The following is a 60948-nucleotide window of genomic DNA, read 5'->3' as shown; positions in this document are numbered from 1 at the left end:
TGTGAGGCAGTGACAGGCCTCACGGCTGCTAGGGGAGAGATATGGCAGGAGTTTCCATTTCTTCGCTGTCAATCAGCAGGTCAGAGGCCGCACCAGGTGGAACAATCAGTCTGGGATAAGAGGCCAGACCAGACTGTTAAGAGGAGGAAGAGTCTGTGTGCAGCAGAGGCATGGGAAGGCTCTGTACAGGTGGGCTCAGCCAAGCTGGCTGAGGGGCCACGGGGCTAGGTGTTAGCCTGAACTTTGGGGGACTCCGCGAGGTCTTGGAATCGACGGTCGCTAGGCCAGAGTCAGGAGGACTTCTGGGCCACAATCCCCCAAAAGGTACTGGACTTTGTTACAGCCTGGAAGTGCTGGATTGTTAGGCTGGGAAAAGCCGCATGTTCTTCCCGTGTGTGAACGGGGCTTTCAGTGAGGTAGGGAGTCCTCATGTTTAGTCAGAGCCCAACCGGGCAGGTGTTTTATTTGTATTGTTTGTTTAGATTTTGCTGAGGTGCCAAATAAAAGCAATGTTTGGCCCCTAACCCTGTGGTCGATGAAGATCATTGTGAGAATGACCCCCGAATAAGAGGCGATCCCTTACACATGGTATAAAAAAAATTGTAAAATAATATATTTTCTATCTGCCTCCAGATGGCACTGTTGTACAACATATGAATATCACAACCTTAAACACTTATTTTAAATACCTAATATGTTCACATGACCTTCTTAACCTTTCCAATATACATCAGTAAGGAAGGTCTTTTCCTGACACTTTTAATTACCCATAACCTAGACTTATTGGAGTCACTGTCTTCTATGTTTTTGAATATATGTTAACGGATAACGGTACAATGGCCTTGTTACTCGGCATCGGGACTTGTATACTTTACTTGTCCACATGGATGAATAACTACCGTCTGAAATAAAATTTAACCCTTCTCAGAAATCCAATTATCAGAAACTTATTTCAGTGTTTCTGTATCTTCTACAGGATACATTCTAAATGGCACATACATGGTACAATATATATGTAAATCAATACATGTTTACACATAAATAACACATTATATGAATCATTGGTTAAAATATGTTGCAAATCTATATATATCATACAGAAATATATAGAATATAATTATGAATATATGAATTGGACCTCACACAGAAGATGTGTCTTAAGGATATAAAATCTTATCTTGTCAAGGCTTAGCCATGAAACAAACATTGTTCCCTTCAGACAGACATGTCTGGAGACACCAGTATAGTCCCCATAGATAAACACATATCTTTTAGCAATAACTTTTAAAATATAATGTCCATTCATATTCACGATGACTCTTATATAAACTGAACTTGCCATGAACTCATCTTGGTCTCTTCAGCCACATAACAGAACTTTGGTTCAAGCTGATTTCCTCTTAAAGGCAATGAGCATTCATTTTGGCTATAATATCATTAGATAATACTGTGTACTTATGAAAATGCACAACACTTTATCCATCTAACCTTTCTGGGCATGGTACTGTACATCTTTGAGGCCAAGGTACTTTTGCCCCTGGAGAAGCTATCCACTCTCTGTCTTCAGATTCTCCCCTTGTTGCGGCCCGTCCTCTTCCCATTCGTCGCTGCATGCGGGCTCTGGGTCACATGGTCTCTGGCTTTGATGCAGTTCCCTATGCTCAGTTCCATACCAGGTCTCTTCAGCCTCCCTGGATCCACCAGGCACTCAGGTGGTGGTTGGTTTCCCTGATGCTGACATCGGGCCGCTCTTTCATTCCTCTCCATTGGATAGTGCTGACAACGGACGCAATCCTCCATGGTTATAGGGGAGTGTTGGAAAATCTATCTGTTCAAGGCGTGTGGTCACGCGAGGAGTGCTCCCTCCCAATCAACATTCTGGAATTGAGAGCGATTCGTCTGTCTCTGCTGCATTGGACCAACCATCTCCAGGGATGTCTGATTCTAGTTCAGTCCGACAACTCCACAGCTGTGGCGTACCTCAATCTCCAGGGTGGCACCCGGCAGCCATGGCGGAGACAGCTCTCAGCTGGGCGGAGAGCCATGTTCCGGCGCTGTCGGCAGTTCACATCCCCGGCGTCGACAACTGGATCGCCGACTTCCACAGCCGGGAGCGTCTCGATCTCGGTAAATGGGCACTTCGCCCGCAAGTTTTTCGAGCGATGGGGGGTCGGCCGGACGTGGATCTCATGGCCTCCCGCTTCAACCACAAGGTCAAGAACTTTGTGGCACGGTCCAGGGATCCCATGGCTGTTGAAGCCGCCGTACTAAGGGCTCAGGGTTTCTTGGATGCTGTTGTCCAGACCATGATTCATGCCAGAAAGTCATCGTCTTCCCGAATCTACCACCGTACCTGGAAGTCCTACTTTAGTTGGTGCGAGCGTCATCAGCTATCTCTCATTCGTTTCTCGTTGCTGCGAATCTTGTCTTTCCTGCAGTCGGGCATGGACTTGGGGCTGGCTCTCAGCTCCCTCATAGGGCAAGTTTCGGCTCTTTTCATTCTTTTTCGGCGTTACTTGTCTTCGCTTTCTGCGGTTGGGACTTTTCTGCAGGGGGTCGTGGACGCTGCACCCCCTTTCCATCCTCCGTTGAATCCTTGGAATCTTAATCTGGTGTTCAGCACTCTCCAGTCTTCACCGTTTGAGCCTTTGCAGCAGGTGTCGCTTCGCTTCATGTCCTACAAGGTGGCCTTTTTGGTGGCAATCACTTACATCCGTAGGGTGTTGGAACTCGCAGCTCTTTCCTGTCGGTCGCCTTTCCTGATCCTCCATCAGGACAAAGTAGTCCTTCGCCCTGTTCAGTTCTTCCTTCCGGGTTGTGTCGGCATTCCATCTTAATGAAGAGATCATTTTCCCTTAATTTTGTCCTGCCCCATCTCATCCTCGTGAGCAGTCGCTCCACACTCTGGATTTGGTACCAGCCGTTCGTATCTATCTGTCCCAGACGGCATCTTTCCGGCGGACGGATTCCCTGTTCATCATTCCAGAGGGGCCGAGACGAGGGCTGGATGCGTCTAAGTCTTCCATTTCCGAATGGATTCGTTTGGCCATTGTGGAAGCGTACCGCGTCAGTGACCAGGCCCCACCCTTCCGGGTTACTGCTCCTTCTGCTCCGGCTGTGATGGCCTCTTGGGAAGTACATCATGGGGCTTCTGGTATGCAAGGCGGCTACCTGGTAGTCTTTGCGCACCTTTTCCAAATTTTACAGAGTACACACTTTTGCGTCTTCTGATGCTTCTCTGGGGCGTAGAGTTTTGCAGACGGCGGTTCTCTAATTGGCCAGAAGGTTCTAGTTTATGCCCACCCTTGGGACTTCTCTGTAACGTCCCATGGTCAAGCCTGTGTCCCCAGTGATACGGATGAGAAAACTATATTTTTGTACTTACCGTAAAATCTGTTTCTCTTCCGTTCATTGGGGGACACAGCTCCCACCCTTTCTTTTGTTTATAGGCCTTTCGGGCCTATGTGGTGCTGGGTTTGTACATAGTGTGTTTTTTTTTGTCTTACTTCTCCTACTACTTTTGCACTAACTGATTTAGCTTAGTCCCTGTAGGAAGGGTATAGCTGAAGGGAGGAGCTCACACTTTTGTGCTTAGTGTCCGCCTCCTAATGGGAATAGCTATACCATGGTCAAGCCTGTGTCCCCTAATGAACAGAAGAGAAACAGATTTAATGGTAAGTACAAAAATCTAGTTGTTCTACTCTTTTCCGGAACGGACATACGGAAACTGAATGTACACAGAGTAACTTTCATATATATTTTATTTTTGTGGACCCATTGAAATGAATGGTTGCGCGTACAGTCCGCTAAAAAAATGGAAAGAAAATACGTTCGTATACATGAGTCCTTAGGCCTCATGCACACGACCGTAGAAGGTCCGTACCCATATTGCAACCCACCAATAGCGAGCCCAATAACTTGAATGGGTCTGCAATCTGGAAGATTCTATAGAACACCAGATAAGTGAGTGCCCTCCATCTTTTTATATATCAATGTTGGGTGCTTCAAGGACTGTGCACCTATACTATAGGTTGCAACAGGTGGAGCCACTGTCTCTCTCTTTTCTATTATTGTACTAAGTTTACACTAGCTCCAACACACTTTTTGGCACATCTCCAGATATTGGGATTCTTAAAACCGAGGCTCAAGGACCTCACAAAGCAGTTCTCCCCAACCCCATATGACTTACTGTTACACGGGGAAATGACAACCCTGCATATCTTTATCCGACTTGACATACAGATTGAAGAGAGCCTTCCCAAGCTACCCTACATCTGCCTTATTCAAATCCTGGGGTAAAGACTTAAAGATCCCAGAGTTACAGAATAAGATACTCCAGGGTTGGATGAGGGTTAGGAGAGTAATGTCCAATGAGATTTGGAGGGAAACTCAATTTAAGCTAATAAAGGGCAATATATGGCTTCCATGAATCCGGCCTCTTGTCAGAAGCTGACAGGCTAATTAGCTGCCCAAAATGCCATCTGCCAAACACGGATCTACTCCACGGTCTCCGGTCTTGTCCAAAATCCAAGGTATTTTGGGAAATGGTGAGGGCGTATGCTGACAGGTTGAAGTATCCCGCTATCCCCGGAGCTTATTTTATTACATTGGCATCCTGAGGAAAAACCAATACTACAGATAGTTCATGTGAGCCTCCTGTTTAAATGGTGGTTGAGGACCACAACACCGGCCACCTCTGAGATATTACAACAGCTGAAATATTGTCTGAGGATGGAAAGTCTGGGGGCAGAACACACTAAGGAGACCCCGGTAGGGAGCCTTATGAGAAAATGGAAAGGGTTCATCTGTGCTGGACCAGATTACAAGGAACTGAAATCTTAATGTCAGACCTTTCAAAATGGACATTGGGGTGTTTAGATAAGGCAGATGGGTAGGGAGGTAACTGGCTACTTGGGGGGACTTAGTCATAATAAACGGTGGTTCATTTATGGTGGAAAGGTTGTCTAAGAGCAGAGAGGAGGGAAGGAGGGATGAGATAGGGATGTTTTAGGATAGTACTTTTGAACAGTTGAGGCTACTTTCACACTTACATTGTTAATTCCGGTATTAAGATCCGGCAGAGGATCTCCATACCGGAATTAAAGTGATCCGTTTTGATTTTGCACATCAGGATGCATCCGTTCCGTTATGATGCGGTTGTGTGATATCAAAACGGAAAAAAAACGAATCCGTCACTAAATACATTGAAAATCAATGGGTGAGTCAATAGGAGCCTAAAAACCGGATCCGTCACCATTGGCTTAGGCTACTTTCACACTTGCGGCAGTGTGATCCGGCGGGCAGTTCCGTCGTCGGAACTGCCCGCCGGATCCGCCGATCCGCCCGCTGACTGAAAGCATTTGTGAGACGCATCCAGATGCGGATCCGTCTCACAAATGCATTGCAAGGACGGATCCGTCTCTCCGCTTGTCATACGGATCCGGCGCTAATAGATTCCTATGGGAAAAATTGCCGGATCCGGCATTCAGGCAAGTCTTCAGTTTTTTTCGCCGGAGAGAAAACCGTAGCATGCTAGGACGGAACTCTATGCCGGAAAAGAACAACGCAAGTGTGAAAGTAGCCTTACATTGTTTTCAGTGCCAGATCTGTTATAGAGCAGGAGAAGCTGAGCAGACTGAGATAGAGTTTTATGGGAAAAGATCATTTTTCCATTTCTGTCGGCAGCCCTGTGAACAGCTATGGGTACAGGAGGGGGGTTCTCAGTGACTGACAGCTGTCTCTGTATGGACACACAATGCTGTCAGTCCCAGTAGACAGACATATAAACAAAGGATCCCAGCAGTCGTGTCTTAATGCAAATCAGATGACTTTTATTCCATAAATGAAAAGACCAGGTTTCGGCGATGTGCCTTCATCAACAGGTATGTCCAAATACAATCTTAACAAACTATATATGCTCTACAGTCACCGCCCACAGGAGCTAAAGTCCATCCCATAAGGTCTCAGAATTTAAAAGTTTACCCCTGATCTGTAATAGAAAGAACCCCAGTTATAGGGATATGCTAGTTAAAGCGGACATAGGGGGCACTAAACATCGGTTGTGTCAAAGTGTATTATCAACACCACGTAAAAGTACGTTCCCCTGCCTGCATTGTCTCCAATGTTCACACATCATAAAGGGCCCTACATTTTATCACCCACATACCGGGAATCCGTTTGAAGTAAAAGGTTTTTTTACATGTGAGTCTTCAAATGTCATTTATCTGATTAAATGCCCTTGTGGTCTGTTGTACATTGGTCAGACAATGCAGGCAGTGAGGGACAGAATTAATAAGCATAAATCAACTATTAGAACTAAATAGTCGATGCACCTGGGGGGGGTCGTTGCACCTGCCCCTAGAGGCTCAGTTTGTCCACCTCTTTTCACGCCCTTCTTCTCTTGATTGACAGGGCCAGGGCAGCGCTGCTCTCCACCCGCCAGCCGTGTCTGCAGTGTAAATCTCGCGCAGTTCAGTATTCGGCCGCTGAACGTCCTTCCCTCACTGCGCCTGCGCAGAATACTGAACGGGGCGGCGCAGGTGCGGGATTTTCGCAGTAGACACGGCTGGTGGGAGGAGAACAGCGCTGCCCTGGCCCTGTCAATCAAGAGAAGAAGGAGGTGAAAAGAGGTGGGCAAACTAGGCCTCTAAACCCCCCCGCTCCTAGAGGCTAATTAGCATATTACAAAAGTTTGTTTTTCTCAGTAATGGCTTCAGGCAGTGAGATGGCACTAATATAGTTCTGTTCAGCTGACATTACCACATCACTAATGTCAGCCAGCTTAATACCCATTTTTCAGGTCACAGAAATTCTTTAAAATATCTATAATCCGATGATTTATCTGCTAATATTTAAATGGATATTGAAGTGCAAGAAAGAAACTGTCCCAGGGGCTGCACATGCTGTAAAAAAAGGAACTTATACTCCCCTCACCGATCCCCAGCTACTGCAGTTGTGATGGGGGTCAGTAATTATGCTTTGGGGCGGAGTTAAAGGCGTGGCCTAGTATGAAAGAAATTGCTGCGATGTATGCCGCTGTTCTGTCAGAAAACCTTACCTCGTCAGATTCCCTTACCCCACATGACTTCCGGGGGGTGCGCCTCCACGCAAGCTCAGTACCACGGCACGGCGCCTCCGCACAAGCGCAGTACCAGGGCATGGGTAAGGTAAAATTACAGTGAGCGTTGTCTCATGGACGCACACACGGACACCGCCGCGCGTGCGCAGTGTGTGGGTAAGGAGATTTAACAAGACAAAAGACCGTCAGATCGCCTTACCCTCGAGAGCGCACGCACAGTGTCCGTGTGCACGTCCATGAGTCAACGCTCACTGTAATTTTACCTTACCCATGCCCTGGTACTGCGCTTGCGCGGAGGCACCGTGCTGTGGTACTGCACAAAGTTGGGAGGTATGCAGATATAATAGGACTTTTTTGTTTGGTCTTTTTGACAGAATCTGCAATGGGGGGCCTGAACGGGGCCTCCAGTGCAGATATGAACCACTCTTTAACCATACATACATTATATACACATTACAAAGACACACATGGGCCCCATGGAGGTGTCAGGGGGCCCGGGCTGCCACCCTAAATGTCCCTATTATGGTCCACCATTGGCTTCAAGCGATCAAACACGACCTCTCTTGTGGATCGCAAGGCTGGCTCCCAATACAAACAGAAAAACGGATATGACAGCAGTGCCACCATCACAAGAAGCCACCATCACAAGAAGCCACTCGTGGTTCTGGTGTTACCACCATGGCGTTTGGAGATAAATAGTGCTGCATGGCGTGATATTTTTTCCCCCCAAAAAAAACTTGATGGAATCTGCGACTGTGGCTCCTGACTGAGCCTGATACAAATCCTTTAATACCTGGGAACCATTCACACAGTACAATTATGGGCATGTCCCTTGGCAGAACACGTCTCAGATTAGACGATTACATTATAATCCCAGATTTATCCTCACACATGACGGTTCTTGTAGTTTTGACACAAAACAGTGGCTGTTGGTAGGCAACGGCAGCAAAAACTACAATTCCCAGAATGCCCGGCGCCGCGCCTGCGCAGATCTGTGTCGAAAAGAAAAGTACCGCGCTGTTTGTGGAGCAGCTGGGGGTGGGGAGGGATGGAGCTGGAGTTCGGTAAGTCGGTGAAGTGTGAGGACGAGGAGGAGAGGACGGCCACGTCTGTCAGCTTCTCGGCCCAGGATGTCACCAACAGCTCGTTTGGGGAGGAAGATGTTGGAGGCAGCAGGAACGAGGAAGTGCAAGGCGAGGGGCACGAGGTGAGAGGCGACCCCCGCCCGGGGTCACGTGATCTCCCGGCTCTCATCGTTTTCTATGTTCCTGGTCAGGTGGGAATAGAGAGAAGGGGGGAGTAGTCGGAGGTGGTTGTCGGGACATATGGGTCACGTGATGGACGCTTCTCATGGTGCTGAGGGGCGAGAAGATGTCAGAAAAGTCATTCATTGGGGTCTCACTTCTACAGGAGACGCTATAAATCTTTGATAGATGCAGACCCCCCTATCCTGCCTCACTTCTCAGACCCTGTTCACACTAGTGCGGGGGTCAGCTGTTGTGAAACTCCCTTTAAAGTGAATACAGCATGCTGGGAGTTGTAGTTTCACAACAGCTGGAGTGCTGCAGGTTACTGACCCTAGCATTAGGGCACATAGATGGAGCCCCCCCAGCCCCATACCCTTCTAGGATATGTTCACATGGCGTCCTTTGGCGCAGACACCGATGCTGATATCTCACTGGCGGCTGCGCGGTTTCTGCCTCCTGTTCATATCTACAGGAGGTAGAGCTGAGGATTGCGGAGTAGCGGCTTAAAGGCTACGTACATCTTTGGGGGCAATTTTTTTTATTGCATTGTACTTATTTTAAAGGGGTTATCCGAGACTAAAAAATGCACCCCTTGTGCTGGGCCCCCGCACCGCCGCTTCTCCCCGTGCACGGCTGAAAACATCCAGTGTCGGGGGGGGGGGGGCAGCAGGCAGTGACGGGGATGAGCCTCCCTAGCATTGCGGGTGATGCTAGGGAGGCTACCCCCCCTCCCCGAGACCGGATGTTTTCATCCATGCACAGGGAGAAGCAGCAGCGGGGACCAGGAGCGGCGCAGGGAGAGGGGTAAGTATATTACCTGTGAGGGGCCCGGGTGTATGGGGGACATTTTTTAGTCTCAGTTAACCCCTTTAAGCTAAATATTATTTTTGTTCATTTGGTCTTTGATAAATGTCCCCTATATTTTTAATAAACTGGTGTAAAGTAGAACTGGCTTAGTTGCCCATAGCAACCAATCAGATTCCACCTTTCATTTTCCAAGGCTCTGAAAATTGAAAGGAGGAATTTGATTGCTATGGATAACTAAGCCAGCTCTACTTTACAGTAGTCTGATAAATCTCCCCCATGGAATCCTTTTTTCTCGCGTTTGGTGCGGATCTGTCATGGATCTGCACAGACTGATCCGTTCAGATAACACACCCGCATGCATCTGTTCAGAACGGATCCGTTTGTATTATCTTTAACATAGCCAAGACGGATCAGTCATGAACACCATTGAAACACCAGCGAAAACAGATCCATCCCCATTGACTTACATTGTCTGTCAGGACGGATCTGTTTGGCTTAGTTGTGGTGTCGGCCTCCAGAGCGGAACGGAGGCAAACTGATGCATTCTGAGCGGATCCTTTTCCATTCAGAACGGATTAGGGCAACAACTGATCAGTTTTGGACCGCTTGTGAGATCCCTGAACGGATCTCACAAACGGAAACCAAAACGTCAGTGGGAAAGTAGCCTAACATGCTCTAGTAGCAGCCTCTGGATTTTTACTCTGCTCCATCAGGCAACTCCGCTGACGGCTCCTTATCTCTGACCTTATAAACACTCAGTACAGCTCAGTTATTATCTTACTGATCAGGCCTCATGCACACGACCGTTGTTGTGTTCCGTTCCGCAAAATGGGGTTGCGTTGTTCCGTGATCCGTTTCAGTTTTTGTTTCCGTGTGTCTTCCTTTATTTTTGGAGGACCACCAGACATGAAGGAAAGTAAAAAAAAAAGTCTAAGTCAAGTTTGCCAGGCAAATGATATGAAAAAAACGGACGCGCGGATGACAGTCTTGTGTGCCCCCGCGTTTTTTCACGGTCCCATTGACTTGAATGGATCCGCGAACCGTTTTCCGTGAAAAAAATAGGACAGGTTATATTTTTTTGACGGACTGGAACCACGGATCACGGACGCGGATGACTAACTGTGCATTAGCCGAGTTTTCAACTGACCCATTGAAAGTCCGCAGAAAATCACGAAAAACGGAACAACTGACATGGAATAAAACAACGGTCGTGTGCATGAGGCCTAAGAATGTGGCTTAAATAAGTGTTTGACTTATAAGTAATTTAAAGATAAGATTTGTTAGATGACACAGCTAGAAAAACAGTTAACCCTTTGTGTCAGAACAGCTCAATATTTTTAATAAAGGCCAATTGAAAATATGATTTTTAGCCAAAAATGAGTAACATGCAAATGCAATCATAAACAAAAATGGCCTCACCAAGAAGGGACATGTCCGTTTTTGCTGCCGCCCCGTGATTCTCGGAGCTGCCTCAGATTTAAATGAATGGGAGGCAGTAAGGATGCGGCTGCGGGCAGGATTTTGGGCGGCTGTTCATGCCAAAATTCTGCAGTAAAATCTGGCGCGTTAACGGCCTCTAGACATTTATGGCCTATGTGCAGGAAATGTCAAATGTCGGATAAGTGCGGGTTCCAGAGGTGGGACCTGCACCTGGATGCTGTGGTAAGTGTCGGGAGACCCATGTTGATACCCATGACATGAGACAGGCGCAGGTCCCACATGTTTCAGACATCTATGCCATACCTTGAAAATGGGAATATATCTGTTTAAGGCAACTTGTACAAGGGGTGGGGGGGAGTTCCTTTTCTAACAGTTTTGTACGCCTGTTTTTGGTGCAAAAAAGTTGTAAGACCCCATTTTACAATTATGAAATGGCTCCTTGGGAGTGACGGGGGGCTGGCAACTTTACTAACATTTACACCTGGAAATGTTGGAGGAAACTAACCCAGTAAGGGGCTGGAGTGGTTTCTACACCAGGTGCACAGACTGCTGAAAGTGCACCTAATATCTAATGCAGAGATATGCTTCCCCCGGCAGCGCAGAGGGGAATCCAAGACAGACGTAATTGACCCCCAAGGTCAAACAGCCTCTGCTGCCCAGGAGCAGTGATTTTGTATGGGGGCCCTGAAAAGAACTGAAAGGCCAGTCGCACATGTACGTGGCCGCTCCATTCATTTCTATGGGAGTTCTGGAAATAGCTGACTACAGCGCTCTGCTATCTCCGGAACTCTAATAGAAATGAATGGAGTGGCCACGCAAATGTGGGATTGGCCACTCCATTCATTGCAGGGAGTGCGGGGCCCCCGTTCTTGTGCTCAGTGGGGATAACAGCGATCTGATAGTTATCCTCTGTCCTGTGGAGAGGGGATCATTTCAACCAACTGGAATACCCCCTTAATGGGCTTCCTTGTGAACAGTTGAAATAAAGCCTCTCCCGTAATACATGGATGGACGAGGAGGTCTGTCAGAGATGGTGATTGCGGTGAACAAGAGGAGGGTCCAGAGTGGGGGCACTCCATTCATGACATCTGTACGCCCTAATGTGAACAAAGCCTGAGAAGTATACTTGCCCTGATCCCGGACATAAACTTCCCTTCACTCCTTTACCATGTAAGAGAGGAGCATTTCCTTGCAGCACAAGCCAAGGGGAGCATCGCGCAGGGCAAGGTCTGGTGTGAGCTGTCAGTGTGCTAGGAGAATACATCCACTTAGCAGGGAGCCCGGTGATGTCACCGGCACAAGTGGGCAGTTTTAGAGGCGGGTATGACTAGTACCTGGCATAATAGTTTACCGCAGTTTTTGCGCACACAAATGTGTTTATATACAGTCAGGTCCATAAATATTGGGACATCGACACAATTCTAACATTTTTGGCTCTATACACCACCACAATGGATTTGAAATGAAACGAACAAGATGTCCAAATCAGGTGAACAGTGTAGGAATTACAACAGTTTGCATATGTGCCTCCCACTTGTTTAGGGACCAAAAGTAATGGGACATAATAATAATCATAAATCAAACTTTCACTTTTTAATACTTGGTTGCAAATCCTTTGCAGTCAATTACAGCCTGAAGTCTGGAACGCATAGACATCACCAGACACTGGGTTTCATCCCTGGTGACGCTCTGCCAGGTCTCTACTGCAACTGTCTTCAGTTCCTGCTTGTTCTTGGGGCATTTTCCCTTCAGTTTTGTCTTCAGCAAGTGAAATGCATGCTCAATCGGATTCAGGTCAGGTGATTGACTTGGCCATTGCATAACATTCCACTTCTTTCCCTTAAAAAAACTCTTTGGCTGCTTTTGCAGTAGGCTTTGGGGCATTGTCCATCTGCCCTGTGAAGTGCCGTCCAATAAGTTCTGAAGCATTTGGCTGAATATGAGCCCGAAACACTTCAGAATTCATCCTGCTGCTTTTGTCAGCAGTCACATCATCAATAAATACAAGAGAACCAGTTCCATTGGCAGCCATACATGCCCACGTCATGACACTACCACCACCATGCTTCACTGATGAGGTGGTATGCTTAGGATCATGAGCAGTTCCTTTCCTTCTCCATACTCTTCTCTTCCCATCACTCTGGTACAAGTTGATCTTGGTCTCATCTGTCCATAGGACGTTGTTCCAGAACTGTGAAGGCTTTTTTAGATGTCGTTTGGCAAACTCTAATCCGGCCTTCCTGTTTTTGAGGCTCACCAATGGTTTACATCTTGTGGTGAACCCTCTGTATTCACTCTGGTGAAGTCTTCTCTTGATTGTTGACTTTGACACACATACACCTACCTCCTGGAGAGTGTTCTTGATCTGGCCAACTGTTGTGAAGGGTGTTTTCTTCACCAGGGAAAGAATTCTTTGGTCATCCACCACAGTAGTTTTCCATGGTCTTCCAGGTCTTTTGGTGTTGCTGAGCTCACCGGTGCGTTCCTTCTTTTTAAGAATGTTCCAAACAGTTGTTTTGGCCACGCCTAATGTTTTTGCTATCTCTCTGATGGGTTTGTTTTGTTTTCTCATCCTAATGATGGCTTGCTTCACTGATAGTGACAGCTCTTTGGATCTTGAGAGTTGACAGCAACAGATTCCAAATGCAAATAACACACTTGAAATGAACTCTGGACCTTTTATCTGCTCATTGTAATTGGGATAATGAGGGAATAACACACACCTGGCCATGGAACAGCTGAGAAGCCAATTGTCTCATTACTTTTGGTCCCTTAACAAGTAGGAGGCACATATGCAAACTGTTGTAATTCCTACACCGTTCACCTGATTTGGATGTAAATACCCTCAAATTAAAGCTGACAGACTGCAGTTAAAGCACATCTTGTTTGTTTCATTTCAAATCCATTGTGGTGGTGTATAGAGCCAAAAATGTTAGAATTGTGTCGATGTCCCAATATTTATGGACCTGACTGTATAACTAGCTAATGACTCGGCGTTGCTCGGGTATTCATTTATTGTAATTTTTATATTAAATAACAGTGACTTTCACAGTGGCCGCCCCTTTAACGGTGGCTGCCCCTTTAACAGTGTCTTTCCAGGTAGCAAGGGATGTGTATACCAAGTTTCGTTTAAATGGATGGTTGAGTTTGAGTTTTTTGCGGAACATACATATATACGTCCTTTTTTACATTGGCTGCACAGTATGCAGTTAGCAGGACTTGCCCCCTGTATATGATATTCTAGATTGGGATCAGTAACCTTTAGCACTCCAGCTGTTGTGAAACTACAACTCCCAGCATACTCCTTTCACTTCTGTGGGAGTTCATAGAACATCTAAGCAAGTGTGCGTGATGGGAGATGTAGTTTGACAACACCTGGAGGTTGCGGACCCTTGTTCTAGATGGACATCAGTGTGGCCAACGTAACAATACTGACAGACATTCTCGCATTTCGCATGACTCCTTTTTTGTGACCTTTAACACCCATTCGACAAAATGTTGTCATTTTGGAGAACCACCACCAATCTGATATTGATGATCTATCCTGAGGATAGGTCGTCAATAATAAAAGCCCGGAGAACCCCTTTAATCCATATGTAATTGAGTGGTTAAGTGCTCCTCCGCTCTCCTCTGCAGCCCTCGTTCTCCTTCTTGATTGACAGAACCAGCTTCCAGCATATTCGTCTGGCCCTGTCTATTAAAAAGGAGCAGGAGGGGCTGGCAGAGAATCAAGGGTGCACAGAGTGGCTTGGGCCCGCCCTCAGTGCACTTAACTGTTCATTTGCATATGGATTAAAAGCTTTTTCTCCAGAATGAAGCAACAGATCGCTAAGTGAGGTGTAATTACATTCATCTGAGCTAATCCTACAAAGCTAGGATCCACAGGATAGGAGGATAACTATTAGATCGGTGGGGTTCCTACCCCTGCGACCCCCACCGATCACTAGAACGGGGGCCGCAGACCCCATGGAGCTTCCCCTGAAATGGACGGAGAGGCTGAGGGCTGTACTTGGCTGTCTCCAGAACTCCCATAGAAATGAATAGAGTGCCGGCGCGTATTCCGACCAGGCACACCGTCCATTTTAGGGGGAGCTCCACAGACTTTGAGGCAACCGTTCTCGGGATCAATGGGGGTCCCAGCAATAGGTCCCCCGCCGATCTAATAGTTATTTTTGCAGCTGAAATACCCCTTTAACGATACGCAGGTTGCAGTATGACTTCAGTTATTCCCTCTGGATAAATAAGTTTTCATTGAATTTGTGATGGTCACACCAGATTTCAGCCATCGGTAGTAGCAGAGTCACTTACATTTTTATTTTTTTTAACCTTAAAGGGGCTGTATCATCTTGAGACTAAGCCCGGACCACCAGCCAGCCAGGAAAGACTTTGCTGTTTCATAGCAACCATTGCAGTGCACGGGAATTACAGAAAGAGGGTAGCACAGCAAGCTATGCTGATTGCAGATAATTGAAAGCGAATTGTGACTGCAGTATATGTCACGGTAGAAGAAGACCTGTCCTACAGGCCATTCCTGCTGTGTAACCTCGGGTGATGCTCATCCCTCCAAATCCTTAACTTCCGTGTTCTTCACCTGCAGCATATGATTAACCTGGCCGACCTGAATCCCTACATCCGGTGCTCGATATGCGAGGGTTACTTCATCGATGCCACTACCATCACCGAATGCCTTCATACATGTAAGTACAGAGTCACACGTGTCTCAGCTCTGCTCATAGAGAGTAGTGGTCCCAGGGGGACTTCTGGGTCATTCTCCATTGTAACGTCTCCTTTTTGTGTTCCAGTTTGTAAAAGCTGCATCGTTAGGCATTTCTACTACAGCAACCGATGTCCTAAATGCAATGTTGTGGTGCATCAAACCCAGCCCCTGTATAACATTCGGTGAGTATCGTTGCCACTCGGATCATCACTGTGGGAATTTGCATCTACATTAACCCGTTAGTGACCAGGCATAAAAATGCCGTAATGAGCAGAAACGTATTTATTTTATTTTTTTGTTTCTATGCATTACAGTCCTAGAACTTTTATTTTTTATGTTTTCACTCACGTGGCTTGTTTTATGCAGGAGAAATGTATGTTATTATTTTTTGGTGGTCTTTATAATGCATTAACATACTCCAGTGTGCGAATACATTATGCTCTGTAAAATACAAATGCAATAGCACTCTGCAACCAGCATTCTGCCCTGCCTCTATGCTGGATGAGGCATTGGTGTACATTTTGGCCAAAGTGTAATAAGCCACTCACCACGTCAAGGTCGCCTATATTGAGTGGTCCCTAACACTAGTTCCTACCTGTTTATGGGCCATGACCGCCACACTAGTGTTAGGGACTACTCCATAGAGGCGACCTTGACGTGGTGAGTGGCTTATTACGCTTTGGCCAAAATGTACACCAATGCCTCATCCAGCATAGAGGCAGGGCAGAATGCTGGTTGCAGAGTGCTATTGCATTTGTATTTTGCGTTTGTATATGTATTTCGCCATAGCGATGTGCACCTGCATACAGGGTTGTGCTGACTGAATCACCCACATTATGCTCTGTGTCAGTATGACACGCTGCTGTTAGGGTAACACTAGAGTGCCCTAACTGCAAGATTGCAGTGCATACAGCCCTGGGGTCCTTTACAGGTCCTGGGGGCTGACCAAATATCGCTCCCCCAGCTACGATCGGGTCACCGGGAAGCCCAATGACTTCAACACAGGGGATCGCTGCATGATCAAAGGGTAAACAGCGAGGGTCAAAGTTTCCTTCAACCCTGGCTGTTAAGCAGGAGCCAACGGTAAGAACACAGGCTGCTTGCGCTGGAGCAGCCTGTGCAGCAACACCTAAAGACTGGGGTCCTGCACCGCCTGCCGTTAAAAAGCAGCGGTTGTTATTAAGGTATTAATTGTGGTGGATGAGGCCTCGCTCACAGTAGGCATGTGAATATATTAAAGGGTTTCTCTGAGCATTATGTAAAATACAAGCATTCCGCGGACCTGTGAAAGAAAAATGGTTTAGGTAATACTTACCCATCCGCCACGCTGTTTATGCCGCCATCCTCGTTGGAAGGGCTCGCAGCCTGTGGGAGTGCAGCAAGGACAGCAGCATCAGCAGTTCGAGGGATGGGTAAGTATTAACGAAACCATCTTTCTTCCACCAGGTCCGCAGAATGCTTGTATTTTTCACCCTGCTCGGACAACCCCTAAAAGGATTTCAGCGGTACTGAGGTCAAGGCTTGGTGCAGGCCACTCCATTTCTTTCATAAGAAGCTGGACTTTCCTTGTACCTGGAGGCATTGTCCTGCTGGGAAAGTGCAGTTCTTATAACTACTGGTCAGCAGTACACCTATCCTAGGAATAGTCCTCTCGTACAGTTCCGTCAGAGAACAGCTGTTGGAGGAAGCGAATGCACTACATCCATACTTCCATGGACAGTCTAGCAAGTATTTGTGACCACCGCCACACGAGAGCTCAGAAAATGATAGTTTTTTTGTGGTGGTTGTTACTATTCGTACCCTTTGTAACCCGTGTAAGAAGGAACTACGCTTTCAAACTGGAAGGGGTCTTCAGGCAGCTACCAGGAGTCTCCACATCTATTGTAAAAATGAGTTTTCTTCCTTGGTTGTAACACTAAAGGAGCTCAAACCTGACTCTCAAAGCAGTTACTCCAGTTGTGTGCGTACGTGGCGTGAAAAGGATTGTTTTTTTTTTGTACATGGCCTGAGAGGGTGGAGCATGACACAAGGATGAAAGGTCCACTAGTGAGAATCCCTGCGTCCTTCTCCCCCTTAGAGTCCAGTACAAATGTATACAATCTGTAATGGCACCAGCTTTAGAAGGTTTGGGAATCAATTATACATTGTTGTGAGAAGCCTGTTGTGTTCTCTGTAATGTAAATGTGTATTTTTTTTTTTTAGGTTGGATAGGCAGTTGCAGGACATCGTCTTCAAATTAGTCGCCAACTTAGAAGAACGTAAGTCATTTGTATTTTTTTCCCCTCTCATTTTACATGAAGGTGACATATTTATTTCACTGGTTTACACCTTACTAAATGTACCAGTTTCACCGCTTGCTGACCACCCATTGACCATACATGCCCGGGGCAGTCGGCACTTATCCCTGCATGGACGTTTCTAAGCGTCCTTGCAGAGATCACCGTTGCAGGAGCCGGGCGTCCTCTGTCAGTGACAGCAGAGCTCCCCATAGGGAAGGCAGGGACGGTTTTTCACCATCACTCTATACACAGCGCTCCATAAGGGATATGTATAGAGATCAGGAAGCGCAAGGCACTCACTCAGCTTTTATCAGAGGTCCCATAGCTGTGGATAGACAGGATGCTGTGTATGCACAGGATGCGCTTTATATACTTTGGGTCTCCATTCTTGAGAAGGAAGCAGAGTAGACCTGCACCAAATGAACATTTATGGGATCACTATCTTATTAAAGGGTTTATCCATCCCCTAAAATGCCCGGGCCCTTCATACTGGTCATACTTACTCTGCTCCCTGGCACCCGTGTCGCTTCTGATGCCTGCACGGCTGCCGCTGCTTCTCCCCATTGTGGGTGACATTAGGGAGGCTCGTTCCTGTCGCGGCCTGCTATTGGCTGATGTAAGCCCAGTAGATTACATTTAAGGGGTTTCCCGGCTTTTAATATACATCAATATCGGATTGGCCGGGGTATGACCGATCAGCTGTATGAGGGGACAGCGCACGCAGTGTGCACTTGCCAGGTACTGTTTTATTCATGTGTGTGCGCAATAACACTATATGAGCAGTTTAGAACATTAAAACCTGGTGACAAGGTAAGGGTAAATGCACATGTTCAGGATTTATGTGCGGAGAATCCGCACTGAAATCCGCTGATGTTTGCATGGGAATCCGTGAGGACAATATGCATTAATTGGTGCGGATTTACATGCCGATTTGGTGCTGATTTTACTCTCCCCATTGAAGTGAATGAAGGAGATCCGGTCAGGAAAAATAAAATAAATTGACATTCTGCAGATTTTAAAATCCTCACCGGTGTGGATTTTCCGCATGCAAATCCGTGTAGAAAATCCGAACGCAATCCTGATTGTGTGCATTTAACCTAAAGATGTGAACATGATGACTGCCGGCATCTGTTCCCTCTGATAATGCTGCTGATTACTGTTCCACATGTCTTGTTACTAGTTGTAAATTCTGTATGGCTTTTATTAGGTGAGAAAAAACAAATGTATGATTTCTACAGCGAACGAGGGCTGGAGATCCCTAAACCTGGTAAGTAAAGCGCAGTTTTGCATCAGTCTTCTTTCCCTACGTCCTCAAAAACTCTGGGTGTGTAAATGTACTGAATTAATGTCTTCTTATATTCAGTAGTCCCACAGTCTGCCTCAACTGTTCGAGGAAGACCGAAGAAACTGTTCGGACCCTTATTCCACATTCCACCAGAACTGGATGTGTCGCTTCTTCTGGAATTTATAGGGTCAGTAAACTTTTTGTTCATGTTTTACACAGTAGACCGAGCAGGATAAACTGAGAATGGCAAGTCTAGCAGATGTACCCTATAAGTTTTCATGAGACAAACTCTTCAAATGCTGTGTTTCATTTACTGTAGTGCACCATAGTAAGCATCCCTCCCTAGATATGTGTTTACATCTTATAAACCGTGATCTCCCTTTTATATAGTGCATCTCCATTAGAGATGATCCAGCAGCCTAATCTGGTATAAATGCCGGCTGGCGGTCAGACATAAAAAAATGCTGCATGCCCGGCTAAAAAACCCATTATTTATGTTGAAAAGTGGCCGGATCACTGCCAGATCCCAATATAGGCAATAGGGATCAGGCGCTGATCTGTTGAATCTGGCAGTGCAGGATCCGGTGAACGCCGGCAGAGATGTGAACGTAGCCTAACCTGATCATTATTTTTTGGGATGGTTGGACACCTAGAATAAGTCCTCAATAACATGTGAAGAACATGGCCACTATATTACACATCAGCGTTTTTCCCTAAATGGGGGCAGAATGGAGTGCACCAGAATGCATTCCGTTCCATTTGGTTGCATTCCCATGCCGAACACAAAAACGCTGAAAGCAGCGTTTTTGAGTGTGTCATGGGATGCAGAACAAGACGGAACCGGCATGAAACACAATGTAAGTCAGTGGTGCCGGATCAGTTTTCTCAGACACAAAAGAAAACTGATCCGTCCCCCATTGACTTACAATGGTTTTAGTGCCGGATCCGTCTTGGCTATTTTAGAGATAATACAACCCGATCCGTTCATAACGGATGCAGCCGGTTATATTACCTTAACGGAAGCATTTTTGCTGATCCATGACGGATCCGGCAAAAACGCAGATGTAAAAATAGCCTAAATTGCTCCGTGGTATGACTCGGGCCCCTTACCTCGTTATGTAGAGCAGGGGCTCCAGCAGCTATCTTTACCATAATATACATACCCCGCCATTTTGGGGTTGCTCCCCTCCTGCATTTCTGGCCACACAACTGGATGTAAATTACAGTGCAAATGCTTCTGAGTTATTTCTGGATCTGGGGTCCACTTTTCTTCTCACAATGCTTTTGTCACATACGAATTCTGTTGATGATCTGATATACTGTATGCGAGACATCTTCACAACTACTTTTTCCTGTACAACATCAGTAAAATCTATGGTGGCATTAAAGAGGGGGGGGGGCGGGGTACTGTCTCCTAAAACTGCTGACCTTTCTTAGTGCAGTGATGCCCAACCTGTTGTCCTCCAGCTGTTGTAAAACTACAACTCCCACCATGCCTTATTGTAGGCTGTCTGAGCATGCTGGGAGTTGTAGTTTTGCAACAGCTGGAGGGCCGCAGGTTGGGCATTCCTGTCTTAGTGGCATGTCAAAAGTTTTAATCGGTTGAGGTTAGGGCTGGGCAATTTTACCCAAAAAATAAAATCTTTGTGTCCCCCCCCCCCCCCCCCCCCAAACATATGGAGGATTTTCAATTTGAATCTCAATTTTCTCATTTTTGTTAATTAAACTGAATAAAATGCCAACACTATATTGACTGGTAGTGCAGGAGTTAATTTGCCACGGCGGGCCAAATCGAATTGACAACTCCGTAAAAAAAAAAAACTGAATCTTCAGGTGCCTCAAAGGCGAATAAATCAAATGAATTTGATTTATGGCCCAGCCCTAGTAGGGGTCCAGATGCTGGGACCCCCACTGATGCTAAAATGAAGGGGCAGAAGTCCTTGGCTAATGCTGTTCCTCTTCAGTTCTTCTCAACCCTCCTTGGAGAGACGGGGTTAGCGGTGTACTTTCACTGCCTCCCAGAGGAGCGCCGATCACAACAACCAAAGGGGTACCATGCTCAGCGGAGCGCTTCTGCCCCTAATTTCAGCAATCGGTGAGGTTCCCAGCATCCTGCTCAAACTTCTGACATCTCACTAAATGAGGGTTTGTGGTATTTAGTTTTATTTTTTTTCTTCTAGGAATCACCCATGGGCTGTGATTAAACCCATTACTCTACCTCTGCTGCCAGTCATTTCTGTCTTTTAATCACATACCAGGTTTCTAACAACCTCATCATGACCACTAGGGGGCAGGTGACACCAGCTTTAGTTATGTGGGTGTGTAATCTCCTAAGGGATCATCTGTTTTCATAGACCTTTGGTGTTGCATCATGTTTTTAAAAATCCTTCCCCAATACGTAGAGCGATCCATGAAATGCATGCGGTGGGCCGTATCTCATCCCTTTACCTAGTCTCTGAGCCAGGTTCAGTATTACAGTAGGGAATTGCTTTAAGAAGAATTCCTTAATGTGATTTTAGTATAAGAAGATCCCCTCTTCAAGCAAAGGTAATATGCAGAGCTCTTCATGTGGCCCTTCTTCTTGTCATACATCCATAATTGATGTATAATATCCTTTTTTCTCCCATCATGCCGTATGGTCAGAGCCTGAGTTTTCTCCGTAGACGTTAAAGGACCCTGAAAGATCATATACAGCTTCTCATTGCAGGGGTGTGAAAAAAAAAACTACTTGTCGAAGGACTAAAGCGGGGGCTCGATCTACTTGTCCTGATACAAAAAATAATTTTAATTTAAAACCATATTTCAATGCACCGCCACGCTTCCTTATGCAGGGAGGTGGCTGGCTTGCGTTCCAGTCTTTGTGGTGTGAAATGACTCTAAGTTTAGTCCTCGTTCACACCAGATGATTCTGTCCAGAATGCACTACATCGCGGCCGGCTCACTATGTTGTGGTGCAGGAGGGGGTGCGACAATCCATTGAAGTGAATTGCACCATAGCCACAGCCGCAGGCGATCGGATGCACGGAATCGCAAGGCACAATTATGCCTAAGGTCCGGTCAAAATGCTGCTTGCAGCATTTTGTTTGGACATGACCTCAGGCATAATGTGCCTTGCGATCCTGTGCAGCCGATCGCATTGCAGCCGTTGGGCATGGTTATGGTGCCAATCACTTAAACAGACCACTACGCCCCCTCCTGCCCCACAATATAGTTAGCCGGCCGCAATGCGGTGCAGTGCATTCTGGACAGAATTGGGCTGGAACGCATGGTTATAACAGAAAATAAGACTATTAGCTTTTTCAGATCTGATGGTAATAAGACTATTAGCTTTTTCAGATCCGGTGATATATTCTAAGCTCGAGGCGTTCCCATGGTGATGGGGATGCACCTCTGACAGGGCGCTGCCATCCGCGGCACCTGAGGGGTTAATTGCGCGGACGGCAGCTCCCTGTCAGAGGTTGGGTGCCAGGAATGTTTCTACAATGTTTGCATTGGTGGGCAGTGTGCCCTCCTGCTCTCCTGCCCCCCCCCCCCCCCCCCCCCCCCATCATTGGTGGCAGAGGCAGTTCCGATCGGTTACCATGGCAGCCAGGATGCTACAGAAGTCCTGTCTGCCATGGTCAGTTACTCAGCAGCATTATACTTGCATGCGCTGTGGCCGCCCGACGCTCCTTCTTGTAACTCATAGGTCTGTGCGTCGCATTGCTACTTGCCCGCAGCAGGGCTAAGCTACTGAACAAATTACCTGCCCGGCGCCCGGAACTGCATGTCCCGGGCGTCGGGCGATATGATTTCCACACCCCTGTATTGTTTCTTGCACATAAATCCATATAATATTCTATATGGAAGAAATTACGGATGAAGAAAAGAAAACGTTAAAGGGGTGGTGCCACGATGGAAATAGGGTATAAGTATCTGATAAGTGGGGGGACCGACCACAGATCGCAAAGCAGGTGACTCGGTATGAATGGAGCGCTGACACTCCCTGGGACTGAGGAGATAGCCGAGCGCTCTACTGCTAGGACCCCCACCAGTCAGATTCTTTTATAAATGATAATATTTCATCTTGGCACAATCCCTTTAAGAATACTTTAATATGGACTTGTGTGCTGATAAAACACCATTGGATTTGGTAGTGGCACCAAGTGTTGATGGATTGAAGAAGGGATTAGATATCTTCTGTGTAAAACACAATATGCAGGGTTATATAGTGTTAATCCAGGGATCTGTCCTGTTGCAGCAGGGGTCAGGAAGGGATCATTTCTGTTTTATGGTAATACTGGATCTCTGCAGCCTCTCCTGACATGTCTAATTCAGTAAATGCTTGTGTTTCCCATGAAATAACAATTTTGCACCATATTTTTTTCTAACGTTGTGATGTCCCTCTGTTATTCCTCCTAGAAACATATGCATGAATTGACAGATGGGGGTGTGCCATTGTTCAATCAGTGGTGCTAGTGTCAGAAAGGGTAGGGGCGCACCTCTTTGACAAGGTATCGCCCAGTTTTCAATGTATTCATACATTTCTAAGAGGAATATCAGGAAGAACGGCACAAGGTAGAGTTCTAGAATAAGATGCTCCAGAATGGTTATTTCATGAAGAATGCATAGACACATGACCAGCAGCGAAGCTTCCCTTTGAGGATAGTGGGATGTGGAATCCATTAGGCGTGTTTTAGCATGGAATCCACACTCAATTCTGACTGCAAAAGCCTGTGTGAACATACCTCTTGACTAAAGGCTCACAATCAGGATTGCGTGCAGATTTTCTTCTCGGATTTGCGTGCTGAAAATCCGCACCATAGGTTATGTACATTGTATTCTATGAGAATTTGAAATTCTCATGCACATGATGCCGATTTTTTTCCACACATCGTTGAATTTATTTTTTCTGTACGGATTTTCTCCATTAGCTAACTTCAATGGGGACAGGAAAATCCGCACAGATTTCCCTGCCAAAACCTGCGGATTTCAGTGCGGATTGTCCACACACAAATCCTGAACGTGTGCATTTATCCCTAGGGTAAATGCACACATTCAGAATTTATGTGCGGATAATCCGCAGGTGTTGGCAGGGAAATCCGTGCGGTCAATCCGCATCAATTGGTGCGGATTTGCATGCATGACTTACGGTGCGAATTTTCCGTGCGCATTTATCACTAGCACTACCTGCACACCTTGCGTATTTGTATGCAGAAAACCCGCATAAAAAAACTGCACATAAATCCACCCTGTTTATTACTGCTTTTGGTGCAGTTTTTCTGTTTATTTGAACAACCCCATTAAAGTCTATGGGGAAAACCCCTCTACAGAAGGTGCGGCATCGCACATATAATTGACGTGCTGAAGATTTTAAAATCCGCACATAAAAAAATGCTCAAAGTGAGCATGAAATTTTGGCAGATTTCCTTCACTTCGCCGGTAATGAAAATTTTCTGCACAAAAATCTGCGTGGAAAAATGCACATAATCTGCATCGTGCACAGTTACCCCTAGACCAACGGCACACGTTGTGGAATACGTGTGGGTTTTCCGCACAGATTCCCGTGCAGTACCAGCAGAGTGTATGAGATCACACAAATCTTATGTGCGGAAATTGACCTGCCGTGCAGCATGTCAACTATGTTTGCAGTTTTAGCTGCTGATTTCACCCTTCTCAGTGCAAGAGTGAGATCTTGGCAAATCCACACCAAAAATCTCTGTTAAACATTGTGTATTTTGGTACGGATATGCTGCAGAAACGCACAGGAATTCATGCACATCTTATGTGGCTTCCCTAGCACGCGTGTGCAGGTAGCCTTAGAGCTGCAGCATGCAGAAATTTCTCTGCAGTCTATTTAAAGGGGTTATCCCATGACTAATGTAAAAAAAAATGGATATCCGACATGATATAGTACACAATAATCTCTTTCTAACAAAGCTAGAACCAGCCCTGTACCTCACATGGGTCCAGAGATCTCCCCATTAATTGCTCCAATTGTTCTGCTAGATTTATATCAAGCTGGCAGCTCCAGGGGAGTGTCTTTTCTGCTGCAGCTGAGGGGGCGTGTCTCAGCTCTCCCTATCTCTGCTCAGGAGGCATGTCCATGCTCTCCCTATCTCTGCTCAGGAGGCGTGTCCATGCTCTCCCTATCTCGGCTCAGGAGGCGTGTCCATGCTCTCCCTATCTCGGCTCAGGAGGCGTGTCCATGCTCTCCCTATCTCGGCTCAGGAGGCGTGTCCATGCTCTCCCTATCTCGGCTCAGGAGGCGTGTCCATGCTCTCCCTATCTCGGCTCAGGAGGCGTGTCCATGCTCTCCCTATCTCGGCTCAGGAGGCGTGTCCATGCTCTCCCTATCTCGGCTCAGGAGGCGTGTCCATGCTCTCCCTATCTCGGCTCAGGAGGCGTGTCCATGCTCTCCCTATCTCGGCTCAGGAGGCGTGTCCATGCTCTCCCTATCTCGGCTCAGGAGGCGTGTCCATGCTCTCCCTATCTCGGCTCAGGAGGCGTGTCCATGCTCTCCCTATCTCGGCTCAGGAGGCGTGTCCATGCTCTCCCTATCTCGGCTCAGGAGGCGTGTCCATGCTCTCCCTATCTCGGCTCAGGAGGCGTGTCCATGCTCTCCCTATCTCGGCTCAGGAGGCGTGTCCATGCTCTCCCTATCTCGGCTCAGGAGGCGTGTCCATGCTCTCCCTATCTCGGCTCAGGAGGCGTGTCCATGCTCTCCCTATCTCGGCTCAGGAGGCGTGTCCATGCTCTCCCTATCTCGGCTCAGGAGGCGTGTCCATGCTCTCCCTATCTCGGCTCAGGAGGCGTGTCCATGCTCTCCCTATCTCGGCTCAGGAGGCGTGTCCATGCTCTCCCTATCTCGGCTCAGGAGGCGTGTCCATGCTCTCCCTATCTCGGCTCAGGAGGCAGTTGAAGGATGAAACTGAGCATGTGCGGCCTTCTCAGTCAGCAGGACAAAGAAGTAGGAAAAAACAAACAGCAGGTGGCGCTATACAGATACATTTTATTGAATAACTCAGTGGCTATGCTAAAAAAATTTATTACAAGCAATTACAAAAGTATTCAGATCCAGGAGCTGGTTTGAAAATTGTAGAATATTTTTCGTGGGACAACCCCTTCAAGCCGTTTATCCCCAGAATACCAACTATCTGTTTGATCCATTTAGTCCACCTGCAGGGCAGAAATTCGAGTAATAATATGGTGCAGTAATTGGGAAGTGCTCACAATACAGCATGTCCATGTGGTGTGTGGGTATTAATCTAATATTACGTATATTGCGCGCTGTGTGGTGCGGACGCTATTATATAGTTTCCTATGAGGTATATTGGTATATTTGTTGGGTGGTTTAGCCTCACGGCAGACCTTAGGCTAGATGCAATTACTCTTATGTATTGGGACTGATGTTAAGAACTCCCTGGGATCTAATTGCACTCCCCCGACGTGGATCTTGTGACACTGCCGCGTTTTGCCTTCTGAAGAGAGGCTGGAAGTGCTTCATTTCCACGTGACTTCTGCATTATTGATGGCAATGAAATGCTTCTGGAAATGCATTAGAACCTCAAATGAAAAGACATGTCATTATAGGGAGAGGTTTTCACATCAACGTCAAGTTTAAAATCTTTCCACTGTCTGTCTGGGGAATTCAGTGATTGCGTTGAGGCTTTATTTAATGGGCTTGATGTTTTCTTTTAGGGCTGATGAAGGCACAGGAAGCTTTAAGGTAAATGTCTTACCATTAATCACAAGTCTCGTATTTGCTTCTTTATCTGGTGTTATCCATATTGCATTGCTTTATTTTTGCTGGGCAGGTGTAAGCTGGCCCTACACTTAAAGGGAACCCGTCACAATGAAAATGCAATATAATCTGCAGGCAGCATGTTATAGAGCAGGAGGAGCTGAGCAGATTAATATATAGTTTTATGGGAAAAGGTTCAGTAAATGTGTATTTCCTTCATTTAAATTCCTGCTCATTCTGGACTTTGAAGTCCAGGAGGCGGTCCTATCAGTGATTGACAGCCTGTCCTCTATGACTGTGTATACAGAGAGCTGTCAATCATTGATAGGACCGCCTCCTGGACTTCAAAGTCCAGAATGAGCAGGAATTTAAATGAAGGAAATACACATTTACTGAACCTTTTCCCATAAAACTATATATTATAGTTTTATGGGAAAAGGTTCAGTAAATGTGTATTTCCTTCATTTAAATTCCTGCTCATTCTGGACTTTGAAGTCCAGGAGGCGGTCCTATCAATGATTGACAGCTCTCTGTATACACAGTCATAGAGGACAGGCTGTCAATCACTGATAGGACCGCCTTCTGGACTTCAAAGCCCAGAATGAGCAGGACTTTAAATGAAGGAAATACAAGTTATACTGAAAATTTTCCTACAAAACTAAATTCAGGGATGCTCAACCTGCGGCCCTCCAGCTGTTGTAAAACTACAACTCCCATCATGATTGGCTGTAGGTTTGGTGATAGCTGTAGGTTTTCCAGGCATTCTGGGAGTTGTAATTTTGCAACAGTTGGAGGGCCGCAGGTTGGGCATCCCTGCTATATATCAATCTGCTCAGCTCCTCCTGCTCTATAACCTGCAGCTCAGACTCCATGTTCAACCTGATAGGTTCCCTTTAAAGGGGTTGTCTCTTGGAGAAAGCTACCCTTCCCAAACTGCCCATTTGTTCATGCTCAGAGGAATTTCCCTCTGTTCCAGTGAATCTGTCCTCTTTACAGGCAGTGATCTCCTCCACAGTATGGGGGGGGGGGGGGGGGGAGTGATCGCTAATGCCATCGCTTGTCCCATCTTGACTTGTTTGCCGGCAGCAGATCATGGTTACACAGCAGGATCTGCGGTCAGTAAACCATAATTTCTGTGTGTGCACAAACAATTCAATTACCCCATGAACGAGCGTTTCGTTCATTCATCAGGTAATCAGCGATACTTTTACACCGTCAGATACGAATGCCAGTTGGCGATTATCTTTGGGATTCTCGATTCATGTAAAGGGCCCTTTAGCAATATAGACAACAATCAGACCTAGAAATGAATGGGCCATTGTGCTCTCTGCAGTGTCCTGTTAGGATATATTCTGCTTTTTGTAGAGATCTACATTAGGCCCCATGTACACGACCATATACGCTTTGCGGTCTGCAACTAAGAGATGCTGTTTGTGTTCCATCCGCATTTATTGTGGACCCACTGACTTCAATGGGTCCATGATCTGCATTTTGCAGACAAGTATAGGACATGTTCTATATTTTTGCAGAACAGGAATGCAGGAAGCACACGGATCATCCATTCCACAAAAGAAAAAAAATGCAGACCACGGACTGAAAACTTTGAGAACAATGGGTCGGCATATAAAATGCGGACAGCACACAGATCGCATCCCTATTTTGCCAACCGATAAGTCACAGGTGGCAATTGATGCGGCTGCACTGCTTCACACCCATTTGTTTTTTTTGTTTTTTGTTTTTTTTATAAATTCTTTATTTATAAGTTTCAAGAATATGACAAGACTTGTAATATGTTAAATCACATATAGCAAAAAGCCATTTGTCTTTTTTCATATACTGAATAATAGAGTAACAGTATAAGGCAGAGTTCTAAAAAAAAAAAGGGGATCCATTTATGTTAAGAGAAATTCAAGCACTTATTAGAGTGACGTGTCTTATTAGTCCTCTCTCTAATAGATGCCCTGGGCATTACTGGTCCCTCACTCAATCCCTTACTAGCAGCGCAGGATACCCCTTACTAGCTGTTTTTCTTTAATAAGTGCCCTGTCCGGGTCAGGTCTGCTCTCTGTGGAATACCCTTGAAGCTGCAGTTTGTTCTTTGTTCCTCGTCTGCAGCGCTCAAGAAGGTGACAAAAGAGCTCAAGTGAGCTGGTGCTGAATTCTGCCGCCCCGCTGTCTCTGCTAGAGTTCTGGCACTAACCAAACGCTGCAGTGACTGCATAAATAATTAATATCCAGATTATTCACACTGCAAAGCTCAGAAATTTTCCAGAACATTGCGAGAGGAGCGGATCCCATTCTCATAGATGGTAATGACGCAGCATTAAAGTGACGAGCTAAGCTGTGTCTTTGGAAAGCACGTATCTGGCAGATGCACCGTCATTTATCATCCTCTGTCTAAATGGGCGGATGATGACCTTTTGCTTTTAGTTTTACTCCTCCGAGCGGAGACCACAACAGCTGTCGTCTTGGAACAGTGGGACCGCCACGGATGGCTAGAACAGGGTACCCCAGTTACCCAACCACACAACAAAGAAGAGTTACTTGTGGATTTCCTATACTTGTTTTAGTTGGATCGACCTTCTCCGCTCTCTTATTTAAAGGGGTTGACTAGTTTAGATTACTAGCTGCATATGTGCAGCTGATAATAAGCATTATTAAACCATTGGCACCAAAAGTTTAATAAGACTAATTCATATTTACGTGTAGATCCGCTGACCTGACTTTTTGGCACCACTATTCTGGCGCAAGGGCCCTAATAAACCTTCCCTAGTGTTTCAAAGGGTTTCTCTCCCTTCAGCAAATGGTATTTATTATGTTCAGAAAGTTAATACAAGGCACTTACTAATGTATTGTGATTGTCCACTGCTCGTTTCCATGGTTACGACCTCCCTGCAATCCATCAGTGGTGGTCGTGCTTGCACACTTTAGGAAAAAGCACCAGCCTATGTGAGCTCCGACTGTCCTGGCCACCAGAGAGGCTGACGCTTTTTCCTATAGTGTATAAGCACGGCCACCGCTACTGGATCGCAGGGTAGTCATAACCATGCAAACGAGCAGAGTATAATGTGATCGAAAATTTAATCAAGCCAGCAAAGAAAGCAATATGGATGATAATAATACATTAGTAAGTGGTCCTCTACGTGATAAATGCCACTTGCTGAAGTGAGACCACCCGTTTAAGTCTCTCCATAAGAGTTCACATAGTGCAGGAAAGTGTTAACGGGGTTGGCCCATATCGCACTTTGGTGGCATATCGCTAGGATATGCCATCAGTGTTGGATAGGTGCGAGTCCCACCTCTTGGACTAGTACCTATCTCTAGAACATGGCCCCAAAAGCGAAGAAGAGTGCACCGTGCTTTCCATTCACTTCTATGGGAGTTCGAAAAAGAACTGGAATTCCCATATAAGTGAATGGAGAGCGTACCGCGCAAGCACCGCTCCATCTGCCTCTTGAGAGTAGCGGAAATAACTGAGCCGGCTCTCCACTATTTTCAGCACTCCCATAGGAGTGACTGGAGGGTGGCTGCATTTGCAGGACCCGCACCTATCCGGTATTGGTGGCCCATCCTAGCGATATGCCACCAAAGTGCAAGATGGGCCAACCCCTTTAAATGATGGCTGTGAAGTCTGTGTGTACTGACTGCAGCAGTCTTAAAGGGTTCTCCTCAAGTTTTACTAAGTCAAGTAACTGCAGTAAAGGTTTATTAACATGGCAGTTCTCCCTCTGCTCCAGCGCCGGTGCTCCGGGGTTTCCCTGCTTTCTTTAGCAGATTTTCCCGCAAGGATATTGTGTTGTATGTCCGCATAACCCCTGCCGTCAGCACCCTTGTGCCATCCATGCCGGCCTCACCGCCCATGCCTGTGATAGAGGAGAGGACAGGACTAGGGGTGGCCCACAAAAATGCTGTTTGAGCGTTTCATGTACAGCGCTTCAATTACTTCTTCTGTCCTCTGAATTTTGCAAAAACCTACACCCCAGTGGCACAGACCCTGACACATTTTGATAGCAGCGCCCACTATCTGCATGTATCTGACGTGAACGATGCAGCCATTTAATAATAATCATTAATCTTGTACGTTTTACGTGCTTCCCGACTACACCTGTAACAGTTTCCCAATTCTGTGGCTTGTACACACCAGCACTGATATACTCGCCCCTCTCGTTTATTTCTCTATTAGCCTTTGGAGAAGAAATTTGTGCGCGTGTCTGGAGAAGCTACTATAGGACATGTGGAGAAATTCCTGAGACGGAAGATGGAGTTGAACACAGCCTGTCAGGTGAGTGAACCCGTGCCGGAGTCTGGAAGCTGACGACTCTTAGCGAAGCCGTCGTTTCGGGCATTAAGGTCGTCACCCAGCTTTTTAAGGAAGAAATTAATAAGCTACTTAGAAATGAAAGGGAGCCATATGCTCATTTGTGGCGATCAGGCCAAGAGTGACCACACAGATCGCAACTCTAGATGCCATAACCACGTGATGCCTCTCGCCCAGTCAGGCCAGAGGTTTGCTTCTTGAACTCTTATGGCTGCTGTATATTCTAAGGAGCAGGCTGGTGGCAGATTGCCTATATTTGTGTCCCAGGGGCTTTGGGTCAGCAGGAAGGATCAGCCAATTTGTGTCCTGCAGTAATGAATGTGAGAGAGAAATCCTCTTACCGCGTTTCCTCTGTGCCTTTCTCTTATAATTTATGATTATCACATGTAATTATCTCTTACAGATAATCTCTGCAAAAAACGGAATGTTTCAATCAGCTTGTCCAATAGCAAAAACCTACATTACATTCTCTGCCGCACCTTCACCTTTTTGAATGTTTTTTTATTTTTTTGTCTGCTGTCACCAAACTGTTGTATTTCCGTATATTCCCACAGGGTATTTGTGTACGTGGTATCTCTTATGTCTTGATATTATCACTATTTAGTTTAAAGTGACATAAATCCAGGGCACTGTACATATGAAAAGGGGATCACAAACATAATGTTAAACAAGTACATAAAACCGCGACTGGCACAGAGGGTGGAGGACCCTGCCCGCGAGGGCTAATCCACAAGGAAATTGGGAAGGAGCTGGAAATGGCTCAGATGGCTGTGTAGTGACAGTAGGGATATTGTAGACTGTAAGATGGGTTTTCAGGTTGCTTTTTGCTGTGCTTTAATGTTTCCTTAAAGGGGTTATCCAATATCATACAACAGCCCCCCATATGCCAGGCCCCTCATATACCATGTTATAAGGGAAAATAATACAATCTACAGAACACCGATCCCAAGCCCGAACTTCTGTGAAGAAGTTCGGGTACCAAACATGCGCAATTTTTCTCACGCGCGTGCAAAATGCATTACAATGTTTTGCACTCGCGCAGAAAAATCGCGCGTGTTCCCGCAACGCAATCGCACCTTTTCCCGCAACGCCCGTGTGAAAGAGGCCTTACTGAAGTTAAAGGAGTTGTCTCATCTAAGACAATGGGGGCATATCGCTAGGATATGCCCCCACTGTGTTATAGGTGTGGGTCCTACCGCTGGGACCCGCACCTATATTGGGAACAGAGCCCCGCAAAGTGGTGGCTGGAGGACTCCGATCCGGCCACCACCAAACGCTCTCTCCATAGAAGTGAATGGGAGCGTACAGCGCATGACCGGCCACCGCTCCATTTACTTCTATGGGCTAAAAAATAAATGGAGCGCGGCTACCCATGCTCCACCACTTTCAGGGCTCCGTTCTTGATAAAGGTGTGGGACCCGCACCTATAGGACAGTGGAGGCATATCCTAGAGATGAGACAACCCCTTTAATGCCACACCTAGAGCTGTGCCGTTTATGCTCTGAAATGGATGTAAATCTGCACAGATCCCTATTTTATAATGTTGCACGCTTGTTGCTGTGATAACAAACAAAAGCAGCAAACAGCGGCAGTGTAATGCCAGCGTCTGCACTGCCTCAGCCTTCACATCCCTTCTCACTGCAGCAGACGTTCAGGTTCGGCTTGAAGAAGATACTTTTTTTTTTATTGCAGAGGTGGCTGCCATCAGTTCTGCCTTCTCTGGTGATTATATCACATTTTACATTTGCAGTAATTTCTTTAAAGGTCTTGTAAGGATGTGCAGCTCCTCCGCTTTTCGCTCTGTATGATTAATTAAGAGTACCGTGCACAATGGCAGCGTGCCGTGATGAAATGTTTTAAACATGAGTTCCAGACTCTCTCAGTAGGTGTCTCATCTGCTGTATATAGGATTCGGTAGGTACTAAAACACTTCATCCTGCCACAGAGACCACAGCTCAGGATGTCCGGCAGAAGTAGAATTGTTCTTGATTTGCCAGGTGTTGGCGTTGATGCTAGTTTTTGTTGCCTTTTAACCATCTAAGTGTCTAATGCTTTTTTTTTTTTGGGATCATTGCCAGGTGGACATTATATGTGCAGATCACCTTCTGGAACATTACCAGACGTTAAGGGAAATCCTTGCTGAAATTGGGAAAAATGCTGTTCAGGTATAGTATAACTGCAGTAACTATATGTATTGGATATTAAGGGTTTATTTTACAAGTGCAAAGCAAATCTGCGGTCAAAATATGGTATTTTATTACGGCATAGGATCTGGCATATGCTGGACACCGCCGGCGACTGACGAATCCCATTCATGATAATGGGGTCCGCCTAGTTTCTGGCATAAATACCAGCCTTCTGCATGCAGCAGCATTTTGACCTTTTTCATATGTTCCAGAACCTCCTCCTCAGGCACTAATCTAGCCTAACCCAATTAGAGGGTTGAATAAACACCTAGGTATACCAAAGTCAACCTTTTTTATGTCTCAGTTGATGCAAAGGACTCTTTAAAACACTCTTTAAATGGCAGCAACCCAAGTCATCATAAAAAAATATTCCTTTCTGACCCCTGCCGGCAATCAGACAGATCCCTGGATCAACCATGATGGCACAAAAGTATGATTATCATCATCTCTCTGGGATGAGCCCTATGGATCCCCATATCTCAGCTAGGGAGGGGGTTATTGCAGTCGCCCTCGAATCCTCAGTGTTTGGATGGAGTAGGGCACCTTACTAATTTGTCATTTGGAACTTTTTGAATATCTTGCGAAAAAATAATACCGTTGGTTGAATTTTATTTTTTTCACGTTTTGCATACAGTGAAGAAAATGTCCATGTTCTGCTTTTGTTCCATTGACTGCCTTGTGAATAATGTCCGTCCACTGCAATGTGTGCGCAAACACATCTCCCTGCTCTCTGCAAATCGCGATGCTGGAGGGAGCTGCGGAGCAAGCAGTTAGTTACAGCTGACAGTTTTAGTACAGACGCGATCTTTGCTGGCTCATAGCTAATTGCATTGTGCCGCTAATTGTTGTTTTACTGCATAGATCTTCACTGTCTGCTGGGTCTTTCCTAATCTTAGGCCCCTTTCGCACGAGCGAGTTTTCCGCGCGGGTGCAATGCTTGACGTGAACGCATAGCACCCGCACTGAATCCTGACCCATTCATTTCAATGGGTCTGTGTACATGAGCATTGTTTTTTACGCATCAGTTCTGCGTTTCGTGAAAATCGCAGCATGTTCTATATTCTGCGTTTTTCACGCAGCCCTGGCCCCATAGAAGTGAATGGGGCTGCGTGAAAAATGCATTGCATCCGTTTTTCACTGATTGTTGCTAAGAGATGTTGTTTGTAAACCTTCAGTTTTTTTATCACGCGCGTGAAAAACGCATCAAAACGCATTGCACCCGCGTGGAAAAAACTGAATGCAATCGCAGACAAAACTGACTGAACTTGCTTGCAAAATAGTACGAGTTTTACTGAACGCATCCGGACCTAATCCGTCACGCTCGTGTGAAAGGGGCCTTAGCCGTTCTTAGTTTGCTGGAAAGAGGGAAATCCCTGCTCATAAATGATAAGTATGAAAATATATATTAGCTATGCTATATGTGGAGGAACACCTTGCAGAAAATATTGAAAAACATAGGGGCACATTTATTTAGACTGGCGTGTTAGATGCCGGTTTTAATAAAGGCCCTGTGCTGACGGTGGATCTGCCAAAGGTCTGAAGAGGTTTCGGTCTCTCCATAACTTTGGCGCTTCCAGCGACAGTTCTAAATGTAAGACCGCTTCTATGACCATTTTCTACATCTAAAAAAGGCTTGGAAAATGATGATTGAGATGGGCCGGCCCATGCCATGCCCACAATTGTAGACCTGGCATGAGCGGGGCAAAGTCGCAGATTGTGGTTTCGGAGATGCGCCTGATTCAGGCGTATTTCAGTATAGTAAATGACCCCCTTGGATCAAATTAGGCAGGCTCGTCTTCGCATCCCCTGCCTCTCACAGGTTCTCCTTCCTTAGACCAGTTTTGGTGAACGTTAACCCCTGGATACTGGGAACATCCCACACAACCTGCTATTTTGGAGATGCTTTGACCCAGTTCGGGACCCTTATGCTTGCCAATGTTTCCTGCTTCCAAGACATCAAATTCAAGATCTGACTGTTCAATTGCTGCCTGATATATCTGACCCCCTTGTCAGGTACCACTGCCACGAGATATTGTCATTCACTATATAACATGATTGTACGGACCTAATTATTGTAAAAAGAATTGCAGGAGTCTCTAATCAGCAAGTCTAGATAAGTAAATGTTGCCGCGCAATAGAGCAGCAAGCGCAGCATAAACGATTACTTCTTCTAATACTTTAGATTTTTCCAATCCGCAGTTATTATTCTTAACAAGCAGGATAAAAGAACTAATTTATGATACGCGCTGAGTGAAAACCGGGTACATTCATATGGTTTCTGAAGAACAATTGGAGAAGCGTTTGATAATGTACTAAAATAAAGGTCGTATTAGACCTGCAGATTAATCAGGCGGGAGGGAAGCGTTCCTTCCCGGCAATCGCCTGCTCACTAGCGGAGTAGACCACCGCTATTACATGCAGTGATCTCCTCCACAGTACGGGGAGCAGCGATCATTAATGCCATCGCTCCTCCCCATACTGGCTAGTTGTTTGATTAGACAGCACAATCTGCTGCCGACAGACGATGATTTTTAATCCTGTTTGAAAGATTTCGACTTCCCAGTGAACGAGTGTTTGCTCATTCATCGGGTAATGTGCGGCAGTATTACACTGCCAGATCATCGCTAACATGCGTTACTACATATGCTCGTTAGTGACGATCTGGCAGACGAATACAGCCTTAACAATCTGGCAGCACATCCGGGAAGGTGACCTTTGTTTCAGAAGGAATTCACAATTAAGGCAAGGCTCCGGCCTTTATAGGGACTACGTTGCACACTCCGTAAAGAGAGGATGTATTGCATTTCTGTGTAACCCTTGTTGGGGGCAGGGTGGGCGGACAATGTATTCCATTTCTCTGTAACGCTTGTTGGGGGTGGTGTGAACAGCCAGTCCATACACTTTGCTTTGTAATATGTGTGGATAGGAAGCACAGCGTGATCCATACAGTTAAACTTCCTGACCCCTTGAAAACCCACAGGGGGCTGCGAATAAATACAAATAGCAGATAGTCTCATAACTGTCACATCCCCCCCATTGCACATCGCTGCTGTCAAATACAGACGTCCAGGGACAGCTGGAGTGGAATTGGTGGGGGATGCAAAAGGTGCATAATATTATTTTAACCCATTTAGGGTTGCTAAATGTCAAAAAACACTAACCTCGTCGGGTTGTGATGGTTATTGATGATGTATTTTGGCACCCAAAGTATTTAAAAGGCATGGCAAAAAAAAAGTCAAACCAGCATTGTCATAAGTGCAGACCAATGGAAATGGAGGTGCGCGTTTATCATATAAAAGTCCCAAGGTTTGTAGCACAGACTAACAGATGTCGCTTTGAAGCAATCCCCTAGAGGTGTGTGTGTGTGTGTGTGACGAGAGAGAACATTTTAGGGATTGAATAGTTAAAAGGATATCCAAATGTTTACAACCATTTCATCTCACTGTTTTATGTATACAGCTGCACGTGACCCTACAGCCATGTGTTATTCCACTACCTCTGCCCCCTCTTATTAAAGGGAATGTGGCATTAGAAAATGACCTCTTGTTAAAATCACGTTTTTATGTCAAACATTGTCGCTATTAAAAAAAAAAAAAGGGTATATATAATCCTGCAATTCTCAGAGTGGCCACTAGGCCTAATGTATGTTACAGAATTTTTTAAATCTAAATTCAACACCTTATACTGTAGTCCACCTTTAGCAGATGCCATTGTGCCATTTTATTTTTTACATTGGCCCCTCTGTTGTGCTTCGATGCTCCCCGCTCTGATCTCGTACCTAATAAGGTACCGAAAGATGAGCTTGAGAGATTTTTACTTACTATATAATTAGTGGTAATAGGTAGTTAGTGGCTCCACCGGTTGGGTAGATATAGTGATGGTGCTCACTCCGCAACACACCCTATGTCGCTAAAGCGCAGAAAGAATAAAATATGATAGTTGGAGGGCACACAAATATCCGTTACTACATGGACCTGATATATTTTCCCATAAATTTATTTAAAACCTATAATGCTCAAATAAAAAATGAACAAAAAAAATAAAATAAAAAAAAGTAATAATAAGCAACAACAATAACAGTAGTATTTGAATAATATCTCCACCCTATAGAGACATAAACACTTTGAGTATCCCCTATATTAATCACTTGCAGTTAATAAATATCCAATCTATAAATCTCCACATGCAATAATACAGTCATAGTATATATATATATATATATATATATATATATATATATATATATGAGAGAGAGAGAGTGGAGATAGTTTGTATCTGTGTCCACTCGATGTTCACATTAGAGAGTAGTAGTAGGTCGTTAGTCTGGTCCTGCCACAGACAAACAGTATCCCTTATTGCAGGATTGATGGACGGTTGTTAGTTGTCTGGTTGTGAAAAATTGCATTAGTGACAGTAAACCGATGTTCACTATATGCTTGTATTGCTCCACGTGTGATTATACACTCCTTCCTTAAAGATGTTACAATGTTAGTGATCACTTAGCATTCATTTTGGCATTCCCAGCAGCAATTCGTTAGTTTACTTCCTCCTCCTTATTATAATTGCGATATTGTACGTTACCGATCCTGCGCCGGTTTCTGTACGTACCTGGTCTCAGTCCATGTAGTAACGGATATTTGTGTGCCCTCCAACTATCATATTTTACTATGTAATTACTTGCTTACATAGGCTGTTCCTGTGAGATTTTCCAAATCGTCTTCTCTGAAGACGACTTCGGCTGTGAAGTGGTCTGCTGCGATTGGACAGTATCACAGACAGGGAAAAGACACCCACTGAGGAGGGCAGAGGTCTCCTTCCTGTATCTTTGCTACCGCTTAGCATATTAGGGTCCATTCACACGTCCGCAATTTTGTTCCACATTTTGCAGAACGAAACGGACCCATTCATTTCTATGTGCTGTCCGGAATTGCGGACCCATTCATTTCTATGGGGCAGCACGATGTGCTGTCCGGATCCGGAATTGCGCACCCGAACTTCCAGGTCCGCAATTCTGTTCCCGAAAAAAATAGAACATGTCCTATTCTTGTCCGCAATTGCGGACAAGATTAGGCATTTTCTATTAAGTGCCGGCGATGTGCGGTCCGCAAAATGCGGAACGCACGTCACCGATGTCTGTGTTTTGCGGATCCGCAAAACACACACTGACGTTTGAATGGACCCTAAGGGGGCCAGAACTGAGCAGATTGCATCGAGGCACAACGAAGGGGCCACTTTAAAAAATAAAGTAGCGCAATAGCATCTGCTGAAGGTGGACTACAGCATAAGGCTACTTTCACACTTGTGTTTTTGCTGGATTTGGCAGGGTCCAGCAAAAACGTTTCCGTTACTGATAATACAACCGTCTGCATCCGTTATGAACAGATCCGGTTGTATTATCTTTAACATTGCCGTTTTCTATTGTGTCAGAGAAAATGGATCCGCCCCCATTGACCCACATTGTGGGTCATGACTGATCCGTCTTGCTCCGCATCCCAGGACGGAAAGCAAACCGCAGCTTGCTGCAGTTTGCTCTACGCTATGAGAAAGCTTTTTGGAGCACTCCGTTCTGTTCAGTTATGTTTTGTCTCCATTGACAATAAATGGGGACAAAACTGAAGCGTTTTTTTCCGGTATTGAGACCCTATGACAGATCTGAGTACCGGAAAATATTAACGCTAGTGTGAAAGTAGCCTAGGGTATTGATTTTAGAAAAAAAATCCAAGTGACAGGCCATCTTTAAGACTTCCTAACTTTTAAGAGCAGCCACATAGGCCATAGACACAATGGACAGGCGCTGGCCCCATTGACTTGGGAGAGCTTTCTAGGCATCCTCTGCGACCTGTGCAAAGGTCAGGAGGGAGTAGATAAGCTGTAATATCACCCATGGTTAATGGTGTATCCTGTGTTATCTATATAGAGGTGTTTTATCATTGTAATCCTGCCTGTGATGATAATGGCTATTGAAAAGTTACCTTCAGGTTATGTACATTTTTTTAAAAATATACCGTAGCATTTGAAGGAGGAAAAAAGGAAGAAAATCTTGTTCGTCAGACCTTTTGATCAGTCCCCCAATTCTCATCATACACACATTCTTCTTCAGACCCCAAAATCAGATCCCCAAGCTCCATCAACCTCGGATCAGACCGCCATGGGACTCGCATCAGCCCCCCATCAGCCTCAGATCACACATAAAATAAAGAAAAAAATGAACGTATCTCGCTTGCTCTGGGTGGTGCTGCCACTTTCTCACCGCTCCCTGGTCTTCTTCCGGCCCGCGCTGCCCTGTGACATTAGGTCGCACAGTGTCAGGTCATAATGCAGAGCGGAAGACGGAAGAAGCCCAGGGAGGGTGAGTAGAGCCAGCGCAGCACTTCTCTCACCGCTCCCCGCGCCTCCCGCATGCTGAGGACAGCTTCTATAATGGAAGCGGTCTTTAGCATTCTGACTATAAGATGCACCGCCACTTTCCCCTAACTTTGGAGGGAAGTGTGTCTTATAGTCCAAAAAATACGGTAGATGGTGAGATTATGAGATGGTGAGAATATTTTTAAAAAATGCAAAAAAAAATTAAAGGGTTTCTATCACTTGGTATGACATAATTAGCTGTCAAACACTAGCGATCTGCTAGTGTCTGCTCTGGCCAACCATCCTACTATAATCACTTGTGGGGCAGCGGTTTTGCTAAAAAACTAACTTTTATAAATATGCTAATGAGCCTCTAGGTGCTATGTGGGCGTCATTAGCACCTAGAGGCTCCGTCTACCTTCATACACAGCCGCCGCCCAGCGCGTCCCTCCAGCCCGCCCATGTCCTCCTCCGCGTGACGCAGCGGACGAGTTCTCGCGCATGCGCCGTGCATGGCTGTATTCGGCGCATTTGAGATCTCAGCTCGGAGCGGTCAGACATTCAATGCGCATGCGCCGAATACAGCCGCGCATGCGCTTTGAATGTCTGACCGCTCCGAGCTGAGATCTCAAATGCGCCGAATACAGCCGCGCACGGCGCATGCGCGAGAACTCGTCCGCTGCGTCACGCGGAGGAGGACATGGGCGGGCTGGAGGGACGCGCTGGGCGGCGGCTGTGTATGAAGGTAGACGGAGCCTCTAGGTGCTAATGACGCCCACATAGCACCTAGAGGCTCATTAGCATATTTATAAAAGTTAGTTTTTTAGCAAAACCGCTGGCCCACAAGTGATTATAGTAGGATGGTTGGCCAAAGCAGACACTAGCAGATCGCTAGTGTCTGACAGCTAATTATGTCATACCAAGTGATAGAAACCCTTTAACATAAAGTGTAAAACAATTGGTCATTTTTGATTCCCCAGAGGGGGCAGATAAAAGGAAGGCATTAACATGTGGCTGCAGCCAGAAGCTATAGGGGAAAGCTAGTTGGAATATTTGGTAGCATAGTGTCCTGTGAACTGATTCCAAGAAGGGTTTTCCTGCAGAGAAATTCAGGACTGGCTGGGAGGACCGGGTGCAAGCTGGCAGACAGCCTTTTGGCCGGGGACCAGTAGACACGGGTGCACTGGGACAGGATAGGAGACTCTAGCTTTGTTTGCCACTTTGTAATAGGCTCATCGATTTTTGAAATTATGAAATTTTTCACATACATTTATCAACTCTTGCATCCATTTGTCATGGGAAATAATACCGCAGCACATTCCCATGGGCCGTTCTCTCTCACTTTGCGTGGCTACCATGCTTCTGAGCTCACTCCATGCCGGCTGTCCAGATACTTGACTGTGATGTCACTACTATTATCTCCTATTATTTTGTGCATCCACGTTTTGCATTGTTTATTTTCAGGATGGTTTACTGGTCCTTCATTTTGGTGTGGGGCTGTCTCCATTATCATTGACTTGAGAGGATTCCTATGAAAGGACGTATTCTCCAATGAGCTCTGTGTGAAGACTGCACTAAGAAGAAAGATGTCGCTCCTCTATTGCACTGTGAAGATCTGGGATGAGCACCCTGGCTGCGGTGTCGTCAGTAACCCAAGCATCATTACCGACATCTTATCGATGGTTATTTGATGCTGGTCATACATAGAAGTCGATATTGCATAGTTTTCCTCTTTCAATCAACTTACTATTTGCCTTGATGTCAATCAGTCATCTGCAACCACGTGGCTGTCTCTTGGGAAGTGTCTGTCAACTCCTGTTAGAGCTTGTTGGGAGTTGTAGTTGCCCAGCAGCAGAAAGCCACTGCTTGCCAACCACCGATGTCAGTTTGCACTGCAAAGACGAGTAGTATACCAAATAACGATCTGCCTTAAAGTTGTCCGTGGATGCGTTGTCCGTGGAAACCCTATCAATTACATTATTAATGTGAAACTGGGCAAATTTGGGCTATTTAGGGTCTCCGTATTAACATGCAGGGTTTGCATGGTTTGACGCCAGGGCTCTGCGGCTGCGTTATACTAATACTTTTAGCTTCTTCACACTGTATTTGGACCAGAAATCTGGGGCAATTAGCTGATCACTGTTATGTGCAGCATCCATAGGGTGAGCAGAACAGGAAGTCTGAAGGGTGAAGATGCAGCCAATAGTGATATCAGAGAGGTAGGGGCATCCTTTTGGCAAAGGTTTCTTAATGACCCATTATGCTAAATGGCCCTAGTAAGTTAATTTTACTCATTATAAAAATTGAGCCAAAGTTTTACTTTTCAAGGAGTTGTTCGAGATGAATAAAAACTCAGTCAGACCTGTAAATGCTCTAAGATAACTACAGAATCGATACTCGCCCCTTTTCTCCACTGCTTCTTCCAGCAATGAACTCGTTCTGCTAAAGTCCTCTTCTTGGCTGCAGCGGTGACTTACCATGCAGCCAGTCACTGGTCTTGGCAGTATACGGGATGACACCGCCGCAGCCAGGAAAGCAAACAGTAGCGGGAAGGAAAGGAGTGCAGTGCTGGAAGCAGCAGGGAAGAAAAGGGGTATCAATTCTTTTGTTATCTGACAACCATTTACAGGGGCTGCCTGAGTTTGTATGCAAGTCAGACAACCCCTTTAAGTAAAGTATACGTGGAATTGATATTTTCTGTAAAGGCACACAAAACGAATGTGTGAAGGCAGAAATGCATTAATTTACAGCTTTGTAAAACACAGAACTGCTGCATTTTGTATTTCACAGAAATCTATTTGTACCACGTTTATTGCATTGGGAAGAGAATATATGTTCTCTTTACTGTATATACTTGTAATAAAGCCAATTTAATGAGAAGGTAAGCAGTTTTTTTAATATTGCACCCTCATGATTTTTCACATGCAAGAAGATATGTTCTGTTCGATCTGGCGCATAACCACAGTAGGTGCAAAAAATGCGCATACCTTGTCACATACGCTCTGCTCCAGTACGTGGTTTGAATGCGACTGCAAGGGGTAAGTCACTCTCTGCTCACTCAGTCTTCCACTCAACTTCAACCGAGGCTGTAATTTGAGCATACGGCTACATGCACACGACCGCGCCATGTTTTGGAGTCTGCAAATTCCGGATCCGCAAAACACGGATGCCACCCGTGTGTGTGTTCCACGATTTGTGGAATGGAACGGGCCGCCTATTATAGAAATGCCTGTTCTAGGACATGTTCTGTTTTATTTTATTTTTTTTGCGGGGCCACAGAACGAGAAATGGATACGGACAGCACACCGAGGGCTGTCCGCATCTTTTGCGACCCCACTGAAGCGAATGGGTCCACATCCGAGCCATAAATAATGCAGCTCGGATGCGGACCCCAACAACGGTCATGTGCATGAAGCCTAAATCGCAACCCAACAAAGTTGACACCCCAAATACACACTGCCACATCTTTCTAATTCTGTGGACCCGATAAGAAACCCTACATACACTCTGCTCTTCATTAGTCAACCGCCTGAACACACTAAAAGGCTATGGATTCTTTTAGAGCATACAAGAACCAAACGTATGAAAGTTTTAAGCTTTCATAGAAAAGGTAAGCTGTTCACAGAAGAAAATGAAATGCAATCAAACCGTTCAATCAAAGTACAGAAGGCCTGACACAAGCTGTAGTCTTCTCTGCTCCTGGAGCATAGGAAAGCAAAAGTAAAAACGTCTGACCCTGACATATGTGAAGTCAGCTTTAGTGTTAAAAACATTATATAGGATCATTACTTGGTTCAGGTTTTGGAATTGCCTGTTAAGGCCCCCTGCACACGATCAGGATTGCGTGCGGAAAATCCGCACCGTAGGTCATGTCCATTGTATTCTATGAGAATTTGAAATGCTCAATGCACACGATGCAGATTTTTTCCGCGCGGATTTTGACCTGCGGTGCGGATTTTAAAATCCGCGACATGTCAATTAATTTTTTTTTTTCCTGACCGGATTTTCTTCATTCACTTAGTGAAATCCGCATGCGGAAAATCCGCACTGAATCCGTATGCAAATCCGCACAGATTTGCCTGCGAACACCTGCGGATTTCAGTGCGGATTCTCCGCACATGAATCCTGAACGTGTGCATGTACCCTAACTTAGGCAAAAAAATGGGCTACTACTGGACAGCATGTAATAAAGGAAGAAGAACCATGAGTGACAAATTTATGGATCCCATGTAAAATCTATTCCGCAGAGGTCAAACACCTATATACTTATTTACCATTGATTAGAAATAGATTAAATGGGTTTTAGGGGTGTTTAATATGGATGACCTATGGTGCTCACTGGTATCCTGCAGCCTCTTCAAATAGCTGATCTGTGGGGGCGCCGGGAGTCACACACCCCCCCCCCCCCCGCAGTGATCAGATATTAATGAATTAACCTGTAAATAGGACATCAATATTAAACACCCTCTTTAACTATAAATCTGTTGATTTTTCATATATGTGATATATTGATTGGTTCCAAAAACCATGCTTGTAATGAATGACAGTCCTCATTATTTTCCTATCCTTCTGACATGACTATAGCAGCTCATAAAGTCTGCAGGATTATATTGTCCCGTAAACCGGTGCCATATGTTTACTGTACCGTTTTTCTACTTCTTGCATGCAGAGATAGTGCACTTTATTAGCCTCAGCAATGTAGATTAACGATCGTTACAATTTAATGGTTGTGTGTAATTGCTCTGATACAGGAAACAGTGACATTAATTAGTGAAGTCCTATTAATCCTAGTTCGGGAAAGAATAGAAGCTATTAACCTGATCTGCACCTACAGATCTTATTTGTTACACTGGTGCACCGAAATAACAAGATCGCTATCCAATGGTGAATTTGCTGCAGATTTCTCTGACATTTCACAGTCAAGTACAGTCTAAACAGCTTGGAGTTGGTGGCATGCTTTGTTCAGCTCTGCAGATTTCAAACTTTGCATAAAAAAATCTGCCAGACTTTTACATCATTTTACTGCATCAGTCTTAAACACATGTTTCGGTGGTTATTTCATAGTGGTACCCTCAGTATTAGGGATCGACCGATTATCGGCCGATATTCAGGATTTTGACAGTTATCGGCATCTATTTTGCCGATATTCCGATAACGTATTGGGAACACAGATCTCCGTGTTCCCTCAGCAGCACAGGGGAGAAGGAAGCAGTGTCTCCTCCCCCTTTGCTGCTGCAGCCAGTGAGAGGAAGGAGGACAAGAAGAGGGGAGGGGCTGTGGCCACCGCTCCACCAATGAAGATAAGTCTTTCATTCATTCATATACAGGAGGCGGGAGCTGGCTGCAAAATTACATAGCCGGCTCCCGACCTCTATGAGCTGTAGCTGCGGTCCGCGGTAGTTAACCCCTCAGGTGCCGTGGATCGCAGCTACCGCTCATAGAGGTCGGGAGCCGGCTATGTGATTCTGCAGCCAGCTCCCGCCTCCTGTATATGAATGATTGAGAGACTTATCTTCATTGGTGGCGCAGTGTGCCCCCCATCCCAATATTAAAAACATTGGTGGCGCGGTTCGCCCCCCCCCACCCAGTATTAATCATTGGTGGCAGTGGCCACAGGATCCCCTCTCCCCTACTCCTCCGATCGGAGCCCCAGCAGTGTAATCCTGGTGCTCCGATCGGTTACCATGGCAGCCAGGACGCTACTGAAGCCCTGGCTGCCATGTTCAGCTCCCTGCTGCTGTGTGCACAGAGCAGCAGGGACAGTGTGAGCTCCTATTTACCCTGATAGAGCTCTATTTTTCACACATACCACCTAATGAAAAGGTTTGCCACCTGTCTAATTTGTATGTCTATCTTAGGGTACTTTCACACTAGCGTTTTTCTTTTCCGGCGCTGAGTTCTGTCCTAGGGGCTCAATACCGGAAAAGAACTGATCAGTTTTATCCTAATGCATTCTGAATGGAGAGTAATCCGTTCAGGATGCATCAGGATGTCTTCAGTTCAGTCTTTTTGACCGATCAGGCTTTTCAGAAAAACGTAGCATGTTGTATTTTTACCTCCGGCCAAAAATCCTAAACACTTTGACTGAACGCCGGATCCGGTCTTTTTCCCATTGACTTGCATTAACGCCGGAGGTGCTGTGTGTTCAGTCAAACCGGATCCGGCTTTTGCATGTTAAACCCGAAAAATGTGAAAAAGTCCATAAATGGCGGATCCGTTTTTTCCAATGCATTTTTTCATTGTGATAAAAATCCTGATCAGGATTCAAATGTAATCAGTTTTAACACGTTTTTCCGGATCCGGCGGGCAGTTCCGGTGTCGGAATTGAACGCCGGATTAAAACAACGCTAGTGTGAAAGTAGCCTTAAAGGGATTCTGTCACCAGGTTTGACCCCTGTCAGCTAAACATATGCTGATGTTCAGGGCCTCATCACGATTCCTAATGTGGGCTTATAAATGTCATCTGTGGGCTTATTTCGCTAAAAAACAGCTTTTACTAACCTGTCAGTCAAACAAATAAGGTGCCCAAGGGGATGTGAAGCGATGCCAGGTGCCGGACGCACCCGCCGCTGTTCGTGGGGACTTCTGCGCCACCTCCTAATCCTCTGTGCCGCCTCTCGCTCTCCCTGCATCCCCCCTCCTCCTGCTGTAAGATCTTGCGCATACAGGGGTTGAGCGAAGTGCTGGCGCATGCGCACTTCGCTGTAAGAAGCCAAATGGAGAAGTCCGCACGGGCGCATCAGGCAGAGCCCTGTGCGCACGCGTGAGATCTTGCAGGAGGAGGGAGAGCGAGAGGCGGCACAGAGGATACGAAGGCGGTGCAGAAGTCCGGAAAGGCGGCGCTGGGCACGAACGGCGGCGGGTGCGGCCGGCACCTGGCATCGCTTCACATCCCCTTGGGCACCTTTGTTTGACTGACAGGTTAGTAATAGCTGTTTTTTTTTAGCTAAATAAGCCCACAGATGACATTTATAAGCCCACATTAGGAATCGTGAAGACGCCCTGAACATCAGCATATGTTTAGCTGACAGGGGTCAAACCTGGTGACAGAATCCCTTGAAGAGGTGCACAATACATGCCTGTTGAAAGATTAGTACTAGGGATGAGTGAATCGCAGATGAAACATCTGAAGTCGATTCGCATGAAACTTCGTTCTAATACTGTACGGAGCAGTATTGGCTACCTTGGAACCGAACCCAAGTTTAGGAAATGTTTTTTACAGTACAAAATAATGTAAAGTTATTACACAAAGTCTCGCAAGACTTCGCGATGCAATAACGTCGGCTCATCGGAGCCAATACATTCTAATACTGTACAGAGCTCCTGCTCCGTACAGTATTAGAACAAAGTTTTATGCGAATCGACTTCGGATGTTTCATCCAAAGTCGATTCGCTCATCCCTAATTAGTACCCTGCTCCTCGAGACTTAGGCCTCTTTCACACATGATTACATCCGTGACAAGATGGTCAGTGGTTCATCCGTGAAGATGTCCATGAAGGATCCATATTTGGTCAGTGTACCCATTCATTTTAATGTGTGTATTCACACATTCGTGTTCTACCACGGTCTGTGGGTCTGTGTTTTTAGCATGGATGCATACTCTATTTTGTCCATGTTCACGGATCCATCACGCCCATTATAGTCTATGGGTCTGTGAAATCCACGGATGCCATCCGTGTTTCACGGATCATTAGGAAGAGATGCAATGAAAATAATTTTTCAGCTGCACAGTATCTGTGAAACACGGATCCTTCACAGACGTCTTCATGGAGGCATCACTGGTGACTACTTTTTCAGGGATTTGAGCACGGACATGTGAATGAGGCTTAAATCAGGTCTACGGGATAATCGCATCCACTTTCCCACCCGCTTTTTAAAACTGGAGTAAGTGGTTTAAAAATGCAAAATGTGTTTCTTTTTTGTTTGTTTTTGCAGATATAGTGAAAAGTTGCAAAGCCTTTATTTTGCAACTTTTTGAAGCCTGAATTCTGGAGTGCAGGACTTGATAGATTCCCCTCATTGCCTGTAGAAAGGAAAATGATGCTAAATATATCATTGTTGAGAAGGAATTTGACTGTAGGAGAGTGTGGATATTCACCATTACAGAATTATTTTCATTGTCCCGTTTCATTTGCATGTGTCTATTTTAGGTCCCAAGGTCGGACTGAGAGCTTAAAGTGTCCTTAGAAAAAAACTAAAAGTTGCCCCATGTTGTAGGCAGAGCCAGCATTACCTTATTGCAGGCATCCTCAAACTGCGGCCCTCCAGCTCTTGCAAAACTACAACTCCCAGTATGCCCGAACAGCCTACAGGTATCAGCCTACAGCAAGGCATTGTGGGAGTTGTAGTTTTACAACAGCTGGAGGTCCGCAGTTTGAGGATGCCTGCCTTATTGGGTCACAAAGTGCTGCACCAGCAGAAACCAATACCACAGTGCGGCACAATATACTATCCCAGCAGAACCAGATACCACAGTGCAGCACAATATACTATCCCAGCAGAACCAAATACCACAGTGCGGCACAATATACTGCACCAGCAGAAACCAATACCACAGTGCAGCACAATATACCGCCCCAGCAGAACCAAATACCATAGTGCAGCACAATATACTGCCCCAGCAGAACCAGATACCACAGTGCAGCACAATATACTATCCCAGCAGAACCAGATACCACAGTGCAGCACAATATACTGCCCCAGCAGAACCAGATACCACAGTGCAGCACAATATACTTCCCCAGCAGAACCAGATACCACAGTGCAGCACAATATACTTCCCCAGCAGAACCAGATACCACAGTGCAGCACAATATACTTCCCCAGCAGAACCAGATACCACAGTGCAGCACAATATACTGCCCCAGCAGAACCAAATACCACAGTGCAGCACAATATACCGCCCCAGCAGAACCAAATACCACAGTGCAGCACAATATACCGCCCCAGCAGAACCAAATACCACAGTGCAGCACAATATACCGCCCCAGCAGAACCAAATACCACAGTGCAGCACAATATACCGCCCCAGCAGAACCAAATACCACAGTGCAGCACAATATACCGCCCCAGCAGAACCAAATACCACAGTGCAGCACAATATACCGCCCCAGCAGAACCAAATACCACAGTGCAGCACAATATACTGCCCCAGCAGAACCAGATACCACAGTGCAGCACAATATACTGCCCCAGCAGAACCAAATACCACAGTGCAGCACAATATACTATCCCAGCAGAACCAGATACCACAGTGCAGCACAATATACTGCCCCAGCAGAACCAGATACCACAGTGCAGCACAATATACTTCCCCAGCAGAACCAGATACCACAGTGCAGCACAATATACCGCCCCAGCAGAACCAAATACCACAGTGCAGCACAATATACCGCCCCAGCAGAACCAAATACCACAGTGCAGCACAATATACCGCCCCAGCAGAACCAAATACCACAGTGCAGCACAATATACCGCCCCAGCAGAAACCAATACCACAGTGCAGCACAATATACCGCCCCAGCAGAACCAAATACCACAGTGCAGCACAATATACTGCCCCAGCAGAACCAAATACCACAGTGCAGCACAATATACTGCCCCAGCAGAACCAAATACCACAGTGCAGCACAATATACTGCCCCAGCAGAACCAGATACCACAGTGCAGCACAATATACTTCCCCAGCAGAACCAGATACCACAGTGCAGCACAATATACCGCCCCAGCAGAACCAAATACCACAGTGCAGCACAATATACCGCCCCAGCAGAACCAAATACCACAGTGCAGCACAATATACCGCCCCAGCAGAACCAAATACCACAGTGCAGCACAATATACCGCCCCAGCAGAACCAAATACCACAGTGCAGCACAATATACCGCCCCAGCAGAACCAAATACCACAGTGCAGCACAATATACTGCCACAGCAGAAACAACCACAGTGCAGCACAATATACTCCCCCAGCAGAACCTAATACCACAGTGCAGCACAATATACTGCCCCAGCAGAACCAGATACCACAGTGCAGCACAATATACTGCCCCAGCAGAACCAGATACCACATCAGACCATTACTTGTCTCTAGCATTTTCCGTGCAGGTTCTTGTTCCCATCAACATTTTCTTGTAATGGAAACTGATCCTAGCAGATCTCAAGGAGGAATTTACATGCAGCCGCATTCATCCCAAGGCAAAATGCAGAAATCCATGTGCTTGACACTAAAACAACAAACCCATTCACATGAATGGAACTGATTTTCAGTGCAAATTTCTAGAAGAAGTCTGCTGCATGTGAATATCCCCTAACAGAACCTTTAATTACTTAGTTTCCTCTGGAACATCAAAAAATAGAAATGTGCTTAAGGTCTCATGCACACGGCCGTGGCAGTATTGCGGCCCGCAACAGCTGTGAATGGGTCCGCAATCCGGAGCTGCGGTGCGGACTGTGGTGTTTCTATCCGTGGTGTTTCTGTCCGTGCCACCGCACCGCAAAAAATAGAACATGTTCTATTTTTGCGGTGCGGACGGATCACAGACCTATTGAAGTTGACTGGGTCTTGATCCATCCCAGGCCGCTGCACGGACGTTGCCCGTGAATTGGGGACTGCAAATTGCGGCCCCCAATGCACGGAACGGCCGCACAACGGCCGGAAACATGAGGCCTTAAATACAGGATTGATCTCATTAACATGATATCACTAGGGTCATATTACCCAATAGGGATGATTAGTCTCAAGTAGACCTCACGTTCTCTCTTCCAAAACCTGCTGCGCGTAGACCAGTTCTCTGCCCAAGAAATAATTGTCATAGTTTGTCAGGTTGGGCACTGAGACACCAGAGACGTAGCCAATAACTAATGACCAAACCACTGAGGCTAAATTACTGGAGGTGCAATGTGGCACAACAGATGGGCAGTTCCTCAGCCATGTATCTTCCTAATTGGGATCTGATCTCTAATGAACTCATTTTCTAATATGAACGCACAATAATATCGGTATAAACTGAAATTTGTTTTAAAAAATTCATGGGTTTATCACACTCACTCTTTACAATTTTGCACATCTAGGTCTATAAGTATTTAAGCAGATGCAAAGTGTTTCCCCCTCCGGAAACAGTTCCTCAGTGGGATTTGTCTATTACTTTACAAGGTTTATGTTCTGCTCCATTTGAACTTGTGAAGGATGTTAAAGGGGTTATCCAATACCATAAACTGTTATGAACGGATCCGGTCGTATTATCTTCAACATAGGAAAGACGGATCCGTCATGAACACCACTGAAAGTCTATAGGGGACGGATCTGTTTTCTATTGTGTCAGAGAAAACGGATCTGTCCCCATTGACTTGCATTGTGGGTCATGATGGATCCGTCTTGTTCCGCATCCCATGACGAAAGGAAAACTGCAGCTTGCTGCGGTTTGCTCTCCGGTATGAGAACGCAACCAAACGGAACGGAATGCTTTTTGGAGCATTCCTTTCTGTTCCGTTACGTTTTGTCCCCATTGACAATGAATGGGGACAAAACGGAAGTGTTTTTTTCCGGTATTGAAACCCTATGACGGATCTCGGTAACGGAAAATAGAAACGCTAGTGTGAAAGTAGCCTTAGTCATAACATCAGCCTAAGGCCGAATGCATACGGCCGTGGAACACGGACGTGAGCGGTCCGTGGTATCCCGGCCTGGCATCCTGCTGACAGCAGGAGCCCACGGTGTCAATGGTTGCTATGGCGCTGTGCGCTTCTTGCTACCGCTGCACTACAGTAATACACTCGTATGATCTATACCAGTGTATTACTGTAGTGCAGCGGCGGCATGAAGCGCACGGCGTCATAGCAACCAATGACTCCATGCGCTCCTGCTGTCAGCAGGATGCCAGGCCGGGATACCACAGACCGCTCACGGCCTTGTGCATTTGGCCTAAAGGAGTGATGGTAACCTCCAGCACTCCAGCTTTGTTGAAACTACTACTCCCAGCATGCTTCTTTAATTTCTGTGGAGTTCTGAGAACAGCCAAGAAAATGTGCATCTTGGGAGTTGTAGTTTTACCACAGCTGGATTGCCGGAGGTTAGCCATCACAGGCCTAAAGAATAGGAGAACCAGGCTTTTTCACCTTTAGAGCCATAGTTCCCCCCTTTCCTTCCTTTTTCTCCAAAGGTGGACTTTTTTCAGATTCTAAACCAGGTGATTTCCCTGCCTGTCTTTTTGTTCAAACCCTTCCTCTGAGGATGAAGACTTCATGCCCTAGACCTTGCCAGATCTACCTGGATAGGTCTCGTAAGATTAGGAAAACAGAGAATCTTTTGTTCTTTCTTTTGTGGTAGAAATCAGGACCTAAAAGCTTCCAAACCTACCATTAGCAGGTGAATTAGAGAAGCCATCAGACTTTCCTTTGTGTCACAGGATCGGGATCCTCCTGATCTTTTAGAGTCCATTCAACTTGTGTTGTTTCCACGTCTTGTGCAGAGAAAAGTCACAACAGTAGTCCAGCTTTGTGGAGCTCACCTTTTATTTTTTTCAACCATTATAGTTTGTCTTCCTGGAATTCAGAGAGTATGGCCTTTGGGCGTCCATTCTGAATTCTATTTTGTAAGAAGACCCTCCCTATGGGGATACTTCCTGGTAGTTCCTTAAAGGGGTTATCTCATGACTAATGTAAAAAATGAAAATCAAACATCATATAGTACATGCCAACCTCTTTCTAACAAAGCTAGAACCAGCCCTGTACATCACATGGATCCAGAGATCTCCCCATTCATTGCTCTGCTAGATTTATATCAAGCCGACAGCTCAAGGGGAGGGTCTTTTCTGCTGCAGGTAAGTGGGCGTGTCCATGCTCTCCCTATCACAGCTCAAGGGGAGTGTCTTTACTGCTGCAGCTCAGGGGGCGTGTCCATGCTCTCCCTATCACAGCTCAGGGGGCGTGTCCTTTCTGCTGCAGCTCTCTCCCTATCACAACTCAAGAGGCAATTTAAGGATGAAACATATGCAGCCTTCTCATTGAGCAGAACAAAGAAATAAGAAAAAAACTAACAGCAGATAGCACTATACAGATATATTTTATTGAATAACTCAGTGGCTATGCTACATTTTTAATTAGTCAGACCACACATGGAATACTGTGCACACTTCTGGGCTCCTGTAAACAAGGCAGACATAGCAGAGCTGGAGAAGGTCCAGAGGAGGGCAACTAAAGTAATAACTGGAATGGGGCAACTACAGTACCCTGAAAGATTATCAAAATTAGGGTTATTCACTTTAGAAAAAAGACGACTGAGGGGAGATCTAATTACTATGTATAAATATATCAGGGGTCAGTACAGAGATCTATCCCATCATCAATTTATCCCCAGGAATGTGACTGTGACGAGGGGACATCCTCTGCGTCTGGAGGAAAGAAGGTTTGTACACAAACATAGAAGAGGATTCTTTACGGTAAGAGCAGTGAGACTATGGAACTCTCTGCCTGAGGAGGTGGTGATGGTGAGCATAATAAAGGAATTCAAGAGGGGCCTGGATGTATTTCTGGAGCGTAATAATATTACAGGCTATAGCTACTAGAGAGGAGTCGTTGATCCAGGGAGTTAGTCGGATTGCCTGATTGGAGTCGGGAAGGAATTTTTTATTCCCCTAAAGTGGGGAAAATTGGCTTCTACCTCATAGTTTTTTTTTTTGCCTTCCTCTGGATCAACTTGCAGGATAACAGGCCGAACTGGATGGACAAATGTCTTTTTTCGGCCTTATGTACTATGTTACATATAATTACAAAACCGTTCAGATCCAGTTCCTAGTTTAAAAACTGGAGAATATTTTTTGTTGGACAACCCCTTTAATGCTGCTGCTAGGACATAAGGGAAGCATTGATTAAATCTGTTTTCCCTTAGTCCTAACAGCAGCAGAAGTTTCCCCTTAATTTACATTTTTTCCTATATAATACCAAATTTAGAGGGTGGGCTACATAGCTTATATGGTAGAGGGGGAGGGTTTAACCCCTTAAGGACACAGGGCGTACAGGTACGCCCTGATGTCCCGGTACTTAAGGACACAGGGTGTACCCGTACGTCCTGTGTAGTTTTGATCACTGCCGCACGTCCGGCAGCGATCGGAACGGGGTGCCTGTTGAAATCATTCAGTAGGCACCCTGTGACAATGCCTAGGGGGGTCCTGTGACCCCCCCGCATTGCCGATCGCTACAAACCGCAGGTCAATTCAGACCTGCGGTTTGTAGCGCTTATGCAAGTTTCTGATCCCTGCGGATCCATAGGGAACGCTGTATGGAAGGGGAGGGAGCTCCCCTCTCTCCCCTTCCCCGTCTGCTCAGTTGTGGCAGACGGGGAAGGTTCCCATGGCAACATCCTGCTGTCCATGGTGCTGAACAGATCTGTGCTAAAGGCTGGGTAAAAAAAATGTTAAAAAAGTTTCAAAAAAACAAAAAACTTTATGCCTGATTAAAAATTAAAAAAATAAAATTCCCTACACATGTTATTAATCTCCACGTCCGTAATGACCTGATCTATAAAACGGTCATGTTACATTCCCCGCACGGTGAACGCCATAAAAAATAAAAACTATGATGAAATTTAAATTTTGCCCACCTTACTTCCCAAAAAAGGTAATAAAAGTGATCAAAAAAGTCATATGTACGCCAAAATAGTACCATTCAAACCGTCGCCTCATCCTGCAAAAAATGAGCCTCTACATGAGACAATGGCCCAAAAAATAAAAAAAAACTATGGCTCTCAGACTATGGAGACACTAAAACAAGTTTTTTTTGTTTCAAAAATGATATTATTGTGTAAAACCTTAATAAATTAAAAAAAGTACACATATTAGGTATTACCGTGTCCGTAAGAACCTGCTCTATAAAAATATCACATGATCTAACCCCTCAGATGAACAACGTAAAAATAAAAAATTAAAATGGTGTAAAAAAAGCCATAATTTTGTCACCTTACATCACAAAAAGTGTAATATCAAGCAATCAAAAAGGTATTTGCACCCCAAAATCATACCATTAAACAGTCATCTCATCCTGCAAAAAATGAGACCCTAACTAAGATAATCGCCCAAAAAATAAAAAAAAATATGGCTCTCAGACTATGGAGACACTAAAATGATTTTTTTTGTTTCAAAAACGATATTATTGCGTAAAACTTAAATAAATTTTAAAATGTAAACATATTAGGTATCCCTGCGTCCATAACAACCTGCTCTATAAAAATAGCACATGATCTAATCTGTGCCTTTATATATGTACACAGGCAAAGATATCTACATTTTAACACATGTTTATACTTTTATAAAAATGCATATTATAATTGTTTTTATATATTTTATTTTCATTTTTATATTTTTTTTACTCTTAGTAAAATATGTTGCAAAACCAACGAAAAATAATATAATTTGTACCCATATATATAAAGGACAACAAAACACATATGCACGGAAAAAAACGCATCTGCGTTGTATAAACCAGAAAACCGCATTGTTAACGCATATGAAAATATTGCACAATAAGTGTGATAAATGCTAGATAACATGACTCGCTAATAACTGAGCTGAAAATTGAGATATGCCAGACAATGTGATTGCTAAAGTTGAGATATGCCAGACAATATGACTATTTTAGAATGATTACAAGTATAACACCTGAACACACCTCTCCGTATAAAAAGAACAATTATCTGGATTACTCCATGCCAGAGTTTATGTATGACCAGATCCAAAACCGTATTTTCGTTCCATCTCACCTTAAGGGATGTTGGGTATAAAAGGAGGATTAAACCCCCCTTACAGACCACCACTGAGGAAGGGGCCAGGAAAGGACCCCGAAACGCGTTTGGTTTCTGTACACCTTGGACATCAGCTGATAAACATTTACGAGACCCCAACATCCCGACAATTGGATCTTAACTTTGCCGGAACATCGACATCTCGCAAATGCGAATGAAGTAAGACGCCTTGATAATTACTAACCAGGTCCAGGCTTGCAACATCGGGAAACACTACCAAGAGATCTCTCGTGCTGAGAGCTACACGACCACCCTGAGCAAGCAACTAGACCCAGGTACTGCCTAATCTGATTCAGTGAGCCTCGTGGGACGCCACGGTTATACTCGCATCAGACGGCAAATTACAGGTGCATTCTTATCCTTAGACTGTACGCTCACTTGCTTCTATATAAGCGAATTTACTCCTTCGAATACAGGGACCCTTATCCGTTTTTATTATCGGACATCATACCTGGCATATTTCTTCACTGGATTGAGTAGTGGTTTATTGAACAATATACCGAATATTTACCGAATATATCACCACCTCTACATTTGGTTTTTTATATATATCAGTTGCCCTTTTTAGCTTTTTAGTATTGTCTATGATATATTACTGTATCACTATAGATTTAAATATCACATATTTATTCGTTATCTGGGTACTACATTATTATATATTGTCATTGTATTTTAGATTCTATTGCAATATAAGTTTAGGGTTATTTACATCATTATATATTGTCATTGTATTTTAGATTTTATTGCAATATAAGTTTAGGGCTAACATTTATTAATAAATTATTGTTATATCATATACATCTGCTCTTGGTCTTCACTTGGTCTAGCTGGTGAGTGCTCAGTCTTTCCATACATATATATTATAACCCTTCTATGACTGGGTGAGTCATACCAGACTTAGTAGCACCCATTTCCATAGCCGCTTACAGAGTGAGCCACCATATTTTGATTATATTTCCATGATCTAATCTGTCAGATGAACGTTGTAGATAATAAAAAATAAAAACGGTGCCAAAACTGGTATTTTTTAGCAAATTTTCCATTATAATCCATTTTTTCCCGTAACAAAGCAAGAGTTAACAGCCAAACAAAACTCAATATTTATCCCCCTTATTCTTTAGTTTACAGAAACACCCCATATGTGGTCGTAAACTGCTGTACGGGCACACGGCAGGGCGCAGAAGGAAAGGAATGACATATGGATTTTGGAAGGCAGTTTTAGCTGGACATTTGAAGCCCCCCCTGATGCACCCCTAGAGTAGAAACTCCAAAAAGTGACCCCATTTAAGAAACTACACCCCTCAAGGTATTCAAAACTGATTTTACTAACTTTGCTAACCCTTTAAGTGTTCCACAAGAGTCAATGGCAAATGGAGATGAAATTTCAGAATTTCTATTTTTTTTACTTTGCTTCACAAAAAGTGTAATATAGAGCAACCAAAAATCATATGTACCGTAAAATAGTACCAAAAAAACTGCCACCTTATCCCGTAGTTTCCAAAATGGGGTCAAGTTTTTGGAGTTTCTACTCTAGGGGTGCATCAGGGGGGCTTCAAATGGGACATGGTGTAAACAAACCAGTCCAGCGAAATCTGTCTTCCAAAAACCACACGGCGCTCCTTTCCCTCTACGCCCTGACGTGGGGCCGTACAGTGGTGTACGACCACATATCGGGTGTTTCTGTAAACCACAGAGTCAGGGCAATAAATATAGAGTTTTGTTTGGCTGTTAACCCTTGCTTTGTTAGTGGAAAAAATTGATTAAAATGGAAAATTTGCCAAAATATTTAAATTCTGAAATTTCATCTCCATTTGCCATCAACTCTTGGGGAACACCTAAAGGATTAATGATGTTTGTAAAATCAGTTTTGAATACCTTGAGGGGTGTAGTTTCTAGAATAGGGTCACTTTTGGGTGGTTTCTATTATGTAAGCCTCACAAAGTGACTTCAGACCTGAACTGGTCCCTAAAAAGTGGGTTTTTCAAAATTTCGGAAAATGTTCAAGATTTGCATCTAAACTTCTAAGCCTTGTGACGTGCCAAAAAAATAAAATGTCATTCCCAAAATGATCCAAACATGAAGTAGACATATGAGGAATGTAAACTAATAACTATTTTTGGAGGTATTACTATGTATTATAGAAGTAGAGAAATTGAAACTTGGAAATTTGCTAATTTTTCCAAAATTTTGGTAAATTTGGTATTTTTTAATAAATAAAAATGCATTTTTTTTACTCCATTTTACCAGTGTTATGAAGTACAATATGTGACGAAAAAACTATCTCAGAATCGCCTGGATAAGTAAAAGTGTTTTAAAGTTATCACCACATAAAGTGACACTGGTCAGATTTGCAAAAGATGGCCTGGTCCTTAAGGTGAAATAAGGCTGTGTCCTTAAGGGGTTAATCAATAAAGTAATTATTTTATTAAAGTTTCATCTACCCTATTAGTACACAAGGGCAGAAATGCCTCAACACTTTTCTGTTGTTAGGACTAGTGGAAAACAGATTAACAATAGAAATCAACACTTTTAATCTTCAATACCTTTTCTGGGTCTTCTTTTTTGATGTGCCAAGTGCCAGTTTGTGTTGTATTTCTTCACTTTTAATCCTGTTGACTTTAGTGCACTTGGAACTATAACTTGGACTATAATTTATGCTGTTGTTTACACTTCTACTGTTTTTATTATTGAACTGCATTTTTGATGTTTATGGTAATATATTCTGTTCATTACATCTGAAGACTTATTTATGTCTGGAAAAACTGCTTAGTCATTCCTATAGACTTGTATTGAAACTCTGAGTCTATGAAAGTCTGAAATTGCAACATTGCTTCATGGCTTCTGTTTAGGCTATGTTTCTCCCCTCCACCCCTCCCACTAGAAGGTACTAGTTCAGTTAGCAACTGTATATAAGGAGAGCAGTCAGAGCCCCTAGTTGCTGCAGATAGGGACCAGTGCTTAGTAGAAGAGACTCTGTCAGGCTCCACAAGTGACCACAAGAAGACTCTGGTATGGGGATACTCTGCCACTGATCCTGGATCACCAGCCGTTTAACCAGAAGGCCAGCTGGATGACTCAGCCACAGACCCTCGGCTACCAGCCCTTTGGCCAGAGTACCAGCTTTCTGAGAGAGAGAGAGGGACAACTAGCTCAGGCCTTTTCTCAGCACAAAGCCTTCTTCTGCAAGGGAGAAGACTGGAGAAGCCAGCTCAGTGCCTTGCCTGTATTGTTTTGCACTTGAGCCCCTCCAATAAAGATGCATACTGGTAATTTGCAGACCCACGCCTTACCATCTCTTCCGGAGATTAGCAACACATGGTGACACCTTAACGGTGTCTGGGCAACCCTGTGTAGCATTGGAGCTACCCGAAACCTAGCTACTGCAAACGGAGGGTCCCAGCTGCTAACAAAAATGGTCTTCCCAATGTGGACAACTCAGTTGTATTCAAACGTACACTTTAAAAGACATGAATGTATACAGAGAATATAGCACATTCCCCACATTATGTACAGAATATGTGAGACAGGCAAATACCAATTCCCCTCTGCCTCTAATAAACTTTCTGAAGCCCCTCATAAAGCCATAACAGGCTCGCTACCTTCAAACCTCACCACAGCCTTATCCAGTTTTACAGTTTACTGAACACTGGCTGCATCCCGAGTTTCCCTCCCCGTCACATGTAGTCTGCTTTTCTTCAGGGAAATTCAAGTGCTATTTGCTCCATCTTAACATAATTACAATCGAGCTGAGCGGAGGCAACCGACAGAATATTATGTTAATGCCATCTTTCCATGACATCCCTGCAAGAAGCTCTTAAAATGCAGAGAACGACTGTTCAGATCCTGACAGAGCAGCCGCAGAGCAATGCCCACGTATCTTTACAATAAACACATAAAACGGCATAGCCAAGGACAGTGTTATAGATCAAGGCTTTGTGTTGCTATACAGCAAACTATAAACCCGTACTATTCTATTTAGCAAAAGCTAAATATTCGGGATACCCAACTTGGTTGGCTGTACCCCATTTGCTCTGCCGAATGTACAATTTTTCTATGCTTTTCTCAGTTTTCTATTTGCTTTTACAAAGTAATAAAGTTACAGGATTATATTTACCTAATGTCTTGTCAACTAATTTTATGACTGTGGTAGGAGAATTAATCCGGGCCAAGCCCCTCCTAATAAGGGGCACAGCACTTCTGTCGTCTTCTGCAATGGTAGGTATGCCATAGGTTGCAGGAACCTTCCTAATAAAAGTTGGTGCGAGGAAAATTGCAAATTCTGTAGCGTGTTTATATCATACTTATATCAACCTTGTGGCATGGACGTCGGGGAGATAATGATTTGCAGCGTGCTACACCTACCATGGTAGTTTTTGGGGGGTTAGACATGCCCCTTTTGAAAGCCTTTACAGACAAGCATTGTCCCTTTTATGGCACTCCTTCCCTCACTGTGTGATTGGGCACTGGGGTTGCGTCTGATGGTGCCACATACAGCTAAGGAATGAATTTGCCAACACTTCCGGGTATCTGGGAGGTTTTCCCTATTTCCGGGAGCCTTCTGGATGTTCCAGAAGAGTTGGCAAGTATGGGTTATATGCAATGTTTCAGTGGTCTTAATTAAAGACATGAAGGTGAATAATATGGCAACCTCCCCAAGTATCTTCTGGGTTCTGCATGTATAGTAAAATAGGAGTGTGCTGTAGACGGATCTGATCACACCTGTTCTTTTCCTTAATGATATTTATTCTCAGTCATTAGAATTGTTTGTACACACACCATCTGTCCAGAAAATCAAAGGCGTTTAGTCTCTAAGGACTTGTTCAAGGACAAGGTGACCCAGACAATTATCTCATGCTGATACAGTTCCAACCGGTAGTTACAGAAATGGCAAGTATTCAGAGTGGTCAACCCACCACTACAATGGCTGCCCTCAACCTACAACTTTATGGGTTTTTTCCCAACATCATACCTGAACAAAGAACGGTGTCTTCAATTGTAGCTCCGATATTAAAGGGATTGTTAAGTGACATAAAGAGTCCTTAGGCTGCTTTCACACTCGCATTTGGTGCAGATCCGTCATCGATCTGCACAGACGGATCCGTTCAGATAATACAACCATCTGCCTCCGTTCAGAACAGATCCGTTTGTATTATCTTTAACATAGCCAAAACGGATCCGTCTTGAACACCATTGAAAGTCAATGGAGGACGGATCCGTTTTCTATTGTGTCATAGAAAACGGATCCGTCCCCTTTGACTTACATTGTGTGTCAGAACGGATCCGTTTGGCTCAGTTTCGTCAGACGGAAACCAAAACGCTGCCGAATGTCATTGAAAGTGCATTTCTTACATTCCCATCTTGACTTTTTCCCACCCAATTTGGGACACGTAAGTGACGAACATGGAGAGCGGTTCCATAAAGATATTTCTACAATGGAGAACAAGTATCAAGGCCGCTGGAATCCCAACATGATGGGGGACTACTGCTGGTTTTTGCAACGGGAAAATATGACCGTTCACAAACGCAAAAGCAGATGTCTGAAGCACTTTTAACAGCACGGGGCCTTGCTCAAGTAAGACTTTTAGAAATTTTGTTATTCCATTACATTTTCATACACGGTTTACTACGCAAACTTTGATGCAGATCAAGTAATTGTTGGAGTAAAACTCGTTCTGTTCAAAATTATTCAATGCTTTCCAAAGGCTTAATTCATTTAGGCATACTTAT

At 45.0% G+C, this 60948-nt stretch overlaps 1 protein-coding gene across 2 annotated transcripts; it reads left to right on the top strand.

Annotated features, from left to right (window-relative positions):
* Window positions 1–7995: 7995 nt before the first annotated feature.
* Window positions 7996–46179, top strand: PCGF6 (polycomb group ring finger 6). 2 transcript variants are annotated; one of them, XR_005779674.1, is made up of 12 exons: window positions 7996–8285; window positions 15170–15269; window positions 15375–15471; window positions 17492–17547; window positions 18776–18835; window positions 18932–19040; window positions 26534–26561; window positions 30760–30858; window positions 32973–33059; window positions 40890–41630; window positions 42511–42513; window positions 46169–46179. XR_005779674.1 is itself a non-coding variant. In XM_040436346.1 (10 exons), the coding sequence occupies exons 1-10, from the start codon at window positions 8127–8129 to the stop codon at window positions 40944–40946; spliced, it is 852 nt and encodes a 283-aa protein (XP_040292280.1). In that variant the 5' UTR covers window positions 7996–8126; the 3' UTR covers window positions 40947–42299. The 2 variants fall into 2 exon arrangements, 1 of the variants encoding a protein (XP_040292280.1); XM_040436346.1 differs by lacking the exons at window positions 42511–42513; window positions 46169–46179 and having other exon boundaries at window positions 40890–42299.
* Window positions 46180–60948: the final 14769 nt, after the last annotated feature.

The sequence above is a fragment of the Bufo bufo genome, chromosome 6, assembly GCF_905171765.1.
Source record: "Bufo bufo chromosome 6, aBufBuf1.1, whole genome shotgun sequence".
Classification (NCBI taxonomy): domain Eukaryota; kingdom Metazoa; phylum Chordata; class Amphibia; order Anura; family Bufonidae; genus Bufo; species Bufo bufo.
Note: the sequence above shows the minus strand (reverse complement) of the source record. Positions and strands in the feature narration are given on the sequence as shown.

What these genes read in the sequence shown, in the direction of transcription:
- PCGF6 (XM_040436346.1), top strand. Translation starts at nt 8,127, where the DNA reads ATGGAGCTGGAGTTCGGTAAGTCGGTGAAGTGTGAGGACGAGGAGGAG. An exon ending in GCTGGAGATCCCTAAACCTG is followed by an intron (nt 18,836 to 18,931) that starts GTAAGTAAAGCG and finishes TCTTATATTCAG; the next exon opens with TAGTCCCACAGTCTGCCTCA. An exon ending in AGTTGAACACAGCCTGTCAG is followed by an intron (nt 30,859 to 32,972) that starts GTGAGTGAACCC and finishes GATCATTGCCAG; the next exon opens with GTGGACATTATATGTGCAGA.